The sequence below is a fragment of the Zophobas morio genome, unplaced genomic scaffold (genome assembly GCF_036711695.1).
Source record: "Zophobas morio isolate AGI-343-1 ecotype UQ-CSIRO unplaced genomic scaffold, CSIRO_AGI_Zmor_V1 ptg000006l, whole genome shotgun sequence".
NCBI lineage: Eukaryota > Metazoa > Arthropoda > Insecta > Coleoptera > Tenebrionidae > Zophobas > Zophobas morio.
This window is the reverse complement of record NW_026972111.1, coordinates 5418293-5490381: the sequence shown is the minus strand read 5'-3', so window position 1 is coordinate 5490381 and position 72089 is coordinate 5418293. Positions and strand designations below refer to the sequence as shown.

At 34.0% G+C, this 72089-nt stretch overlaps 1 protein-coding gene across 2 annotated transcripts; it reads left to right on the top strand.

The window, feature by feature from the left end:
• Positions 1 to 24681: 24681 nt before the first annotated feature.
• LOC135123009 (casein kinase I-like) lies at positions 24682 to 35236 on the top strand. 2 transcript variants are annotated; one of them, XM_064047505.1, is made up of 4 exons: positions 24682 to 25275; positions 34481 to 34851; positions 34909 to 35000; positions 35144 to 35236. In XM_064047505.1, the coding sequence occupies exons 1-4, from the start codon at positions 24737 to 24739 to the stop codon at positions 35147 to 35149; spliced, it is 1008 nt and encodes a 335-aa protein (XP_063903575.1). In that variant the 5' UTR covers positions 24682 to 24736; the 3' UTR covers positions 35150 to 35236. The 2 variants fall into 2 exon arrangements, with proteins under 2 accessions (XP_063903575.1, XP_063903576.1); XM_064047506.1 differs by lacking the exon at positions 34909 to 35000 and having other exon boundaries at positions 35144 to 35231.
• The last annotated feature ends 36853 nt before the right edge of the window (positions 35237 to 72089 follow it).

Sequence of the window (72089 nt, the reverse complement as noted above, 5' to 3'; positions counted from 1 at the left end):
CGCCATCATTTTTGTTGATCAGTTTGTCCTGTCTTAGAGCCCCATTACATTTTATAGACAAATTTTGTTCTAGGACCTCTATTACTTTTTGTCGACCGTTTTACCTTAGAACGTCTATTACTTCTTGTCAACCAATTTGAGCTGTTCTAGAACCCCTACTACATTTTTTGACCAATTCGACATTGTGGTGGCCCTGCCGGCTCTTTTCTATAATTTATTTTAATATTTAATGTCCAACTTTTGATGTCCGAGTTTTTATGGCCGGAGGGCGTCACAAAATGGTGCCCCTTAGGTCCTGGCCCGTGAGGGCCGTTTCGGGATGTGAGAAGGGTAAGTTAAACGCGAAGCGGTTCGCTCCATAGGTAATCTATTAATAAACAAATGCTACAGTTTAAACGAGTAAACGAGACGGAACAAGATTAGGGCTCGTACATCTTATTCGTAATTAAGACTAAGAAAATATTGCGAATGATTGGAAAGAATAATAAAAGGGCAGTAAACATAAACATTAAACTAAGTTAAAAGAAACGGGTAGGGTTGTGCAATGTTCCCTTTTTAACGTATTATTAAAACTATAATATATATGAGAATTAGAGGGTTGTTGGCGCTTTCCTAGGTCATGGCTCGATATTTGGGGGGGGGGGGTTAAGTGATATAATTACAACCCTTTCTAAAGGATAGGGCTGCCAGTGTTGGGAACGTATTCCTTGACGGCGGAGGAGTGCTGGTTCACGGGATTGAATGCGTGAATGAGATAAAAACGTGGGCAGTGCCCTATAGGGCAAACTCCTCTGATACGGCACGGGGGTCCCGAATACAGTCGAAAGAATCTGGTTTGATAAGGGGAGTCAATCACTTGATGAGCGAGATTCATCCTGATGATGTATTAAAATCACTCTGAGATGCCGATAATATGACCGATAACCCGGTCTCCGCAAGGACAGAATAGGGCATGCCGTAACTAGGTCAGTGGGACTTACATGTCGTGGAGTTAGCGGCTCGGTGGAAGATCGGAAGCGACGAAGCGCCACTGCAACAGCTGAAGAAAGTTGGCTTGGAGGATGCACTTTCGCACTTGCCACTAGCACAGCGGCCGAAAGTTGGGTATCACGATTAGACTAGGAAGCAGTCCCATCCACACGCCAGACTGAATCGGAATCGAACTGAATTTTATTTCTAATCGAGACGTTTTTATAGGGTTTTCAAGCGTGAGAACAGCGAAGAAGATGTAACAAAAAAAAAATGCATTTCTCGCAATTTTGTCGCCGGAAACGGCGGCGAGTGTTTGTAAAAATGCATTTCCCATAATTAATTGGCATCGGACCACCCAGAATGATAACGCATTCGTCAGACTTATTGGCCTTGATCGGAAGTGTTTGCTTTGACCCCAGGTTTCCCATGCAACTTTGTATATTAATTGCAATTGGAGTGATTTGATTGGGCGCGAAGTTGTTCTCCATATTTGGGCATGGAATGCATTTTGGCGAATATTCCTGGAAGGAAGTGTGACTATGTGGGGCCGTGAGAAGCGATCGTTTGCCTTGAAGATGATATTAATTGACAATACTGGGAAGTTCGGACTTTTGGTTCCCATGATAATGAAGGGTAGAATCGTTATGGACAAATACTATGTGCTACAGTAGGACTGTTTTAAGGGTTGAAATTCCGGTTCACCACAACATGCCTTAGGACCCACATCACATTTTGTCAATATTTGACCTATCTTAGGACCTCCTTTATATTGGTCGACGAATTTGGCTTGTATTAGAACTCCCATGACTTTTCTGTCGACAAATTTTATTTGGATTAGGTCCTCATTACTTTTCGTTGACCAACTTGAGCTGCCCTAGTACCCTCATTACTTTTTGTCGAACAATTTGGTCTGTCTTAGGACTCCCATTAATTTATGTCTCCAAATTTAACCTGGATGACGACCCCATTCCTTTTTGTCCACCAATTTCAACTGTCCTAAAACCCCCATTACTTTTGGCTACCATTTGACCTGAGATTGTTTTTGTTGACCAATTTGACCTAAATTTGTGCTGTTTCTAGAACCCCTATTTCTTTTTTTCGACCAATTCGAGATGTTCTAGTACTGTCATCACTTTTAATTTTTCGACCATTTGACCTATCTTAGGACTCCCAATACTTTTTGTCGAACATTTTGACATGTTTAAGGATCCCATTACTTTTTATCCACCAATTTGAGTTGTCCTAGGGTCCCCATTACATTTTATCAAAATTTTACCTGTCTTAGAATCCCTATTAGTTTTTGTCAACCAATTTAAGCTGTCCTACGATCCCCATTATTTTTTGTCAACCATTTACTTTGCCTTAGAACCCTCTTCACTTTCTGTCGAATAATTTGGCTTGTCTAAGAACCCGCGCTACCTTTTGTCTACGAATTTGACTTGCCTTAGGACCCTTCATTAGTTTTTGTTGACCAATTTGGTCTGCTCTAGAACCCCTATTACTTTTTGTCGACTATTTGATCTGTCTTAGAACCCCCATATTTTTGTCGATCATTTTTTGTTGATCGTTTTGTTCTATCTTGGAACCTTATTACTTTTTATAGACCAATTTTGTTCTAGGACCTCTATTACTTTTGGTCGACCATTTTACCTTAGAACGTATATTATTTCTTGTCGACCAATTTGAGCTGTTCTAGAACCCCTACTACATTTTTTGACCAATTTGAACTGTACTAGAACTCCCATTACTTTTAATTTTTCGACCATTTGACATGCCTTAGGACCCAAATCACATTTTGTCAATATTTGCTTTGGTTTAGGTTCTCATCACCTTTCATAGACCAATTTCAACTGTCCTAAAACCCCCATTACTTTTATCTACGATTTGACCTGTCTTAGGACCCTTCATTGTTTTTGTTAACCAATTTAACCTATCTTAGAACCCACATCACTTTATATCAAATATTTCTCCTACCATAGAACCCCCGTTACTGTTTGTCGACCAATTTTTGCTGTTCTAAAACCCCTATTTCTTTTTTCGACCAATTTGAAATGTTCTACTTTGACCTATTTTAGAAGTCCCAATACTTTTTGTCGAACATTTTGCATTTTTTAGGATTCCATTACATTTTGTCTACCAATTTGAGTTGTCCTAGGGTCCCCATTACATTTTACCAAAATTTTACCTGTCTTAGAATCCCCAATAGTTTATGTCAACAAATTTGAGCTGTCCTAAGATCCCCATTATTTTTTGTCAACCATTTAACTTGTTTTAGGATCTTCATCGTCAGCAGTCATCACTTTGTGTCGAATAATTTGGCTTGTCTAAGAACCCGCACTACTTTTTGTCGACGAATTTGACTTTCTTTAGGACCCCATTAGTTTTTGTTGACCAATTTGGTTTGCCCTAGTACCCCCATTAGTTTTGTCGACTATTTGATCTGTCTTGGAACCCCCATCATTTTTGTCGATCATTTTTTGTTGATCAGTTTGTCCTGTCTTAGAACCCCATTACTTTTTACAGACCAATTTTGTTCTAGGACCTCTATTACTTTTTGTCGACCATTTTACTTTAGAACATGTATAACTTCTTGTCGACCAATTTGAGCTGTTCTAGAACCCCTACTACATTTTTTGACCAATTTGAACTGTACTAGAACTCCCATTACTTTTAGTGTTTCGACCATTTGACATGCCTTAGGACCCACATCACATTGTGTCAATATTTGACCTGTCTTAGGACCCCCTTTACTTTTTGTCGACGAATTTGGCCTGTCTTAGGACTCCCATGACTTTACTGTCCATACATTTTATTTGAATTAGGTCCTCATTACTTTTCGTAGACCAACTTGAGCTGCCCTAGTACCCCCATTACTTTTAGGACCTCATTACTTGTTTTCGACCACTTTAGCTATGTACGTTTGGAATATGTAAGTTAAACGTAAGTTCCCAGTCAAAAGTAACAGTAGTAACACCTAAATCAGTTGTAGTAAAACATCTTATGGAAATATTATTATTTATCCGATAATCAAATGCCACCTGATGATTTCTCTTGGAAAAGGATATTACTCTGCAGGTACTAATATTTAACTCGAGATTATATTTTAAAGATCATCCAAACAGCCGCTCAAAGTTATTCTGTGTCGCGTTGACTGTGGAAAATAAGTTCAGGTCATCCGTAAAAAGTAGAGCGCGGATAGTGAACAATTCCAGGACATCATTTATAAAAAGAAGAAAAAGTAAAGGCCCTAAGTTGAAACCTTGCGGCACTCCGGAATTCACCTGAAGCCTGGATGAATGATATCCCGTAATACTGACATAACAGCTACGATTGGACAAATATGATTTCAGTAGAATCACACAAGGATCGCTAGTACCATAACGTCCAAGTTTCTGCAACAATACCTCATGACATGAAACTTCATCCTTACAATACTTCACGGAATGATTAAACCCATTACAGTTAAGATATCGTCGGACCGCATCGTAAATATTACAGGGACTTAACCCAACAAAGCAGAGATCACCACTCATGGGCCGCTTGACAGGACAAAAGTTTAATATTTTATACTCGAAATTTCCATCAAAGATAACATTATTTTGGCCAATTATGTTCGAATTTAGTAAAGCAAAATTAATGAAACAAGAGTGCATCGTGAATCGAATTCCCCAACACATAAGTACATAAAACATATGTTAAATATGGTCAAAAACACAAAATATCATTCGGTACGTACTCGCTTTGAGAGGTACGTCCGAGAATCAATGTTTCAAAATTGGAGTCATAAACATAACACAAAATCAGCATAAAATCCCATTTGCCCTTTCGAATCCACGACGACAATTATTGCGCTGATTATTTCCAAAGCGGCTCAGTCTTTAAAATTTAAATCTTGAATACTGCCCATTACTATCTATTTAATTTAAATAATAATTTAAGAAGAACCATCCCTTAAAAACAACTTAATTTAAATATGACAAACTTCATTTTTCATTTGGGATTTTTGCATACACGAAATTAGTTGCCAACCAAATTATTAGATTTACATAGCCTACTTTTGGCTCACAACATCTTCAACGGTATATATTTGTGTTTAAATAATTAAATTCTAGAATTTGATAATGTGTAAGTCAATGATCAAAGCTTGTTTCGGATGTGTCTTTGTGACAAGATTTGTAATTAAACTCCTTTTCAATTCAACACCAGGCTTACATGACATTGTTCATCAAACATCAAAATGATGAGCACATCATCGCCTGAGAGGTTAGCGTTTAATACAAGCATCTACTGTGTTCTGAGGAGATGGGAAAATATTACATTCAAAGTAGTAGCACTATTAGTATTATCATTATCCCCAATTTGTCCAGTCGGCCGTAAAACTGTTTCTTTATGTCATGTTAAAACTTTTTGTGGGTCGCCGCCCACCACTCGTTTCGAATAAATACGCAAACATCCCCCTGCTAGGCCCATAAATCCGCGCCGTCATCTGTAAAAGTGCCCATGCGATGTAGTAGGGTTGCAAAAAGTATAAATCTGCGTCGGCAGCGGGTGGCGGCGTCATCAGTGGTGGATATCATACGCCGGGGGCGGCAAGGGTTGAGGTATAGAGTGCACTGGTGAGAAATTGCAGTCGGGACGAAAGTCGAAATGAAAATAGTAAAACGTTATTGGCTGCTGTCAGCACGTCGAGAGTCTCCGAGCTGCGGCTTGGGATAAATATTGTCCATTCATATTCATAGCTCCAGCTATATCACAGTGTTTTTATTCGCCGGATCCGGTGGAGTTTCTAAACTTCGACGTGGGGAAAATGCACCTGACTCACTACCGTGCTTTTAATTTAAGTTTGTCGCTGCCCGTTTTATTGCTGTGTGGGTTTTATGAGGAGAAAATGAAAATATTTGACCGTTGCTTCTGTGTTGGTGCTTTTATTGGCTGCGAGTGGTATCACTTGTTGACAGTTTTCATGTTGGAACGTCAGTTTAAAAACAGCCGACGCGGCATTCCATTCGATAAATAAAATTTGATCCAGTGGGAATGTAGCAGTTTCATTTACACAGATAGTGTAAATGTGTCGAGTCAATATGGTGTAGTTTGTTGGTTTTATTTTCAACTCGCCACGTTATTTGAGGGGAAAAGTAATAGAATGGGTGTCAAGTTCTTTGTGCATTGTGCTAAATTGCTTGATCTTGGAAGTGTTTAACCGACATAATGGAAGACACCGTAAATTGCACTGCCTTATATCTTAACCGAGCTTAAGTTTGTAGACTTCGTAAAAGAGGATTTTAAATTGAACACCACGGTGTAGCTCCTATAGTGGCAATAAATTAAAAACCAGTTTCAGCTTCAAATTTACTACTACGTCTACCTTACTCATCGGGAAATCACATAATTTGTAGTCGAGATACTTTAACAAATACATAATCTACCTGAAGCGATTACAACTATAAACATTTATGGGTTTCACCCAAATTCCACAATCTCCGCAGGATACCTTCACGCATACCGCGCCATACTGTGTCCACACTCCACCCCCTACCTCCCCATCACGCCGCCCCTGCATCCGCCAATTAGCGCAATAAATTAAGCACCACGTTTCGGGAATCTGTTCGAACAAAGCGGCATCAGTGTCACGTCGGCTACAGAGGTGACGTCACTTCCGTTCCAGCGAACTCGTTCAATTGAAATATTTAAACAATACGGTGTTGACACGGGGAAATACCGGCGAGAATTTACCAAGAATGTTTTAGTTGGTGAAGTTCGCCAGCCTGTGTAATGAATAATGTGCGTCAGCGTATTCGATCTAATTTAATTGTTTGTCTTGGAAGTCGTTTGAAAAGCAATCGAAAAAAGCGAGAGGGCGTGTTTAAGTTAGGGACTTTAGTTTTTACGCTATGATGGATGGCGGGAATTTGGGGAGGAATGTGAGTTATGGCGTAATTATTGCGAGGGTGTGCAGCCGTGCAACAGTCTTAATATCACCTGGGATGCGGACATTTGCATTCGTACTCGTGTGGCCTTGGTTTAATGCATTTTTAGGATGTTTTCGTTAATTATTGTTATTATGCGATCTTCTGTAAGTGATTAGCGTGGTGAGAACACTTGAAGACTGAGATTTGTGACTGACTGCGCCAATATATAACGACCACGTTTAGCCACGCCTCTACCCCCACTCTCTGCAAGACGCACACACAGCAGTGAACTCGGAATATCATCAACCGTTATGTTTCTTTGTATTTTATAATTTAAAGTATATTTTAAAACCTATTGACCCCCTTAATCCAGCCCTTCCACAACACCGGTCCCTTGCGCTTCTCCCTTAACAAATCCTCATTCTCTCCGCCGTATGTCGATTGAAATCGAATCGCGACAGCACAATATAATTTTATCAGAGCCTTACGCCGTCTAACGGAATGCCATTCGATGGTTTTCATTGTGCGACTATAAGTTCGAGGGCGGCTTATTAAATTGCGACGGAAGATTACATTCAATTTATTCAATTCTTTCGTCAGACGAGAGAAGTTTAAACCCGAAAGCCAATTATTGTTTCGAATTGAGGTTTCGCCAAGTTCGAATCGATTGAAGAGAAATGAAATAAATTTATTCCCGCTACCTGCGATAAAATCGGCGCTTTAATGAACGGGTCGCCAATGAAAGATTGGGTGCAGGCCCGGTAGGCCACCAAATGGGCAAATGTGAGAAGTAGTGAGGATAGTTTTGGGTTTATCTGTAATTTTTACTACACAGACTAAAACTCACTTTTTCTTATCACAGACATTTGGCTTTACATTAAACTCAACGGTGGTTTATTTCAGACTATAGCCCTAGCCTTAACGACGTACAACTGCACGGTTTTATGTGCCGTGTAAAAACGACTGCATTTCGTGCAGTCTTGTTGACGAAGTTTATTTCTGCCCCTAGTGATAAAACAGTCGCTTTACGAAACGCGCTATCAATAAAGGATTGGGTTTATTATGGAACATTGCCGATACCGGGCTTGTATTAATCGAGTGCCCGTAATCCGAATATATATTTCATCAATTGCAGCCGGGGTGGTTCTAACAGGTGGGCAAATTTATACTTATTTCTTAAGTGGGGAAAGGTGAATTAAAATTGTCCCTACTGAATGTGCGTCGTTCGTTACGAAAAAATGTATGACTCAACTATTGGGAAATGTGGTTTCTGGCACGAAGCGGGGTAGCGATGTAGGGTGAGTCCCGAAGATTGTAAAACCCGAAATCTGAACCAACTGTTTCCGTCGTTGTGAAAATTTAATGGAAAATGACCGGAAGGTCCAGATATACACAGAAGAGGGATAACGTGATGTCATTATCAGTTTAGGTCATGACACTTTCAGCCATGAAGATTTTCTTTAATATTTCGGTTGTCTGCATTTTGTGGATTTTTCTTAAATTATGAGTTTAATTAAATTTGGGCGACTTTATTCATTGGAAAAATTTGATAACCAAAGTTTGAACGTTACAGCGTTGTTGTTTAGGAGAACAAAAGAGTTTATGCGAGCCAAGAATTGTATTAACATTGCTAGTGATGCTTTTGCTGTAAGGTTATTACAATTTACTTGCATTTATAAAAATACATCATGTTAAAATTGACATACATAGTTGACTGACCATTAATGTTTGTGTTTTTTTGTCAGGTTAGCAACTTATTCAAAATATTATGCTGGCACCTGATTGCCAATTTGAAATTTATGACACTTTAGTGAAATAGTCTCCGATTATTTTCAAGGAATACTAGGAGATTCCTTTCCTTTCCAGGTTTTTCATGACTTTATCACAAGGCGCTGTATCGACCATGTTTTCTGTTCTTGTGTGCTGTCGTGTTCATTTCATCTGCTTTGTTTTGTGTTGCTTTTATTACGTCCGCTGTGGAGGGTCCTTCCCAAAACCCATATTGTCGATAGGATATATCATATCTCCTTTCTCCACTAACGTTTCCTTGATCCTGATGGTAATCAGATCAGCTTTCTAATCGTTTGTCTTTTGATCGTTTCTCCAGGAGTACCAATTTGGCTACTTTCCATTCTGCGAGAAATTTCCCTCTTTCTATATTCCATGAAGAGTGGTCCTCTGTTTTCTATATATTGTGTTATGTCTAACACATATCCAATTCTTTTATACTCTTTACTTAATTCGGCAATTCTTCCTCCCACCACTAAATTTCATTTTAGTTTTTGCCCCTTCTTGCACGTTTTTCGTTTTCGTGTTCCCCTTTTGCTTCTGTTTTCAATTGTTTCTACTCATATTTTTCTAATCCTAGTTCTATTATTATTTTCTTATGGAAGCTGAGGTTTTCTTCATCACTCTTGTCATTATATTTACGGATGCTGAGGTTATGTCTATATATGATTCCAAATTTCCTTTGACGAAAGTGGGTTTAATGCCTTCGTTTACGACCATTAGTTTGAGTTTCAATGCAATCATTCCAAGAGGCGCTCACCCCATTCGTCTTCCACCGGGCCCTTCCTGCTAAGACTCCTTTACTATGTCCTTTGCTACTCGAACCCATTTCTTCCAAGAATGTTTCTATTCTCGTCATATCCCGAGTTTTTTTTCCACAGATGTGCTTTTCCGTTCTCGTCTTTGATCTACCTCCTATATTCCGCGATTTTTTCGTCTACCTAACCTGAGTTGAATCAAATCAACCCGACAAGACACGACCTGACATGACATGACCTAACCTGACCTGATCTAACCTTTCTTTTGTGTTAGAGGGGAAATCCATCATGGACTCCCGAAACTTAATTCCTATCGTCCGGGAAGTGCCGGATTCCCATCGGGTAGGACCTCCCTGTCAATGCTTATTCCTTTCTACCATCAAAAACGTCAAATTTCTCACGCTCAGGTCACAGGCCAGCTTCTCCGGTGCGTTTCTCTTCTCGTCATTCCATTTCTTGCATTGGAGGAATATTGTGTGTTCCGACGTATCCAATTCATCGCAGAAATAACATTCATCACTTTCTTCTTTTTCGATTTTCCGGAGATAGAAACTGAAACATCTGTGCCTGCTTAGGGTCTCTAGTACCTCGACGAAGTTGTCTTTTGTCGACTTCTCCTTCATACCTTCTTTTTCTTTCCGTGGTCAACAGGTCTATTGACGGAACCCCGCCGGTTACCATTAGGACTTCCGTGGAATTCTTAAGGTCTTTCTTCTCTGCATTCTTTCCTTTTCAAAGTAGCACTTCAGCTTGATGCCAGTGTACCCTGTCGTAGAAAATGTTCCAACTAAGTTCTTATATTCTAGGTAATTTTTTTTTCTTTTTTGCTGTCGGTTATGTTTTTTGGTTCTCCCTGACGGTTTTTCTCTTAGGATGAAAGCAACCCTATTAGCAGTTAAAATAACCGACAAGATGAAGTTGATTGTAGTCGACGTATAAGGTTTTCATTTGCCAGAATTCATTGTAAAAGAACTTACGATATACGATGGAATTAACACAATACATGAAACTTTCAATCCTACAAAAACAATTAAAAGAATTGGACGAAAGCACCAAGAGACAAGGTAGATATTGTCAGGTGTGGGATTCGAACCCACGCTCCCGTTCGAGAATCAGAGCTTAAACCGAGCTTTAGACCACTCGGCCAACCTAACTACACTTAAATGTTGTATTTATAAATGTGTAGGGGAAAAGTGCCTAAAATGATCCCCTCAGGTCAAATGATCCCCATCAATTGTAAGAAAATTTGTGGCTCCATCTACCAAACATAACACTCATTTGATTAAGCGCTCTGTAATTAGTACCTTCTGAACGTTTGATGGCGTTCTGTGTATTCTGCACAGTTTTGTGCCATAATATGTAAAATAAGCACCTCTGATATAAGGTAAGATATATTTTAAAAGTCCATTACTTCCATTTGAAAGGTCTTATAGCGGTGGTAGTTGTTTTGACAGAATTAGATACATTTCAGTCGTAGGTTAGTTATGATCTTTTTACCGCATGTAAAAATTGAAGGTTAGTTTACAATTTTTGAATGCGGATATGCTACCTAAGGCGAAATGATCCCTTTTTCTTGAGGCAAAATGATCCCGGATCATTGGGCGGGGCTAGTACCTGCTAAGATAAGACTGATTTTTGCAAATCATATACCCTCTAAGAAAAGAGAGGGTGGGTGGGCGGGGCTAGTACCTGCTAAGATAAGACTGATTTTTGCAGATAACATATCCTCTAATCCCGCCCACCTACTCTTTATTTTCTTTGAGGGAATACCATTTGCCAATATCAGTTTTATCTTAGCAAGTACTAACCCCACCCACCCGCCCGTTATTTTCTTAGAATGTATGTTATTTGCCAATATCAGCCTTATCTTGCCAAGCACTAGCTCAGCCCATCCGCCCTTTATCTTGTTAGAGGGCTAGTACCTAATAGGATAAGACTGATTTTCGCAAATGACATATCCTCCAAGAAAAGAGAGGGTGGGTGGGCGGGGCTACTACCTGCTAAGATAAGACTGATTTTTGCAGATGACATATCCTCTAACCCCGCCCACCCACCCTTTAGTTTCTTCGAGGGAATACCATTTGCTAATACCAGTTTTATCTTAGCAGTTACTAGCCCCACCCACCTACTACCTGCTAAAATAAAACTGATTTTCGCAAATGAAATACCCTCTAAGAGAGGAGAGGGAGGGTGGGTGGAGCTAGTACCTCTTAAGACGGGGAAATTTAAATAATTTAAAAGAATTTTAGGGATTTTCGTGTTTTATTTTTGGGAAATTCTCAGTCTTAAGAGGTACTAATCCCAGTCACCCGCCGTCACTTTTCTTAAAGGGTATCTCATTTGCCAAAATTAGTTTTATATTAGCAAGTATTAGCCCCACCCGCCCACCCTCTCTTTTCTTAGAGGGTATATCATTTGCCAAATTCAGTTTTATCTTAGCAGTTAGTAGACCCGCCCACCCGCCCTCTCTTTTCTTAAAGGCTATATCATTTGCCAAATTCAGTCTTATCTTAGCACTTACTAACCTCACCCACCCACCCTCCCTCTCTTTGCTTAGAGGGTATATCATTTGCCAAATTCAGTTTTATCTTAGCAGGTAGTAGGCCCGCCCACCCGCCCTCTCTTTTCTTGGAGGGTATCCTATTTGGCAAAATTAGTCTTATCTTAGCACGTACTGATGACTAAAGTATTGTCTCAAACCCTTCCAGAAATTATACACCCCGTATTTTCGGTGCTTTTCAAACTTTTTTTGTTTATTTTTTTTAAGAATTTATTTTTTTGTTAATTTTTGAAATAAAATATTTATCAGTTATATCATGATTTGATTTTTCTTGTTGATGCTGTTCCCTTATGGTCAAAATTCAAAGGGATCATTATGCCCATGCCGAGGGATCATTTTACCTATGGGGATGCCTAAAATGATCCTTTTTTAAGGTCCTGGAAAAACGTTAATAACTTTTTTTATAATTATCGAATCACCAATTGGCTTAGACTGTTACCTAGATAAATCAATGTTCTTACAAATAATGCTACAGTTTTACATGAATAATAATAATTTGTATTTTTTAAAGAATTTCTCCCTTAGGGGGATCATTTTAGGCACCTTTCCCCTACTTTTCTACTAAGCTATATGAGGGGATAGTCGGGATAGCACTCGAGTATGTGCAAAACAAGAGCTCCCCCGCGGTCAGGTCTACCGAGCACAAGACGATGACAAACGTTCGATAAAAAGTAGTGGGGCTTCTAGCTCAGGTCAAGTGAGGTCAAATTGAGCTAGGAGCCCCACTATATAACTGCTTATTCTAATGGGAAACAACGTTATCTTGCTGAACTGAATGAATATGGAAAGTTTTGATGAAAGTCTATAGTCTAGGCATACTATGAAGGTTTCTATAGTGGTATTTGATTATGATTAACATATCCAAAGATTTTACAATTTTCTTGTCTTTATTCATGCAAATCCCTCGACTTTGTCAGGAAGCTGGCAAGACTCTCACATCTCGGTTCTTTACCATAACTGCTGTCTGTGTTGGTGACCATAAACCACTTTTCCTTCACTTGACCTCACCTGAGCAGACCAAACCAGATTTGACTTGATTCGTGCTGGCCAGACCTGACCTGACCTGATCTGATCTGACTCGACCTGACCCGATATTTTTTTATGAAAGGGGAAACCCTCATGGGCACCAGGGACTTAGGTTTGATCATTCCTGGTAGTGCCAGAATTTCTGTCGTCTAAAACCGCTTTCCCGACCAGCTGTTCTCCAATCCCCTGGTACCGCGTTAGCATTATTTCAAGGGGGTGGTTGGTCGCAAGTTTTTTTTCCCATTTCTGTTCTCATTCTAACATGTGTTCGATTATATTGTTACGTTGTAGGGGTGAATAATCGCCGTAGGTTAAAACTCAACAATTTATTTCTTAATAACTCGTATTTACACGGCTAACTATTACAACGATTATGTAGAAACTATTTCCGGCGCAATTGGGCTCTTCTTAACATTCGCTGGATTCGTGGTTCGACTGAATGCCTCTATTCCCGACGGTGGCCTCTATTTAAACCTGTGCGTGCCTCTCGATGGATCCAGAACGCCGCATCGAGAGTTTTCTGGGCCCGCAATCGATACTTCCGGTAGGCCACTCCAAACTTGCCTTTGTGGAATGCCGCACCGACACCGTCAGCAATGATGACCACCCGTCAACGCCGTGCGTACGTCCAGAAAGCTTTAGACGGCCATCTATCCATCTATGACATACAAAGAGATGTTCTGGGTTGTCCGGGTTATTGCAGTAATAACAAGTGTCTTCCTGAGATTTACCTATTCTTTTGGTCTAGCTCCAGAACACTCCATGCCCTATTAGGAACTGAGTAAAATAAAAATTTAATTTTTTGTGCATGAACAAACAGCATATTTTCACATTAGGTATGAGTCTTTTCGTCCAGGAGCCTTTAGTTTCCGCCTTCCATCTTTGTTGCCATCTCCTGATGACCCATCTTTTTTCCTGTTGTTTTGACCTCTGGAACAGGGAATGTCTCTCTTGTGCCAAAAGGTCAAACGGTGGTTCGGAAGCCACCACCTGTACAGTTAATTGCTCATCCCTATACTTCCTCAACCTATATACATCGAATCACACAGGAGATGCATATAACATGATAGCATTGGCAACCCCATTTAGCATAATCTTCCTTGCCCTTATTTCTGGACCTCTTACCCGAGGCATAAGTCTTCCCAAAAAGGCGATCGCTTTTTCGTCACGTATTCCACGTCGGATCCAAAACTGTGGTTTGCACCAGTGATTACCCCGAAATATTTTAGCTTCTTGGCCGGTTTTACTATTACATCTTTGATGTTGAAGCATACTGAATCTCTTTTCCTAGGTGCGCATAGTATCATGACCTCCGTCTTTTGAAGGACTAGCTCCAGCGTCTTCTCTATCATCCAGTCCCGTACGATTTTGAGGGTTCTGTTGGCAAATACTCCAGCTGATGCTGCGTCTGCGACTACCCTTAGTGCGAGGGTGGCTCCCGGAATCTTAAAATTCAACACAACATCATAAAAAATTATCCGCAAAAGGGGGCCTAGAACTGAACCTTGTTGGACTCCTGCCATCATATCGAACACCCTGTCACCGATCCAGATTTTCCTTTTACTGAAATAGCTCATTCTGAATCTTATCAGGTATATAGGGATATTTTTTTTTGAGTGCTGCTGTTATTTCACTAAATGGGATCGTATTAAAACCATTTTTTACACCTCAGGTGATCATTGCACACCATTTTTTTTTACGCCTACTAACTGCTCTCTTCGCCTGATCTGCTCTATTCAACACTTTTTTGATGGCATCCACAGTGGATCTTCCAGGTTTAAACCCGAACTGCTTATGTTTCAATAACTTGCTTATGGAATCTAACAATGTGATCGGCCTAAATGTCGATGGTAAATCTGCCGCCTTGCCAGGTTTGGGTATAGGAACCACCACAAAAATGTTTTCATGCAGCCGAAATTCCTTTTCCTCAACTATATTTGGAGATTTTGGGGTTTGCCGTTTTTCACTTTATTACCAGCAAGTTCGAAGTATCTCTTTGGAAGGTCGGCACCTCTCCAGCAATGTCTGACCCGACCGAACCTAACCTGACCCGATCTGACCTGACCTGACCTGACTCGATCTGACGCGACCTGATCGTAGAGTTCCGACTCCAGGTTGAATAGAGTAACTTACTTTTTCTTCGGGTCGTCGTCTCGTCACGTATTTTCTGATTTCCTATGGTGTATAAACTATGTGAAATATGTGAAGATTCGTTTCCTCTGGACGGATTCATTAGGATCAGCAGATGATGCTTCACTGGGCTCAAAATTCCCGGATAATCTTTCAGGACTCTCACTAATTTATCCTGTAACTAACGTGGTCAATGATAGATTGTAAAGGTCATTATTAAAATTAAAGTTTGTTTTTTGAAGGTTAGAAATGTTAACCGAGATACAAGATTTGTCTCTGTTTTTCTTGGTTCTAAGCAGCTTCAGGTATTTTAAGGTATTCTTCTAGATTGTAGAAGACAACAATGAATGTACCAGTGATTGTTACTATGTGGTAGAATATGAAATTTTAAATGTAGCTATTTTATTTTAAGACTAGAATAGCTGTCACAGGCTTCGCTTGTGTGGATTTCACAATTAGGACACATTGTTTTTCACCCTCTGATAGTTCCCTCCGGGAACCCGTATAGCTTAAATACTCACCTGACTCCCATACAAACTTTGATCCCCTATTTTACCCGCTGAGGGGTGGAATTTCCAAAATTCATTTCTTAGTGGGTGCTTACATTACAAAAGGAACCTGTTGTCCAAATTTTATATTTCTAGCTTTAGTGGTTTGCGTTGCTGACAAATCTTTTTATATGCATGGATTAGTTGATATGTTTGTTTGGTTGCATAAAAACAAGGGGCATAATTAATACGTTTATTTGGTTGCGTAAAAACAGCGAACATTTAATTAACAATTTAAAAAGTAGGTGCTACAAAGACACTAATCCTCGTTAATCTACATCCACGAAGTTGAATCTCTCGTTGTAGACGGCGAACTCTTGGACACAAAATACAAAGAACCTCTAAATTAACTAAATAATAATATATCACGTAGCAAATGTTATTGAAAAAGGTAGATCATACACAGCACAAAAATGAATTCAACAATTTTCAAACAAGAGGCTTATTGTATTCCAAACACATGTTTACCCGTCGATTATAATAATGAAAGCGGCAAATCGAAAATTGTAAGCTTTTTTAAGCCACCTTCAAAACATTTATATTAATCCGGTGTGCAGTTGTTACGCAAAAAAAAACAAACATAACAAACTGGAAGTTTTGTCATCATATAACATTCCAGAGTTTAGTCTAGTATTACAGATAAATAAATTAAAAAAAGAAAAACTATGATGGGTCCTGAAGGGGGTCCATTTTACTGTGACACCCAGACCATAAACTTTTTTCTTTTCTCTCTGAAATTACTACAAGCAGACAAATGACCGTCATTTTTCACGTCGCTCATCGTAAAAATTAGCATGCACTGGGTGATGTCAAGGTTAATTATTAATTAACCTCCCGTTTTTCATTTGGGGTATTTTTAGTATCAAGATCGCCCCATCTTTGACACAAAACTCCCCAGTTTCCTTCCTATCCCAGACCATATACCGGTCCTCACTTTTTTAACCGCTTACAAGCAAAAGTTATGTCGCTGCGTCGCCGTAATTAAACGTTCCTCGTGTTCCCGACAGGAATTAACACGCCGTTTCCTGTAGGAATTAGTGGCGATTCAAGCAGAAAATTTACTGTTGGTACCCCTTGAAATAATGTCTCATCTCCTTAATTAAGACTCCCTGAATTATCGGCGACTCCGGCGCGCTACCAAATTTTATTAAAATACATCAATCAACCGGGGCACATCAAAGGGAATTTATCTCGCGCAACCGAACACGCGAAAGTTGGCAGCGCTGCGGGATAATGGCGCGTAAGAATGTCAAAACGTGCCGACTGTAACCTATTAACATACTGTACAAGTTTACGGTGGGATGGCGCGACGTTGCAGTGCTGCCAACTAATGCACCAGATGAGAGTTCCAGGTGGATTAGAGCCGCATTTGCATCCCCAATTTCATTAATGACAGCTGGTGCAGCAGGAGCTCGATGCAGCCAATATTCGCTTTCGTCATAGCAGTCGCCTTGGATAAACAGAGGACTGCGGAATCGATAGTCTCTTGTTTAAACAGCTCACTGATCTGCATATTTAAGTGTCGTGGCAATATCGCTTTGTTGGACGAAGAAACGGAGCGCTTAAAATGGAGGCAGCGGATGTGACGCTAAATGTGGGAAAAAAAGAATTAATGAAGGGATGTGGACTTGAATGTCTTATTTTAGGTTCGGTTTATGCAACATTAGTACTTATGAACGGTCATCGAAAGATCTGTAGCAATGCCACCTAACAGAAAACTGGTGCCCGAGCCAAGCGCTACTTTTAAATTATAGTCAAATATGTTCACTTAACTTGCGGACGATTTTATGATTTATGAATAACGAATACATGTAAAGTGTGCAAGACTTTTATTTTGATACAATTCACCTTGGAATAGTTTTCCAAGACAGGTTTATACTTCCGCCAGTCGGTGTAACAGGTGTCTTTCATACGAAGTTGCGTTCTTATAAAAAATTCCGCATCCTCCAGCGGCATTTCCTAAGTGGAGCACAATATGAGAAACTTCGTAGCAAATAAAGTTAAGCTTACCCATATAGAAAGTAATAAACACAGTAAGAAAGATGAGTGTTGCGTTTATATTTTACAGTGTTTCCTTTGTGAAGGATTTGTAAAATCTGACAGGGAGTACTTAACTTATGAATTTATCACAGTTTTATTTAAATTGAGTCTTGAAACATATAAATCACACATCTACGTGTTCCTTTTCGACTGTATTGGCTAATCGATTTGTATTTATTTATAAATCAGATGAGTGTACTGTTTCTTATATTATTATGTATGATGTATGTTATAAATAAAATAAAATTAAACATTAGTGAAAATACAGCTCAACAAATTCCACTTCTTTGAAAAATTATAAAAAAATGCTGGAATTATTTTTTCTTATAACTTCCATGAAGTTACAACCAGTGGCGTAAATGACATTCCCGCAGTTTTTTGACTTGAATTTTTCAATTTTTCATTTTTTTTGTCTTTTCAGTTTTTCGATTTGCAATTTTTCGGTTTTTATATCAAATTTTTCAGTTTTGCAATTTTCAAATTTTTGAATTTTTAAACTTCTTGATTTTGCAATTTTTGGACTTAAAATTTCTCGAGTTAATTTTCCAATTTTTCGATTTTTTAATTTTTCATTTCTTCAAATTTTTGATTTGAAATTTTTCAATATTTCACTTTTTCTGTTTCTTCAACTGTTTTGTAACTCTTCGAGTTTTCATTTTCAAATTTTTCAGTTTTTATTTTCCAACTTTTGCATATTTGAGCAGTTTTTAGGTTTTGCCAGTTTGTGTTTCTCGAGTTTTCAATTTTTAATTTTTCACGTTTTCGTGTCGGTTTTTATTTTCTTTATTTTTTTAATTATTCAATGTTTTAGTGTTTCGATTTTAAAACTTTTTGTTTTTTCAGTTATAATTTTTTCAGTTTTTCCTATCTTCAGTTTTTCGATTTGCGGTTTTTAGATTTTTCATTTTTCAAGTTAAAATTTCTCGACTTTCCAGTTTTTGATTTTTCAATTTTTCTGTTTTTTAATCCATCATTTATCGAAATTTTCTATTTGCAATTTTTGGTTTAGGTTTTTTGTTTTTTCTTTTATTTTTACAATTTTTCCATTTTCAATATTTCGATTTTATAATTTTTTTAATTTTCAATTTAAACTTTTTCAATTTTTCCATTTGCGATATTTCAATTTTTCATTTTTTTTTGTTTCTCCAACTTTTAGAATTACCAATTTTTCGAATTAAAATTTCTCGACTTTCAAATTTTTGACTTTTCAATTTTTCTGATTTTTAATCTTTCATTTATTGAAATTTTCGATTAGTATTTTTTCCATTTTCATTGTTTCGATCTTAAATTTTTCCAATTTAAATTTTTTCAATGTTTCAATTTTTCATTTTTTTTTGTTTTTTCAACTTTGAGAATTAGCAATTCTTCGAATTTAAATTTTTCGACTTTCCAATTTTTGATATTTGAATTTTTCTGTTTTTTAATAATTCTTTTATTGAAATTTTCGATTTGCAATTTTTCGTTTCGGTTCTTTGTTTCCTTTATTATTATAATTTTCCTATTTTCAGTGTTTCGATTTTATAAATTTAAAGTTTTTGTTTTAAAATTTTTCAGTTTTCCGATTTTCCAATTTTTGGATATTTGAGTTTTTAGATGTTGCAATTTTTTCTATTTGCGGATTTCAGACTTTTTAATTTTTAGATCTGCAATTTTAAGAGTTTTCAATTTTTTAGATTTTGTGTTTCTCGAGTTTTCAAATTTTATTTTTTAATTTTTTATTTCGGTTTTTCATTTTCTTTTTTTGTAACTATTCGATTTTTCAATGTTTCGGTTTTATTATTTTTTGCTTTTTCAATATCGATGTTTTCAAATTTACGTTTCTTTAGTTTTTCGATTTGCGATTTTTCATTTTTATTTATTTTTTTTTGTTTCTTCAATTTTTAGTAACAATTTTTCGGTTAAAAATTTCTTGAATTTTTTATTTTTTAAATCTTCTGTTCTTTAATCTTTTATTTATTCGAATGTTCTATTTGCTTTTTTTTACAATTTATCCATTTTTCAATGTTCCGATTTTATAATTTTTCGTTTCTCCAATTTTTCGATTTGCAATTTTTCAATTTTTCTCATTTTCTTTGTTTCTTCAATTTTACGATAATATGTAACTCTTCGAGTTTTCATTTTAAATTTTTCGGTTTTACTATCTTCCAACTTTTGGATATTTGAGTTTTTAGATGTCGCAATTTTTTCTATTTGCAGATTTCAGACTTTTTATTTTTTAGATTTCGCAATGTTTTAATTTGTGTTTCTCGAGTTTTCAATTTTTAATTTTTCAGATTTTCATTTCGATTTTCTTTATTTTTTTTTAATTATTCGATTTTTCAGTGTTTCAATTTGATAATAGATTTTGGAATTTATCCATTTGCGATTTCAAGACCTAAACTTTAATTTTTCAATTTGCAATTTTTCCTTCCGGTTTTTATTTTCTTTATTTTCTTGATTTTACAATTTTTCTTTTTTGAATGTGAACATTTTCCAATTTTGGATTTTTCTATTTTTAGGTTTTCACTTTTTCTATTTTTCAATTTCAGATTTCTTAATTTTCCGTTTTTTTCAGTTTCCCGATTTTTTTTTCAATTTTTCATTTTGATTTTTTATTTTCTCAATTTTTTTAATTATTCGATTTTCGATGTTTCAATTTGATATTTTTTTATTTTTCATTATTAATTTTTTTAGTTTTACGTTTCTTCAGTTTTTCGATTTGCGATTTTTTAATTTTTGCTTGTTTCTTCAATTTTTGAATTAACACTTTTTCGATTTAAAATTTCTGGAATTTCAAATTTTTGATTTTTGAATGTTTCTGTTCTTCAATTTTTCATTTATTCAAATTTTTCTTTTCGGTTTTTTGATTTCTTTATTTTTACAAATTTTCCATTTTTCAATGTTCCGATTTTATAATTTTTTGTTTCTTCAATTTCAGTTCTGTCAATTTTTCGATTTGCAATTTTTCAATTTTTAATTTTTTTTGTTTCTTCAATTTTCCAACTTATGAATATTTGAGTTTTCAGATTTAGGAATTTTTCAATTTGCGATGATTTCAAGGCTTGTCAATTCTAATTTGTCAAATTTTTTGATTTGCAATTTTTCGTTTCGGTTTTTATTTTCTTTATTTTTTCGATTTTTCGGTTTTCAGTGCTCTGATTTTACAATTTTCATTTTTCAATGTGAAAATTTTCCATTTTTGGGTTTTTCAATTCCTCGATTTTCACTTTTAGATTTCTTAATTTCCGTTTTTTCAATTCAAGATTTTTCAGTTTCTCGATTTTTTTTTAATTTTTCGTTTCTTCAGTTTTTCAATTTGCAATTTTTCAATTTTTAATTTTTTTTTGTTTTTCAATTTGACAATCTCTCGCTTTTCTAGTTTTCATTTTAAAATTTTTCAGTTTTTAGATTTTCCAACTTTTGGATATTTGAATTTTTAGATGTACTTAGCAATTTTTCGATTTACAATTTTCACAATTTTTAATTTTTTGATTTAGCAATGTTTCAATTTGTGTTTCTCGAGTTTTCAATTTTTAATTTTTCAGTTTTTCGTTTCGGTTTTTTATTTTCTTTATTTTTTAAATTATTCGATTATTCAAGATAATTTTTTATTTTTTCATATTTAATTTTTTCAATTTTACGTTTATTCAGTTTTTCGATTTGCGATTTTTCAATTTTTAATTTTTTCTTGTTTCTTCAATTTTTCCATTTAAAATTTCTCGACTTTCCAATTTTTGATTTTTCAATTTTTCATTGTTTTTGTTTCTTCAATTTTACAATATGTAACTCTACTAGTTTTCATTGTTAATTTTTTCAGTTTTCCAATTTTCCAACATATGAATATTTGAGTTTTCAGATTTTGGAATTTTTCGATTTGCGATGATTTCAAGGCTTTTCAATTCTACTTTTTCAATTCCTCGATTTTCACTTTTTATATTTTTCAATTTAAGATTTTTCAGTTTCTCGATTTTTTTTTCAATTTTTCGTTTCTTCAGTTTATCAATTTGCAATTTTGCATTTTTTTTGTTTCTTCAATTTGACAATGTCTAACTTTTCTAGTTTCCATTTTAAAATTTTTCAGTTTTTAGATTTTCCAACTTTTGGATATTTAAAGTTTTAGATGTAGCAGTTTTTCGATTTACAATGTTCATAATTGTTAATTTTTTGATTTTGCAATGTTTCAACTTGTGTTTCTCGAGTTTTCAATTTTTAATTTTTCAGTTTTTCGTTTCGGTTTTTTATTTTCTTTATTTTTTAAGTTATTCGATTTTTCAAGATAATTTTTTATTTTTTCATATTTAATTTTTTCAGTTTTATGTTTCTTCAGTTTTTCGATTTGCGATTTTCATTTTTTCTTGTTTCTTCAATTTTTGAACCGACAATTTTTCAATTTAAAATTTCTCGGCTTTCCAATTTTTGAATTTTCAATTTTTCTGTGCTTTAATTTTTCAGTCATTCAAATTTTCAACTTGCAATTTTTGGTTTCGTTTTTTTTGTTTTCTTTATTTTTACAAATATTCCATTTTTCAATGTTCCGATATTATATTATAATTTTTTGTTTCTTCAATTTCAATTCTGTCAATTTTTCGATTCGCAATTTTTTGTTTTTGTATTTATTGCCTTTATTTTGAGAATTTTTCCATTTTTAAATGTTCCTATTTTTCGTTTCTTCAATTTTTTTTGTTTCTTCAATTTTAGGATATGAACTCTTCTAGTTTTCATTTTAATTTTTTCAGTTTTCCGATTTTCCATCTTGCGGATATTTGAGTTTTTAGATTTCGAAATTTTTCGATTTGCAATTTCAAAACTTTTCAATTTTTAGTTTTTCAAGTTTTCGACTATCAAATTTTCGTTAGGTTTTTATTTTTTTTTTCGATTTTTGGGTTTTTCAATATTCTGATTTTACAATGTTCTTTTTTCAATGTAAAATTTTTCAATTTTTGGAGTTTTCAGTTCTTGGGTTTTCAGTTTTTCTATTCTTCAATTTTACATTTTTTAATTTTTCATTTTTTCAATTCAAGACTTTTCAGTTTCTTCAATTTGATGATGTTTAGCTTCTAGTTTTCATTTATAATTATTTCAGTTTTCTAATTTTCAATTTGAAATTTTTCGTTCCGGTTTTTTTTTTCTGTATTTTTTCAGTTTTTCAGTTTTTCAATCTTCTAGTTTTGCAGGTTTTTCTTTTTTTCAATTTTAGGTTTTTTAGATTTGTGTTTTTTCAATTTCTCGATTTTTTTATCAATTTTTTGTTTTTCCAATTTGTCATTTTTCGTTTCTGTTTTTATTTTCTTTGTTTTTTCAATATCTCGGTTTTTCAATGTTCTAATTTTACAATCTTGCTTTTTTCAATATAAAATTTTTCGATTTTTGGATTTTCCAATTCTTCGGTTTTCAGTTTATCTATTTTTCAATTTTAATTTCTTTAAATTTTCATTTTTTAAATTTACGGTTTTTCAGTTTTTCCTTTCTTCAATTTTTGATTTCCAATTTCTCTAGTTTTTATTCTAAATATGTAATAATAATTATAATTTTTAAAATTTTTCATTTCTTCAATTTTATAATTTTAGAATTTTTCCATTTTTCAGTTATTGTATTTTAAAACTTTCCTTTAATCGATTTTTCAATTTTTCGACTTTGTAGTTTTCTTTTTTAATTTCATCCGTTTTTCGTCTTTCCAATTTTTCGATTCATCAATTTTTTCGATTTTTAAATTCGATTTGCAATTTTCCGATTTTCCACTTTTCCATTTTACAAAAACGAAAAAGTACAAAATGAAAACTTTGAAAAATCTAAAAAGTAGAAGTCAAGGACTTGAAAAATTGAAGAAACGAAAAATTGAAAAATTGAAACCATAAAAATTAAGAAACTTAAAAATCGAAAAGTGCAATATCGAAAAAACGAAATATTGTAAAATCGAAATAAAAAAAATTCAAAATTTGAAAAATCGAGGAACTGAAAAACTGAATAAACGAAAAATTATAAAATCGACAGCAACATTGAAAAAATAAAGGAAAGGAAAAAACGAAAAATTGTGATATAAAATCACGAAAATGAAATTAAAAAATTGAGAAAATGCAAAAAAATATTGATTTATAATTTTTTTGTTATTGAGCTTCTTTCTATTACTATAAACAAGTTAAAAGAGTATGTTTTCGTAACATAATTCGTTCGAATCACAGACAGTGGCGCAGTATGGGTGATTAAAGTATGACACAAAACAATCATATTTCTGTTTCCCAAGTAAAACTACATTTTCGCAAAAATTCAATTCTACTATCACTAAAAGATAATTAATTTTTAATTTTATCAGTTTTTTTATGTTGTAAGTTTCAAGAAACAAATTTAACATTAAAAGTGCATAACAATATAAACTTTTACAATATAAACTCGAGCCATCCATCCACCGCTATATCATCTTTTAAAATTTGCAACTAAATGTAATTTCCGCGTCTCTCAACTTCTCTTATAAATTCATTCGGCGAAATGTACAAACTAAAGTTGATTAAGAACTTCGCTGTGACACTAATCCATAAAACATTATTCCTGACGCAATAGAGATGGTATAACAGTAAAGTTTAGCAACGAGACAATCAATCAATGTTTCAGACGTTATCTTGAATCGTTACGAGCTGGCGTTTAGGAATTCAAGGCAATCAACTGCTTGTAAAAGAAGCGAAGAGATAATAGAATAAGTGTTTTATGTTACAACGTTTTACAACCTAATGACTCGAAGCTCCATCCGAAGATAAAAACAAACAATAAAAACAACAGTAAAACCGGAAACGATAAGTTCCGTTTTTGAGCGACTGACCAAATCAGGAAACTCACACTGAAGTAACATGAAGTAACATGTGAGGTTAGAATCCGCCTCGAAACCGTCACCCATTCCGTCGTCGCAGTGACTTTTCGTGCCTATTTTCTCAAGTTTGCTCGCCTGCCGTCCTCCGTTTGACTGGACCGTCAAAGTCACCTTTCAGGTCCCGTCAAAATTTCCGTCTAGTTGCAATGTTGTAATGTGAATCCAGGATGCAGTCCCGCCAAAACTCCAGTTCCGGGCTTTTGATGGTCGGCCCCAACTTCCGCGTGGGCAAAAAAATTGGAAGTGGCAATTTTGGGGAACTACGTCTGGGCAAAAACCTCTACAACAACGAACACGTGGCGATCAAACTGGAGCCGATCAAGACCAAAGCGCCGCAGCTCCATCTGGAGTACCGCTTTTACAAGATACTCGGCACCAACGAGGGCATACCTAAGGTGTACCATCTGGGGACTTGCGGGGGTCGATATAACGCGATGGTGATGGAATTGTTGGGTCCTAGTCTGGAAGATTTGTTCACGTTGTGCAATAGGAGGTTTCGGTTGAAGACTGTGTTGATGATAGCGGATCAGTTGTTGACTAGGATAGAGTATGTGCATAGCAAGAGGTTGATTTTTAGGGACATTAAGCCGGAGAATTTTTTGTTGGGGAGGACGAAGACGAAGAAGGAGAAGATTATACACATTATTGATTTTGGGTTGGCGAAGGAGTATTTGGATGAGAATACGAACAGGCATATACCATACAGGTGAGGGAGGTTTTCTGTGAAAGATCTAACGGAGAAATTAGCTCTTAGTTGAATTTCGAAGATGTTTGTTTACTTTTTTTTTATTAGTTGTCCACAGTATCTAAGAGATATAATGATGACAGGCAAGATTTCTTATAGCCGGTACTGCCAATTACGTTGTCGGTTGGTCTGATAGCTTACAAATGTACTGAACTTACATGAACCTGTACAACATATTCCAAAGAAATAGTGTTACTTCAATTTTGTCAAATATTCTTTTTCCAACAACTCCTGACATCTCCTTTAGAAGTATTCAAAGTGATACTATAGACCCGGATAAGCATAGAAACAAGTCGTCGCCTGAGAACTTGTTTGATTTACAGACCAGAGCGCGCTCAGGCCAATGTCGACCCTAAGCGTTCAAAATTTCTTTGTGTATTTTAATGTTTTAGATAATATTGTGTTCTACTTTGTATTAATTTTTACATATTATTATTAGTGACGATTTTTGTAGCTATTTTCCATACATTGCATGATATAAGCATTGGGAAGACTTTCAGCAGTAACGCAACATGCCTAAAACGCCCTCAGTGAACGAAAAACTGAAAAATAGAAAAGTTGAATTATCGAAGAATAAAAAATTTTTAAAATCAAAAAATTGATACAGCCAGAAATTGAAAACTTCCTAAAACTGATAATGTTGAAAAAAACTGAGAAATCGAAAACAGAAAAATAAGAAAATAGAGAAATCGAGTAGCTGAAAAGTCGAAAAACTGATAAAAACGAAATAGGTCAAAACAAAAAAATCGAAAAGTTAAAAACCGTTAAACGAAGAAGTTGAACAATCAAAGCATTGAAACGTCCGAATCTCGATAAATCGAGAAATCAAAATATTGAAAAATGGAAAAATTTTAAAAAAGAAAAATTGGAAAATCGAAAATTTAAAAATTCGGAAAATTAAAACATTGAAATATGGAAGAACTGAAAACTCGAGAAATCGTAAAATCCAGAATTTTAAAAATTGAAAAATTAAAATATTGAAAAGTTGAAAAATCGAGAAATCTAAAAATTGAAAAGTTGAAATATACTTTAAAAATCGAAAAATCAAGATGGCGAAAATGATCGAGAAATTGACGAATCGAAAAGTCGAGAAAAATTGATAAATTGAGAAACTGAACAATCAAAACATCGAAATGTCCGAATCTCAATAAATCGAGACATCAAAAATTTGAAAAATTGAAATCTCGAGAAAGCGAAAAATCCAAAAGTTTAAATCTTGAAAAATTAATTATATTTATAGTTTAAAAAATATGAAATTGAAAATCCAAAATGTACAAAATCGAGGAAACAGAAAATCCAGAAGCCAAAAATTCGAAAATTCGAAATACTGTATCAATATCTCAAAATTGAAATATTGAAAAATTAAAAAATATATGGAAAATTGAAGAAACGAAAAATTATAAAAATCCCAAAACTGGAAAAAAATGAGAAAAAAAAATTGGAAAATCGAAAATTTAAAAATTCTGAAAATTAAAACATTGAAATATAGAAGAACTGAAAACTCGAAAAATCGCAAAATCCAGAATTTTATAAATCGAAAAATTAAAATATTGAAAAGTTGAAAAATCGAGAAATCTAAAAATTGAAAAGTTGGAATATACTTTAAAAATCGAAAAATCAAGATGGCAAAAAATGGAAACAAAAAAATCGTAAAACCGCAAAATTGGAAAACAAAAATCTTGAAGAACTGAAAAATGGAAAAATCGAAAAATCTAGAATTTAAAGCATTGAAAAATTAAAATATCGAAAAATTGAAAAATCGAGAAATACAAATTCGGATAACCAAAATTTAGAAATCTAAATACTGCAAAATCGTAAAATCGAAAAACTGAAACTCCAAAATTTAAAAAATTAAAAAATTAAAAAATCGGATAACTAAATAATCGAAACATAGAAAAATTCAAAAACTGAGACATCGCGAAATTAAAAAATCAATGGATCGAGAACTAGAGAAATCGAAAAGTCGAGAAGTCGAAAAATTGAGAAACCGGAATAGGCTGAAATCGAAAAATCGAGAAGGTAAAAATTGAAAAATCAAAAAACCGAGAAATCGAAAAAAAGAAACATGGTAAAATTCAAAAACTGGGACGTCGAGAAATAGACTAGTCGCGGTTTCTCAAATTTTCGACTTCCCAACTTTTCGACTTCTCTAGTTCTCGATCCATTGATTTTTTAATTTCTCGATGTCTCAGTTTTTGAATTTTTCGGTGTTTCGATTTTTCAATTTTTTCCCTTTACTTCCAACTTTTCAATGTTTCGATTATTTAGTTATCCAATTTTTCAATTTTTCAATTTTTTCAATTTTTGGGTTTCAGTTTCTGGATTTTGCGATTTTTCAGTCTTTCGATTTCTAAATTTTAGGTCTCCGAATTTGTATTTCTCGATTTTCCAATTTTTCGATATTTCTATTTTTCAAGTTTTCGAGTTTTCAATTTTGTGGTTTTATGATTTTTTTATATTTCCATTTTTTGCCATCTTGATTTTTCGATTTTTAAAGTATATTTCAACTTATCAATTTTTAGATTTCTCGATTTTTGAACTTTTCAATATTTTAATTTTTCAATTTTTAAATTTTGGATTTTGCGGTTTCTCTATAAATTTTTCGACTGTTTTATACTTCGATTTCTCAATTTTTCAATTTTTCGATATCTTAATTTTTCAAGATTTAAAATTCTGGATTTTTCGTTTTCTCGAGCTTTCAGTTTTTCAAAGTTTTGTTGTATCAATTTATCGAGATTCAGATATTTCGATGTTTTGATTGTTCAATTTCTCGATTTATCAATTTTTCTCGACTTTCGACTCGTCTAATTCTCGACGTCGATTTCCGGTTTTTTGATTTTTCAATGCTTTAAATTTTTTCGATTGTTCCATTTCTCAGTTCTTGAAAATTTCAATTTTTCAATTGTTCGAGTTTTCAATTTTGCGACTTTACGATTTTTTTATATTTTTTCTCGATTTTATCCAGAATTTTAAATCTTGAAAAATTAAGATATCGAAAATTTGAAACATTGAGAAATCGAAGTATAAAATAGTCTAAAAATTGAAAAATTTATAGTTTAAAAAACGAAAAATTGAAAATTCAAATTGTACAAAATCGAGAAATCAAAAAATCCAGAAGCCAAAAATTCGAAAATTCGAAGAATCTAAATACTGAACTATCTCAAAATAGATATATTGAAAAATTAAAAAATATATGGAAAATTGAAGATTCGAAAAATTGTAAAAATCCCAAAACTGGAAAAAATATCCAAGGATTGAGAGAAAAACATTGGAAAATCGAAAATTTAAAAATTCGGAAAATTAAAACATTGAAATATAGAAGAACTGAAAACTTGAGAAATAGCAAAATCTAGAATTTAGAAATTGAAAAATTAAAATATTGAAAAGTTGAAAAATCGAGAAAAAATATAAAAAAATCGTAAAACCGCAAAATTAAAAACTTGAAAATTTGAAAAATAGAAATATTGAACAAACGAAAAATGGAAAAATCGAAAAATCTAAAATTTAAAGCATTGAAAAATGAAAATATCGAATAATTGAAAAATCCAGAAATACAAATTCGGATACCTAAAATTTAGAAATCGAAAGACTGAAAAATCGCAAAATCGGGAAACTGAAACCCCAAAATTTAAAAAATTGAAAAATTGGATGACTAAATAATTGAAACATCGAAAAATTGAAAAACTGAGATATCGAGAAATTAAAAAATCAATGGATCGAGAACTAAAGAAGTTGAAAAGTCGAAAAGTCCAGAAGTCGAAAAATTGAGAAACCGAAATAGGCGAAAATCGAAAAGTTAAAAATTGAAAAATTGGTAAATCGAAAAATGTGGAATTTAAAACATTGACAAATATTGAAAAATTGAAGAATCAAAAAATCGAAACTCCAAAATTTAAAAGTTGAAAAATTGAAACATCGCTTTACTGAAAAATCGAAAAATCGAAAAGCCGAAAAGTAAAAATCAAAAAACCGAGAAATCGAAAAATCGAAACATCGAAAAATTCAAAAACCGGGACATCAAGAAATCGAAAAATCAAATGATCGAGAAATAGACCAGTCGAAAATTCGAGCAAAATTGATAAATCGAGAAATTGAACAATCAAAACATTGAAATGTCCGAATCTCGATAAATCGAGACATCAAAAACTTTAAAAATGGAAAGTAAGCTCAAAAAGACGAAACATCCAGAATTTTAAAACTTGAAAAATTAAGATATTGTCACGTGCCCCCAAAAATCTTCAAAAAAAGAACCCACACTCCGAAAAAATAAAACTTCAAAAATTTTAGAAAAAAACTTAAGATCTATTTATTTGAAATAACCGAAATAAATTTACAAAAAAAGGAACTACTCACCTACTACTCGTGTTGTCGCCGTGGGCCACCACACACACTATGCCTTCCGGAGCTCCGGCACGAGCCCAGGAAGACTCCCTCGTGCTGAGCTTGCAAAATCACGGTTCATCAATCTATGGCAAGCTCAGCATTATGGTCTCCCCGGTCTCCCGCCGTAACTCGCGGCTGGGCCATTTCCCGAAGAGAGGAATGTCGAAACTTTAAAACTCAAAATATCTAATGTGACAATATCGAAAAGTTGAAAAATTGAAAAATCGAAGTATAAAACAGTCGAAAAATTGAAAAATTTATAGTTTAAAAAACGAAAAACTGAAAATTCAAAATGTACAAAATCGAGGAATCAAAATATCCAGAAGCCAAAAATTAAAATTGAAATGTAAAATTAAAATATATATATATAGAAAAATGAAGAATCGAAAAATTTTAAAAATTCCAAAACTGGAAAAAATATCCAAAAATAAAAAAAAAATGGGAAAATCGAAAATTTAAAAATTCGGAAGATTGAATAAGTGAAATATAGAACTGAAAACTCGAGCAACTGAAAAATATAGAAAGTGGAAGAATCGAAATACTGAAAAATCCCAAAGACGAAATATCGAAAAATTGAAAAATAGAAGAAAAATTGAAGAATCGAAAAATTCAAAAATCCCAGAATAATAAAAAATCGAGAAATTGAAAATCTGAAGAATGAAGAAATTGAGAAAGCCCAAAATTGAAATATTGAAAAATTGAGAAATCGAAACTCCAAAATTTAAAAGTTGAAAAATTGAAACAAAGCCCAATATTGAAGAAAAAAATTTGAACCCGTATTCATAAACCACAAGTTCAGGACTATGCTACTTTTTAACATTTAAATAAAATTTATTCGACCAACTTACAAACATGACATCATCAATTTCTGGGGGGTATGAACTGATAAATTTTGACTAACGATTTAACGTGCTTCCAACTGTAAAATGTTGTTGATTTTTTTTCCAAAAATCTGAATGCTTAAGGTAAAAACTCAACACGGATTCATAAAGCATAAACGGAATAACATTAACTATTGTAAAATTTCGAAATTACGTCATTTCATTGTTGGTGGGGATGAAAAGATAAATTTTGGTGAGCGTTTTACCATTTGATACTTAATACAATTTGAAATGTAATTTTTTTCATTCGGGAACATTATGTATTAAATCGTTAAGATGTTCACTTATTCGTTAGAAATGTGTATCAGTTAGATCAGCTCTAACTAAAGTCGGCTTATACATCAAATTGCTTAAAGTCGATATTGGCCTGAGTGCGCTCTGATCTGTAGATCAAACAAGTTCTCAGGCGACGAAATGTCAAATCATATAACCACGAAAACGAACGAAGTTGTCCAATTTTTGCCGAATTTGACATTAGATTCTGATAATTAATTATTATTATTACCCAACAGATAGGGTGATTTTTTAAATTTCTGCTCTAGTTAACCATGACGCTTACGTCAGCGGTGAAATTAGAGTTACTGAGGTAAGCATCATGGGTAGTTAGTGCAGAATTTTAAAAAATCGCTCGATTTTACATAATAAAACAATGACATAACTTAAGATAAAACGCTAAGTAATAGAAAAGCAAAGAATAAAATATACAATGTGTGAGATTTAGTTGGTAAATTTAAAACTTAATGTAACAAGTAAAATACCGCGCGCTTCTCGATATCTCATTAATTATCACAAATACAAAAGTCCACAGATTAAAGTTTTATGGACCTTTGAAGACCATACACTAAAATTATCTTCAACTATAGGTATAGGGTGTTCTATTTTTAGGCGTAAGACACAACTTAGTATATGTATTTTCACATATTCTGACTGATTTTTCTTTAGGTTTTATAAGATAACCATTGTTTACTTTTGAAATTCTGATGCGACGTTGCCACGTTATTCCAATTTTATTTAAATTTTTTAGCACAGAAAAAATTAAAAATATGTGTTACAATATTTTGTAGAGAGCTTTCGTCCGTCCGTCCGTCTGTCTGTCTTCCGTCTATTCAAATTTATATTAGATAGATATTTTCCGAACTCTGTTAGGAATATCGTGTGGATGGTAGAAAGCTAACCAAAATTTGGACAGTCATTCCACCAACAAACACTAGGATGACCTCTAAAATTTGCATTAGTAAATGTTATTCAAGTTTTATAAAATCACATACTCATACAAGTGTGATTTATGAATCTATCTTGAGTTTTTACCCTAGATATCCAGATTTTTGGAAAAATATTTAACAGTTTAACTTTGAATTCTATTCGTACGAACGCTCTGAAATCTTGTACGCATTGGAAAGTCCCCCCCCCCCTCCCGAAAAATTGATTGCGTCATTTCAGTTTCTTTTCTTTAAATTTAATAAAATAACAGATTCAACTGCATTTATGAATCCGTGTTGACCCTAGACAGTTTTATAATTTTACTTTGAAACTGTAAAACCAAATGCAGTGAAATTTACGAGTGGTTACATTAGCCATCCACTTTTTTGGGAAAAAATTCATTAATTAATTAGTCCTCTCTTCTGGCTTGAGGAGACAACATCAATCAAATTTCTTTTTTTTAACACAAATACCGTCGCTAAACGTGCTAATAGTCAGATTTTTTCAAAGTATAAACATAAAGAGTCTAAGTTAAGCATGTACTGAGAAATTGAGAATAAATTGTTCTCATTAGTTGTCTGCTTTAAATATTTCATATTGTCGAGATTTGTGCGGACAGAAAACACAAATCAAAATTGGCAACACTGCTGGACTACAATGGAAATTTATCGTAAACAAATGTATATATATATGTATAAAATATAGTTCAATCAATTTTTCATAGCTAATAGATGTCGTAATAAAACAGATATGAATTTTTAACTCTCCTGGCATTAATATTTGCCTGCTTTGGCTTATTTTCATATTCGTTGCATAGCACTAAAATATTTTATGTGAATTCGGTTTTTGCATTGTTTATAATTCCTTTATCGTTAAAATCTATAACTCAGTTTTAAAACAAAACTATGCTGTAACACATATGTTATATTATAAAAATTGGTAACGAATATTGATGAGTAAACCCCAAATTTAAAAAAAGTTCTAATAAAAGTCTTCTCGTTTCTGAGATAAAAATCATTTTAATTTTCTCAAAAGTTGTTGTGCGCCACTGGATTAAATTGACTAAAAAAATAGTTCTTTAGTAGTTAAGCAACAGCTGAATTGGATTCTTTCAGATAAAAATGGCAAATTATACTAATGCTGAAATGGCAGACACAGATATAGTTTTTATGTACGGGAAGGCGGAAGGTCTCATTACTCTCACTCAACGCGCTTTTTTGGTTCTTTATCTAAAATTTCAAGTTGCTGAATTTAAACGTTCGGCGAGTATTGGAAGATTGTTCCGCTAATGTTTGCTTTCTGTTTCATATTCATTAATTGCGTTACAACTGTATTCATTCTGCTTAATTCTGAACTCCAAAAGCTGCTTATTTTGCGCCATATAAACCGTGTCGCAGTTGTTACATTTAATTTTATACATGCCGTTATTTGGTGTCAGGGGCGAATCTTGGTATTTTATGTTTTATAATTTAAACTTACTTCTTATTGAACCTTTTTTTCATTAAAAAGTCTAAAAATAAAAATACTTTTAATTGTAGTCTTAAATAAATGACTTCTATCAGACGGTGCCACTGGATATTTTCAATAATTCACGGCCACTGCATAATCTTCCACCTCACGACGTCGAGACACTCTGTATTTAAAAACTTTCTTGTTCAAGTCATCAAAATTTTATAAAACCTTAACAGAAATTTTCATAAACGCTTCGTTAATCCGACGTTTTAGCTTAGTAATTGAAAAATAATTAAAGGAACTTCGTAAACATTTAATTATTCTAAAATTTCGTAACTGTTCTTTAATAGATTCGAGAAAAAACTTTACTCAGGCAGTAATGTTTGTCTACGAAATATGGTTTCAATGTATTTATAAAAAATTGCTGTAATAACGTCAGAATAAACGAAGATTCTTTTTTTATTGATTGAACTTAATTTCGTGTTAAAAAGCAGCTGCACTACAATGGAAACACCAGCGAACGACAATAAACCCCTCAAAGTTTTAATTTGGAATTAACAACAAACTCCCTTGTGTTTACCTTTTGTATTTATCCTATTTTTTCAATACCGGCAACTGTTGTCATAAATAACACGTCAACAGCCTGTTTATTGCTGTCTTTATTTTCGCTTCACTGGTAAATTTAACAAGAAAATACATTTTTAAAGGTTAACTGATTAATCTGTGATTAAAAATACTTACCAATTTTATCCACCAGGGCAAACATTATCGTCATAAGTCAACCAGTCAGACTCACGCAACAAGGTACAAAAATAGCACAATTCGTGAATTCAGGGTCCTTTTGACGAATTGGCAGCATCGGCGCGAAATCTCGGTGTAGTTTTGGGTACTCAACTATACAGGGTGATTTCGAAATATATGCAAGAATTTTAACCACGGCATCACGTACCGTAGTAGTGTGGAAACATAGAAAAAACAAGTTAAAAATCGAATGGGGCAAAACCCCCATGAACCCCCGGAGACGAAGCCACTGATCCACCTTTTAAAGAGTAGGTGGAAAAACGGTCGAACAAAAACGATGTAAACTCTCTCCGTTTCAACTAAAAGTAAAACCCACTTTTTGCTGGTTATCATTCGTTCATTCATGCGTTCGTTAAAGGTCAGTGTTTTTATTGCACACATTTCAAAATCACTCTGTATAAATCAATTTTTGCCACTGTACATCATCAACTTTAAGCCCTTTGACCCAGAGAGCACAAGTCCCTAACCGGTACCGCCCGCTACATGAGCATCAACACCCACCTCGGCCGTGAGCAGTCCCGTCGCGACGACCTCGAAGCCATCGGGCACATGTTCATGTACTTTTTGCGCGGCTCTCTGCCTTGGCAGGGCCTCAAAGCCGACACTCTGAAAGAGCGCTACCAGAAGATCGGCGAGACGAAGCGAACCACCCCCATAGAGACCCTCTGCGAGGGCCACCCCGAGGAAATGGCGACCTACTTGCGTTACGTGCGTCGATTAGACTTTTTCGAAACTCCGGACTACGAATACTTGAAAAAAATGTTTAAAGATTTGTACAAGGAGAAAGGCTACCAAGACGATGGAATCTTCGACTGGTCAGGTAACTCGCGAGTCATGTCACTGCTGGACTTATTGACGCTTTTCTCACCCCAAACAGACCGGTTAATTTGGTTAAGTGGCCGAGAAAGGAAGTTCAGTGACACAAAATATTATTTCAGCAAGCATATTACTCCCAGCGCTACGAGTGATGTAAGTAGACCGTGATCCGGAGAACTCAAAGCTGGTTCGGGCTGTACAGCAAGTATTCATTTTTGCATCGCGGTGCAAAAATATGCTTGCTGGAATCTTGCGATCGGGGCGAGGAGGTGTAACTCACCGGTGGTCTGTTGCAGGGTTGACTCCACCGTCGGCGACCGCTCTTGTCAAAGAATGAAACTAAAAGACATTGTGTAGCAGTTGTATTGAGTAAATGACCTAAGGCTAACACTTGGTTCTTTTCTTTACGAGATCTTGCATTGTTAGACAACGAAAAGAAGCGGCGTGATGAATACTAAAACTCCACTGATCTTGCATTTAAAAGTCTTTCTTTAAACAAGTTAAGAGCTGACACATTAAAAAGGAACAAAATGCTGGTTTGTATACAGATTCACACGTCGCGCTCACCTTTTGGTCTGGAATTCTTCTAATATCTCTCATTTCCTTCGTACTAATAAAGTGAATTTGTAGTCGAACAGTCCAATGGGTTCTTGGATTTTATTAAACACAACAAAAAATATGTAACCAACTAGGAAAAAGTTAGTTGTAAAAGTTTAACATTCATTTAGTTTATTTGATGTCTAATGCTTATATTTATTTCCTATAAAATTTCAAGACAGCTGTGGAACTCTTCGGAAGCCATCTTGAAGCGACCTGTTTAATAGACAAATTGGTGCTTGGCGAGGATCTTCCAGAAACTAAAAAGTTTATATGAATTTGCGTCAATTTACTATCTAATATTTCAGTTTGGTCTTTTGATCTTTTCAAAACTACCATTGGAAATTCTATCCGGAATTATTCCGTTTAAGAGTCCCCTCTTTCGACTTAATTTTTTATCGTTTGTTAAGCTGTTTGTAGAGTGAGAATAAAGGTGCATTTAACGTTTATTTAAATACGTTTAAAGTCAAAAAAATGACAGAAAATAGAGCTTGAGTGTTTTTAAGTAGAGCCCACATTTGAAGAAGATTCAACTAACCGTTTCCGAGATATTCAACTGCTTCCATACTTTTCAGCAACCCTGTATATGTAGTAGTAATGAATGAATTAAGTGTTTATTTTTTTACCCTACGGGCTTGAAATATTCTTGATTTACAACACTACAATTTTTTTCCTAATTAACAAAGACCAAATAAAACATTTTAAAAACCAAATAACTCATTTTTTTCCATTTATCCCATCTCCCCCTTGCCCCACCCTCACTCTTGTCCTCTCCACTTCTTTCATTCATTCCACGCCTCTTCCGTCTTCATTCAATATCTCTGTCACACTCTTCTCTCTTTCGTTGCTCTTCTCACAGTCATGCAGCATGTGCTCTATCGTCTCTCGCTTTTCTCCACACATTCTACACATTCTCTCACCTTCGCTTACCCAAAAATTATTATCTCTTTCTTCATTTCCACACCTAAATCTCGCAATTATTTTTTTTTCTTTCGCGCTTTCTCTGTCTATATGCTTTGCTACTGTTTCTGTTATTATCTTTCTATAGTCTGCATTGTACCTCGATTTACTTACACTCGCTCTTCTCTCTTGTTTATCTATGTCTCTGTCACGCATACACAACTCTTCTCTCATACTCACCCCCATTTCTCTCTTTCTTCTATTTCGATCCATGCGTATCCCAGTCTTTCATAATATCCTTGCCTACCCTTGTGATGTTCTTTCCCTGCTTCCTTTTTTTCCTTCCAGCATTTATACAATATCCTACATTCCTCTCTTTCTTTCAACCTTTCATCATACTTTACAGCTCTTTTCCCAGTGTATACTCTTAATTTCTCTCGTTTACATTCTTCTCTTACTATATAGCCTGGCGTCTCTTTCCGTAGCCCTAACATCCACCCCAAATATTTTTCTTGTACTGCTTCCATCTCTGCATATTCCTTCCATCCCCATATCTCCACTCCATACATTAATACACTCCTAACTAAATTATCAAACATTTTTATCCTTCTTCTTACGTCATGTCCAAATATTCTCTCACCTATACTCCACACCATTCCCATTATCTGCATTGCTTTGACCCTTCTTTCTCTTATGTGTGCTTTTACCGTGTTAGTTGTTGTAAACTTAAATCCTAAATATTTAAACTCCTTTACTGTGTCTATGATTCGATTTTCCCAACGCCACACTTTTTCCTCCCCTTTTCTTCCTTTTTTTCTAAACACCATAATTTTTGTTTTTTCTACATTTACTCCAGTTTCTTTCTTTTAAAGTATCTTTCCAGATTTTTTTTCATCTCATTCATTCCACATTCATCCTTCGCCAATATTACCAAATCATCTGCAAATGCCAAACACCATACCTTTCCTCTCCCCACCACAATTCCTCCCGCTTGTACTCCTCTAAACATTTCCTCGATATCGCTTATGTAACAAGCAAACAGACTGGGACTTAATGGGCATCCCTGTCTCAATCCTTTCGTCGTCCAAAACATTTCACTTTCTACTTCTCCCACTCTCACACTAGTCACTCTCTCTGTGCTGCTGCAATTAACTTTTCACTTCTCTCCATGCATTCCCACAAACACTTTCTGTTCACCGTATCAAACGCGGCTCTTAGGTCTACAAACAGTGCATATACCCGACCTCCTTCCTTTAGCAACTCTTTTTCTATTAGATGATGCAGGATATATACATTGTCCATAGCCCCTCTACCCCTTCTAAATCCCGTTTGACTTTCCGGTAATATACTCTTTTCGTTCATCTCTGTCACCAACCTTTCATTTTGCACCACTGTGTACAGTTTATACGCCGTATTTAGGACCATTATTCCCCGATAATTCTCTACTTTTTCTTTATTACCCTTTTTATGAATAGGGCATATTTGCCCTACTCTCCATTCCCTGGGAAAACCTTTACACGTCCACACATCATTCATTAACTCGCTCAATCTTTCAATCATCCCATCCGTCCCAAATATCCACACTTCGTTTACCAACCCATCCCTCCCCGGTGCTTTTCCTCTTTTCAGTTTTCCTACTTGTTTTCCTACTTCCTCTACTCGAATCTCAGACTCCCTTTCTCTACCACCAATCCCGGTTTTACTACCTTGCACTACAATTCTCTCTTGCTTTCCATTCAACAGTTCCATAAAATGCTTCTTCCACTGTATTATAGGTATGTCTTCACTAATCGTGCTTTTGTTCTTCCGTTCTTTATTTATATACTGCCATGCCTCTTGCTCAGTTCTTATGGCTTTAATTTTTTCTTCTTCTTCTTGCTGTATGTCTTCTTTCTTTTCTTTGCATCGTTTTCTATAATTATTTTTTGCTTGCCAGTACTCTTCTTTTATACCTTTCCCCCTTTTCCACCTTCGTAAACATTTCCTTGCTTCTGTTTTTAAATCTCTGCATCTGCTATGCCACCATCTGTTTCTCTTTTCTAAATTTCTCTTTTTAATTCTTCCATTTTCTTTTCAGTTCTTTTTTCTTTAAATTCCACTTCCAACATTTTTTTTTATAATGCTCAATTCCTTTTTCATGCCATACCCATATCTTCTTCTCTTTTCCTATTTCATAAGCATCCGCTCCTTCTACTTATGACCCTCAATTTTACTTCTAGTGGCATGTGATCGGAGTCCACTCTTTATCCTATTTTGAATGTTTCTGCCTCTTCTTCTGCTAATCCGTTTACTATTACGTAGTCTATTACCGATTCCCCTCTTTTTCCTATCCAGGTAAATTCCCCCTCCTCGTCCCCTTCCTTCACCCCATTCAAGACTTCCCAACCTCTTTCTTCAATTAATTCCCATAGCAATTTTCCGTCTTTGTTTTCTACTTTATCTTTCAATTTTCGTGTGTTTTCCCCTTCGTGATCCCTGCTTTTGTTTCCTATTCTGGCATTAAAGTCCCCTCCTAACAGTAGAAATTCTTCTTCGGACTATTCGATTTTTTCTTGTATTTCTTGTTTCGTATTTCTCATTCCTTTACTATATATTATGCAGATTCTCCATCTTTTTTTATTTACATTCAGTTTTATTTCAACCATGCCTTCCATTTCTATCGCCCCCTCTTCTATTTCTTTTATATCTTTCTTCACTTCTGTTATGATTCCACCTTTTGCTCTACCCTTGCGTTTTTCTTTTTTTGTCCCTGGCAGTTTCCACTGAAATTCCTTTGGCAACACGTCTTTCAGTTTGTTCCAGTCTCTTTCTAGTATCCATGTTTCTGTTAGTCCCACAAAATCAAAATTCTTCACGTAGTCCCAAAATAAATTATCTTTCCTTTTCAGACCCGCGATATTCCAAAAGAGTAATTTTAAAACACGTTTATCTTCCCCATTCTTCTTTCACATTCCCCTATTATGTACAAAATCTACATTCTTAAACCTAAAGTCTTTATTTGTCCTATCATTACTACCCCTCCCCTTTGTGTTTCTTTCTTTTTTCCTTTATTGTCATTCCATGTATACATTTTGTCCCCTACTTCCAGCTTCTTATATCCCACCCTTGTTGTGTATCCTTTTTTTCTTTCTTCTTTAGCTACCTCCCTAATTCCTTTTTGAATTTTTTGCTCTTGTACTGTCCAATCATTATCAATAAATATTCTCTTTCCCCTCAGCTTATTTTTATTGTTCATCACCTCTTGTTTTTGCTCACAAAGCGTCTTAACCAGTATTTTCTTGCTTTCCTCTTTCCCTATAATTATTATTGTTTCCAACACTTTTACTTGGATCTCAATTTTTTTTTCCAAAAATTCCTCTACTTCTTTTGCATCTGTTTTTCCTTTATTTCCATACCCGTAATTATGAAATTGTTTCTTCTTTCTTGCCTCTTTTTTTTCCAACTTCTTCTCTAAATTATTGATTCTTTCTTCGAAGCTTCTCTCCTTTTCTTTCCATTCTTCTCTTTCTCTTTCCACATCATCAATCTTCTCTTATAATCATGTCCAAATTTTCTCTCTCCTATTCCCCGTACTACTCCTATCATCTTGTTCGCTTTTCGGACCATTTCTTGAATATGCGCTCTATCTGAGTTATTGCTCTTTAATGTATATCCTAAGTAGTGGAATTTTTTCACCTGTTCAATCTACTCCCCTCTCCATGCCCACTCTTCCTTCTCCTTTCTTACTTTCTTCCCAAACACCACCACTTTTGTTTTTTCCACATTCACTTCCAATTCCTTTTTTTGTACATACTTCTCAAAACGTTTAATCATTGGTTCCATTCCTTCTCTTCGAGCAAGGTGATCCCTCGGTAGTTCTTCATACTTCTACTTCTGTTTTCAGGGATTTTCTTGTCTTCACTTCTTCTTCTCGTTGTTCTCTTTTTCTTTCTTCACATTTTCTTCTATAATTCTCTCTTGCTTTTAAGTACTCTTCTTTCCTTCCCCTGTTATTCTCCCATTTTCTTAATTGTTCCCTTGCTTTTCTCTTCAACTCACTACATTCTCCGTTCCATCCATTATTCCTCCCTTGTCATATGTATATCTTTCTTTTTTTCGTAGCTTCTACAATTAAGTTGACCAGTTCTGCTATCATAGCTTCTATATCTTCTTTTACTTCGAATTTATTTTTTTCTAGTCTACTTCTGTATCTTTGAATTCCCCGCCACTTCGTTGACAATCCCATAGTCTATAACTGATTCTCCCCTAGCCCCTACGTACGTCCATTCTCCTTCTTCATCTCCTTCCTTGTTTCCATTCAAAATTTCCCATCCCATTTCTTCTATTATCTTCCACAATATTTTCTCTTCTTTGTTATTTGCTTTGTCTTTTGATCCTCTTTTCTCTCTCTTTTCTTTATCTATTATTCTTGTCCCCTTATCGCCCAGTCTTGCGTTAAAATCCCTTCCTGTAAGTATTTTTTCATCTCCTTTTTCTTTTGTTTCCTTTTCTATGTTTATCTTGGTTGCCTCCATTTTCTTGCTGTAAACGGTTATCATTTCTCATCGATTGTTATCCAGCTGTATTACTTTCTTCATTAGTCCGTTTTTATTATTAATTCCCTTTTCCAATTCTTGCATTTCTTTTCGAAATCCCATTATTATTCCTCCGCTCCTCTCCCCTTTTTCTTTTCCTTTGTCGACCCTTGACACTCCCACAAATATTCTTGTGCTAGTGTCTCTTCCAATTTCTCCCAGTTTCCTCTTTGTACCCATGTCTCTACTAGCCCCACAACATCAAATTTTCCCGCGTAGTCCCAGAACTCCTTTTCCTTTTTTCGCAACCCTTGGACATTCCAAAACAGTACCTTCACCCCTTTTTCTCCTAACTTTGTACCAGCTTCCCTTTTTCCGATTTCCCTTTTTCCTTTGCCTTGTTTCCTTCCATTTTTCCTCCTTTTCTTCCTTTTCTTTTGGCCCTTTACTAAAAATTTTCTACCTTCTTGAATCTGCCCTCTTCTTCATCGCATTCAAAATTTCTGCCATCTACAGTTGACTTTTTATATCCCACTCTAACCATTTTTCCTTTATTCCTCTCTTTTGTTAGCTCTTCTTTTATTTTGATTTGAATTTTTCTTTCCGTTTTCGTCAAATCATCATTTATGTACGAGGTTTTAACTTTACTCTCTACTTTGGCTTTCTCTTCTAAAAATTTTGTCACCTTTTCAATTTTCTGCTTCTGCTCTCCTGTTCCTGCTTCCAATCCCATCATCACTACTTTGTTTCTTCTCTTTTCTCTCTCCATTCGATCTAGTTGACTTTCTACTTCACCCACTATCTTTCCCATTTCTTCCTCAGCCCGCTTCCATTCTTCATGTTTATCTTTTGCTTGCTTTAATTCTTCTCTTATTGTTTTAAGCTCCTCTTTAAGCTGTGTATTCCATTCCTTCAATAATTGTTTATTACTTTCTCTCATGTCATCTCTGATTTGTGTCACAAGTTCGCTGATCATCTCCTTGACCTCCTCCATCTCGATATCTCCTTGATTTTTCTTCTTTATCGATTGCAGAGGTGATCTTACTGTTATTTTGCTTGTTTGGAAGACCTGATCGTTCTCTTTCGGCGACTCTACTTCTCTATCCCTTTTCTTTCTTTTTGTCCCTTCACTACTCATTCCCTCTTTGTCTCTAGCTTCCTTCATAGCGGAAGGATATAACGCAGATCGTCTCTTCGTAGGTTACACAAACGTAGAAAAAAGTTACTTTATCCACTAGCATATATATCTAATAATTTAATTACGTTTTCTTTAGTACCTCGTCTTTGAACTGTTGTTTTAGAAACTAAACATTACCAACTTAAACACATAAAACTCACAGTGATTTGCACGCCTCCCCACACAACCCCGTTAATTCATGGCCACCTGTACAAAGCCCCATCACACCACATAATCCCGGCGTGTCACTCGTAGATAAAGCAAACGTTGGCCGGAAATGACTTGCCGCCATTGTTATTGCAAGGGTTAGAACCATCAAATTCGATTAACCGCAATCACCATCCCTACCACTTAATTAAAACCGACTTCGGAGCGTTGCCAACCTAAAAATGCAACGTCAAAGTGGACGCATTTATAAATACGGGGAAGTACAGATCGATGCACGGCCAGTCCGTTTGATGTGATTCGTACCATTTAACGACCCCGAATAGTTTTCAACTTCGAAAGCGGAAAATCGCCGCTTTTAATTACGAAACGGCAAAGGAAAAAATTTCAAGAGTCTAATTATAAACATGCCGCAAATTGGGATTTGCGTTCCGCTCGGTTGGTACGAAACTGATGACAGCTGAGCGGCGGGAAGTTTGTAGCTTTGTAAATATTTAATTTGGCTAAATTTATGTTGTGCACTGACTTCCTTGACTATGGGAAAAATATTTTGCGGCTTTCGGCGAAATTATGTGTTTGTGACACTAATAATTCAAATTCGGTCGCTTCCTATTATCTGTCATTTAGTTGTTATAGCGACCATAGAATTTAGCAAATTAATTACTTTAGTGCCAATATATATTGCAATTACCCTCTTTTAATATAGCATCGGCAATCAAATTATTTCTGCAAATGAGTTTGATTTGGGGTCACTGCTGAAATTACATCAAATAACCGTTAAAGTTAGTTAATTAATTACAACCTTTGATCTGATTTTCCCAGCTGCTTAATCAGACATGTGAGGGGTGGGGTTGATAAAATTACTGCTCAAACGTGTACAAGATGTTTTGATATCTCGAAATTTTGTTCTCAGATGATTTTTTGAAATTAAACACACAGGAAAACGATGACCGGTATAATTCAGACTAAAAACCAATAAAAAAGTGTCGTGTTAGCTATGAAGTCATCAGTTTAGAACTAACATAAAATAAATTTGAGTAAAGAAAATTTATAAGCGACAATTTTTAGCGTTAATTAATTCTCCACAGAATGGAATTACTCCTGTCCTCATGTTTTTTTCTGGATTTTAATGACAATTTACTGCTGGTAATACAACGTTGATTGTGATGAAGTAAGGACTTTAATTAATCAAAAATAACGCTCACGTATCCATATCGATCTTGCCACCGCAAGTACCATGTACAACATGAAGTTTCACTTAATAACAGTATATCGTGTAATGTGGAATAAAAGTTTTACTTTGTATGCTAAAGCTTGGCGCTGCAACCACGAAGTTACTTTTAATTAAAACAACACAGTAAATTTTTTAGTCGAACACTCAAGCGCAAAATTATCCTCGTACTTGATAAAATTATATAAAAATTGGAAATCGCAATGCCTTCGGTTAATTTACCGCGAATTTCGGTTCCGTAGCTATGTTTAACGAAACAGATAGAAACTTAGAGCTTTGTTTGAATTGAGTCGGTTTGTGTTTTATAATTTTGTGAAACTTTCTTGTGAAACCTGTACCATAAAAGTCTGAGGAAGTTTTACCTGTACTGAAACGGCAGAAACAAATATTGATATAACGTTTAAGTTTATCTGGGATGTCCCAACTCTTACAAATTAGTCAAAGTTAATCTGTTGTGTGTGCTGTCGCTCCATCCTGTTGGAAGTAACCTAAACGAATTGGTTACAATTATTGCATATATTTCAAAATCATGTTGTATCTTTTCGTATCAATAAAAACTAACGCATTATAAATCTGCGAGGTTTATCTCGAAAATTAATGGCTTAGTTTGTTGTTTGAACCCTCGCTGCCACACAACACATTTGCAACAAAGAATTGTTTCTGCTTCCACTTTAGCAAGTTTCGTGGCGCTTTCTTCTCGCCTGCCTCCCGAAGAGAAATAATCCCCGTAAGTGATGTCCGAACCTTTCCTTCATTATTATAGATGTACCCCTGACGTCCACATAATGGAGAGCGCGTCCGTCCAAAGCTGTGTCGTTTAGTTTAGTAATTTTTCGGCGTTTATCGGCGATGCATTATTAGAGAAGCGTTCTATTCGGACGGATGATGAGTTACAAGTTCGGCAACACAATGGCGTCCAGTTAATTTATCAGTTTGATTTATGAGCGCGCAAATAAATTAATCCCGATAAAATCCGGAGAATTTACACGATATGCCTTTTATTGTTGTCGATTAAGGCCGCATGAAACATGTCTATCGGAAAATGGTTTTTCCCTTCAGGTCTGCCTGATTACGGCCACAAAACACGAACAATCGCAAGGAAACCGTCGACAAATCGATCACAAAGTGCGGGGAATTCTTTGAGCGGCATCGGGGGATTCGATTATGGGAATATGAATGTTTGAGGGTTGGCAACAATTACCTAATGGGATTAGCGTCTTGCCGACATGGCAATCGGAGATGCGTGCTAATAAGCGTCGCGCCTCATCAGAGACGTATTCAATGAGATTTGATGATTAAGAATTTCGGGGAGGCTGAGAGAAAGTGTGATCTGGGGGTGGAGGGAAGGCGACGATGTAAATGACAGCTCTCGAGGGGCTGATTTGGGATTCGATACCTTTTTGCGGCATGCAACATGTGCACTTAGTAAATTGTTGTTGGGGTTAGGCGAGGGCTGGAAACTTGAATCAGCAAGGAAATAATTTAGTCGATATTTGACTTCACTTTGACTTTCGGCCGAGTCGTGCCGGAGCTGATTATAATACAAGGAAACTTTTGCCGCAGCCATTTCGCGATGAAAATGCGGGATTGTTTTTTTTTTTTTGGTGTCATCGCACGGATGATAAACGATCAGCATTTGGTAGCAAAATTGTCTTCAAAGAAACTGATTAATAAATAAAATCAAATATTTTGCTTTTGTAGAAACATTTTACCCTCTGCAAACCCATACACAGTGATTGGAACAATTACTTTTAAAAAGTAATGCATTACAATTACACATTTTTTTTTTTTTAGATTAAATTTAGAAAACCTTAGAGGGTGGACACTCTCGTAAAATTTTATTGTCGGATTATGAGGGGTTTAAAAGTACGGGCTCTGTTATAGATTTGAGTGGACCAGAAAAATGGCTAAAGTTTGTTTGACCACAAATTTTAAATATTCTGTCCCTGTTTCTTGAATTATTTGTTAAGATATATTATTTCTGTAAAGCGCAATGGATTTTTTAATACAATTTCTAGTAATATACCGTTTTGAAAATTTAAAATTGATCCGTAAAAATCGAAACATACTCATCACAATTTTAACGCGTTGTTTTTTTTTTGACAACAAAATTTAAAAAACTGAAAAGCAGTCTGAGTAGGGTTTTTTATGCTCATTTCAACGGTGTGAAGTTTGTTACAATCGGACGTATACTTTTGGTAAAAACTTGGGCAGAAGTTTATATGTATTTCCATATGCTGGAATATGCTTTAGCTCACCCTTAAAATGATCAAGAACTTATGTACATATATTATGGTTACCTGGCTTCTTAACAAATTCTGTGGTAAACTCATTTTAAACAATCAGTGGATGCACTTGAAATGAAAAGTGAAAAAATATGAAAGTGTTTCTCTAGAAATTCTTACTCGAGTAGGTATTTGAGAATATGAAACGGCGAGTCAATTTAGGTATCGAAGCTGGGGGACAACAGTTGCAGTTAACTATGTTAATTATCATAAATAAATCATTAACTTAATGTATATCAAAAATTATTACAGCCTTTTACGTTTTTCTCACATTCATTGTTTCGTTATCTTGGTCAGAAAGCTCAAAATTGAAAGCAGATATTTTTTTAAGGAATACGATGGACGAACACTATCTCTTATTTCGACTGAAAATCGAAGCCCCACAGAATGTGGGTTGGAAATGTCAGAAAAATTATAGCTGATGCTTATAATTTATAAAGCTTCCCTCTCTCATCTATCGCAATAAATTATTGATCTATCCTATGGGATTTGCAGCAAGAAGGTATAGTGTAGATACATATTCAGAGTATTGATAAACTTTGGAACAAAAATTATAATTTATTTATTTATTTAACTTTATTTTCCTTCAAAGTCTCCGGGTAGGCCAATTTTATTGTAAAAACTGACACTTTTTATTAATGAAGCCAAGAAAAGGTTAACACTGTCATTTAAAAAAATATTGATGACGTGACTGTGCAAGAACGCAATGTCTGAGTACAAAAATGTTTTTTTGTCAATCAATTTAATCAAGTTTTGTTTGTCTCCTTGGGCTTAAAATGGGATCCAGCCCTTATTACACTAAATATTATATTATTAAATAATATTCATACATTAACAATAGGTACAATAATGCATAAAACATAAGTCACAATTTTCCACCATGCAGTAAAAATAAGTAATAGAATCTAAACTATCCTTCTCGTCGCCTGTTGCACTTCCTTCATCCACTCTATTCCTCTTCCATTTTTTGTCGTAATTTTTCCCTGCTTTATCCCCTTTCTTTTAGTTCATCACACTCTTTCATCGTTTGTTTTGTTTTTTTGTTTGTTTTTTGTTTATTTATTTACGGAATTCTCCACTTTTACAATAAGAATTACATTAAATTGCAGAAACTGATACAAACATTCTAATCCTAACTAAAACATTAACGTTATATAAATACCCACTTTTCAATTGTAACTATAGAATATTAACTATCCACTATTTAAGATTAATAAAAAAATGTTTCCTAAATAAAATTTTTGACTCTATGAATAAATCAAATGATCTTATAGAAGCAAACCTGTTTCCTAACTCCATAAAATCTTTTAATCGGACTGTTAAATTTGTTTTTGATGAAGCAATCCTAAATATTTTATAAGTACGTCTTACGCATACATCGATTTGAGGCATATAAAATGACAATTTTGATAAAAGGTACGAACAGTTGATATAAAAATTTATAATTCCGTGCAAAACGCACCCGTCTGCTAATGTTCTCCTAAGATCTAAAGATGGTAAATTCATAATTTCTCTAACTATTTCGTAATTTCCCGCTTGGTGAGTCAACTGTAGTTTAAATTCAATACAGCGAAGAAATTTCTTCTGGACCCTTTCTAAAAGATCAATATCAGACTTATAGTAAGGGTGCCAGACCGAAGAACAATATTCCAACTGCGATCTTTTGGACATTTTTTGTAAATTCTTTCTTCCTCATTGATCCAAAATTTATTTTCTCTACTTCGTTCCCGCATGTAAATCGAGCCTTCTCGTTTTGGTTTTGTTTAGATGCTGTGGCTCTTCTTCTCCTATTATTCTTTCGTATCTATCGTTTTACGGCCACAAAACATTTCTTTGTTTCCTTATACATATTATGATAGTCCATATCATTGATCTTTCTTATTCCCCATATTTCATCTTTAATTCTTTCCTTTCTTGTTTTACCCCCATTATTATTCCCTTTAGCTCCTTCTTTCTTCCTTCCTTTCTCTTTTCGTCCCGTGACATATTCAAATAAACTCCATTGACATTTTCTCTTTCATCTTTTCCCATGTAGTAAAATTGCAACAAAACTTAAATAAGGTAACCATGTACCTATTGTTCACTCAATAGTTTAAAGAACAATTGGAATAAATGTTATTATGTTGTCTCTCGGGAAATCTTTCTTCGTATAACGTTCTCGATTGTCTTCTATTTCGCCTACATTCACCATATCTAACTTTTCAACATTGCTGAATCGTTGGTTTTCCATTTTTTGACACTACAATATTTTATTTATTTTAATCTATAAGTGACAGGCCAGAACACGAATATAAGAGCAAACGTTGCTTGAGAAAAGACACCGTATTTTTTGTTTTTTTTTTAATTCACAAGCGTTTTAAAGCTTCTAGATGAATACTATCATGTCGAGTCATATATCACGGAAAAGAGAAAATATGCTCTTTTACAGTACTGCAAACTGTACTCTTTTAGATTTAGAAAAAAAATTGACGTCATTTCCGGTGAAACTGAAGCTAAAACGATGCCAATAGTCTATTCATTTAATAGACTGTATTACATATTTGAACATGCCTAAATTTACCTTTTTATGTTTTAAAATAATTGATATATTTGAGTGGAACAGGTACGCTGATACGCTGGAACAGCCGATGGTATAATTAATACATGGAATACAAGAATAAACAAACGAGAACGGAATGCAAATTAAACGAAAATTGGAGGAAGTTTTGGGTAAAATACTGATAAGAATAAGAGAGTGGAAATCTTTCAAACTAAAGGAAGTGAGAATATACATTAATGAAGACTATAGCCAAGACATACAGCAGACAAATGAAGAAAATTGAGATTATTGACAAAGATTATAAAAATTATAAGTAAGAAGAATAGACCAAAGGGAGCAAATATAGTAAAATATCACCAATAGGGCATGTGTAGGAAGGAAAAGGAAAACTAAAGATAGGCAGAAGCAGATTCTATTGTGGCGATAAATGTTCCAAAAACTAGCAGAGGAGGGAAAAGCAAATGAAAAGGAAAATTCTAAAAAGACCCTGGATATGGGTATGGTAAAAGATATAAAAACGATGAACAGACAAATAGGAGGAATAAGAATAACAGGAAAAAAGAAGAAGGCAATGAAAACGTTAAAGTAATTTCGAATTAGGGCCGAGGAGACAGTAACAAAAAGAAAATGAACAGCAGGACTGGAAGAAAACGAAAATCCTTTTCTGGAAAGTAGTCAGACTGAATAATAATAATATTAATAAATAATAATAAGCCTTTATTTCCCAACAAGAGAAACCCCAATAATAGGACAAAATAATAACTTAAATTAAGTACATACTTTACACTATATGTAATAAAATAATATAAACTATACAACAAAAACAAGTTCATTATAAATATATGTCTACTCAAAGTAATATCCTAATCAACAAAATTTTCTCAAAAAATATATCAATATATACATTGTTGGCATTCCGACATAAATTATATTCTGGTGAATTCCTTAATACCTTAGATTTAGGCCCTGGGCACAATCTATTAGTTATAAATTAATTTCCACATAAATTTAGCGTTTAAAATATTTCTTCTCTCAATTAGAGACTTAAAATTATGTTAATCTAGTAACAGCTGACAATCAAGATTTCTAGAAGGATATTGTTCATCAATCCATCATGTTTGAAAAACAAAATTTTAAAAATCGTCTCGGAATACGTTCAATCTGTAATTGACGGTTTTTATAATGTGATTGCCAAACAATACATATTTCACTTTACTAACAATAAATGCAAAATACAAGGATTTTAATAACAATGGATTTTTAAAATGTGCCGAAGCACGCTTAATAAAACCTAACATTTTAGACAAGTTTGAAGTTAAAGTATCCAATATGTTATGAAAAAGTAAGATTTGCATCAAATATCACACCTAGATCTTTTATGTTGTCAACAAGCGTCATTACCATTTACAATATACCTCATTTTACGAGTAAATCTAACATAATAAAGTTAATAATAATAATAATAATAATAATAACTTTATTATCCAACGAACATTGAGTTCATAGAGGACACAACAAACTAATTACAATAAATAAAACATTTTGAAATTAACCAAGTTTTATGTATTTCGCAAGATTAGCAAAAAATTTAGAACAATCTGGATCCTTCAAAAAAAAACGCAGTCTTTTTACGAAAGACCACAACAGATGAAGAACATTCCGTTGGTGTCTTGGCGAGAGTTAATGTGGATCTTCATTATTCAATCAGGCAAATAAGCGTAGGAACGAATATTTCAAAATCTTCTATACAAAGAATTTTAAAAACGGCCAAATATCATAATTATTACAAAATTCATTTAGATCAAACTTTACTACCCTGATTTTGAAAGAAAATTGGCTTTCATTGTTTGGCTAACGGAGGCACGTGAAGACGATATCATAGGTAATATTTTCTGGTCAGATGAAACTTGTTTTAATAGTAATGGAATTGTGAATCAACTAGGCTTCAAAAAATCCTTACTGGCTAAGAAAAACTAATTTTCAACACATTTGGGGTATCAACGTTTGGTGTGAAATAATCAGTAGTCAAATTATCGGGCCTAAATTTTAAATTTTTAGGAAATCTAAATTCGTAAATTTGAAAGGATGAACCCAGAAATGAGTGAAATGGAGAGAGGAGATGGGGGGCGGGTTAGTTTTTTATACAGAGTCTTATAAGCAAGCAATAGCCCTGCTCACCCATCCCTTTCCTCATTTTTAATATTGTTCAATCTTCTGTTGGCAAATATTAACCCCGCCCACCTGCCTTCTATTTTCTTAAAGGGTATATCATTTGCCGAAATCAGTCTTATCTTAACAAGTACTAGCCCCACCCACACGCCTTTTATTTTTTTAGAGGGTATGTGATTTGCCTAAATCAGTCGTATCTTAGGAAGTCCCAGCCCCGCCCACCCGCCCTCTGTTTTCTTTTTTTGTTTTTTTTTTCACAGATGGTTATTATTTCAGTATGATAACCAAGAAATCAAAATATTAAACATGTAAAGGGTAAATTTTATTCAAGTCAGAACTAATTTAACATTCTTTGGTAAAAAAAATAATATTTCATTTCGAGTACATAACAAAAAACAGTCATGGTAATTATTATTAAGACGATAAAATCACAGGTCTGTCTCTAACGACATAAATGAAACAAATGCATGGGCAAGAGCAAAAATAAGCGCAATGTTTTTGTTTTAAGGTCTTTACTATGAAATGAGAAAATTAAATTTTGCCTGGTACACATTTTATATATTTATTTATTTTTCAAAAATTTATATATTAAGTACTATGTGAATTTATGTAATTAGATAAACGTCTTTGTTTTTCGTCCATTCCCTTAACTTGTCCTTTAAAGACGATTTGACTTGGGGCATTTTTAATGGCATAAAATACTAGATGATAAACATACTAAATTTCAACTTTTTATGTTTTAAATAATTGAGATATTCGAGTCTCTCTTTCGAGCATTTTTCTTTTCCCCTCTTTATCTTGATGTCTTTTTTTGCATTATCTTCCTGTTTTCTCGCATAATTTCCTCTATCTCCCCTTCATACTATCTAATTTTTGCTCTATTCTGGTTTTCCTATTGTCCTCTAGTTTCCCCATAATCTCGGCGGTTGAAATGTTGAATTTTCCTTAACACGAACTTGCTTCTTCGAGAGTTGCGAAAATCCAGAGTAAAAATGGGGACTTCATCTTATGGAATATCTAGACTCTAACTAACATTAAAATACGACAACACAGTTTGAAGACTCATTATCACGAACTGGGAGAACATACTTTCCTGGAGAATGATGATACGAATTAGATATGAAAGAAAAGATAGTCCGGCCACCGATTTCACGCGACTCGATTATTTGTTCGCTCAACTTGTTCGAACTTTTTCTATTGTTCACTTGTAAGAATAGTCAGTGGCGTCCCAGTTATTTTTCACTTGCCTAGACTTTATTTTTTAATTTGACTTTGATTTAACAAACTGCAGAGACTCGCAAATTATTCATCAAAATTAATTACACCGCCACTTATGTATTGTCAAAGGCGATGTCCAGATTAACCCGGATTTTTTCAAAATACTTAGTTAATGTGGAATTAAATTTCGTTAAGCATTGTTTCGGAGGCGTATTTTGACTCTCGCTGGTAATGTAATGAAATAAAGTCAACGGGTGCTAACTCATCTGGTAAACAAGATTGTCGAATAAGTTCTTTGTATATAGCGGTTCCTCGGCCATCTTGAATTGAAATATGAATCCTATTTATACACCAGGTGTTCTAATTTAATTATTAAATTGTTTTTTTTTTTTTGGAGTTCAATAGTTAAGATTTCTGCTATCCCGGCGCATCCACCATTTATATCGGGTCGTTCCATATAAAAACGCCTATTATTATAATAGCTTTCGCTTTAATCTTTACAAAATTACACTGAAGATATAATTCAATATGTTGCATTTCAGACACTTTAAAAAACATTACTTCGATTTCAAAATGCATGTGGATACCCGCTACAAGCGAAATTCAGCTTCAGGAAATTGTATTTAAACACTGGTTTCCAGTTTCTAGTTAATTAGTTTGTAACCAAATGCGATTGCTTTTTAATCAAGTATTATCTACATGCAGACGATACGAAACAGTTACTCATCCACCAAGTAATTGTAAATTTAAATGGAACAGTAGTTATGGAAATGGTTTTGGCACAAATTCCACCTTAAATAAACTAAAAAAAATCTTGTTGTTAAATTTCTTCCTCACAGAGTATTTATTCTGCAACTACGAGCTTAAACCGATTGTATTATTTCAACACCTAGTCTAAAACGAATCTCTAATGCGGAACATTCTATCACGTATTACAATAAATGAGAATAATGAAATACAAACATAAGTTGTTCGTACTAACATAATCGCCACCAAAACAATAACAACGCAAATTCAAATGTATCGACAAATATTTAATAATGTCTCATGCAACGTAATTTATTCATGGTAATTATGTCAATACCAACAGTAACACAGCCTAGATACAGTGTTCTGAATGCGCTGACCTAACTGACAACCCAGCCACTACAATTTCAAAACACAAATGGAAGAGTTTTGAATTAATTAACTCTGGGTTCTTATAATGATGTACACAAGGTGTTGTTTACATCACTAAACTGATTTGTATCCATTATGTATACGTTCAATATATTGTTACATATTTGATAACAAAGATGCAATTATTAAGACAAAGGAACCACATACACCCTACAGTCTAACTTACGTAACAAGGAACGAAGCTTTAGACAAGTTTCAATACACTACATCATCTTGCAAGCTATTATCTAAACCTGTGTGCAAATTGTGTAAATGCACACAACTTTATTCTGTACATTTTGTCTTAATTCACCTAGTACAAGACATGAAAATGTATTTTGGGTTGCATAAACACAATTATTAATTCGGAACTCTTTGTTTCCAGTTCCTCTCAACATCTTGAACCCCATCGACGTCAGCGCCAACACCGTGGAGGATGGCGGCGTCGAAGAAGGCGCCATCATCGACGACGACTTCACCACGCACGGGCTGGAGCGGCTGAGCTCGGCGGCGACGTGTCTGGTGGCGGGCGTCGAATACACGCACGGCCAGCAGGTAAGAGCATGCGGGTGTTTTGCTCCTTTTGTCTTCTGTAATTTAAACTCGCGTTTGTGTACACTCTGTTAGACCGGCGCTAACTAAGCTAATTAGGCGTCTTTGTGTGCGACCCAGACGCTTCTTCGAAGAGATTGACCCTCGAGGTGTAATTAAATTGTTGTTAAGGAGGATGTTCGGAAAAAGTCGGGGGTTTTAGTTGTAGTTGGAGTGGTTCGCGATAATGAATTTTATCGGTTCCGAAAATTTTAGGGGTAACGTGTGTTACTAATAATTAGCAAGAATACGGAGTTTGTTCAGTGTATCCTCAAGCAATAGGCACTCGTTGAGTGCGGATATAGCTTGGATTATCTAGTAGATATAGTCAAAAGCAAAAGTAACGGTAAAATTCGACCCAGTTTGAAGAGATCAAGTCTTCTGCTATTCCTGACGTTGAACATATGGTTAATGAAGTAAATGGGCGTCATTATTGTTGGTATACCTGAACCTTAGCAAGACTTACCCCAAGACGAAATTTATGAAAACGATTTTAACGCCACCACTGATTTCACGAAACCATTGTTGAAACTTCCGATCACTTACCTATTGACCGGTAGAATTTTATTTTTCAAGTACAGGAATTTTATTTCATTCATTCCATCGTCTGGAGTTTCACAAGGATCGTGTTATTTTTGTTTTTTATCAATAATCTTTCTGCTGTTATTATCCCTGCAATAAACTTCTGTGACGAACCTTTAGCGATGTTTTCCATGTCGGACGCTCTTAGTAAAGTCGGCTTTAAAATCAATAATTACCTTAAAGAAGTTAGCATTTTCACAGAATTGTCTAATTTTTCTTTTCTCGTAGTCCAAAATTACAAGAATTTATAATATAAACGCGCGATATTCAGCATCTCTTGTTTACAGAATTTCCATCTTATTTTTGTTTTTATTGTCATTTTCAGTTGAGCCAAGAAAACTCGTTTGTTTGCTTAAGATTTTATTAAAATTGCTTCCGATTACTGGCTAGTGTTAACATTTTTCACATAGCTTTCATTAGGCACATAGTTTTGCTCTATTTTCTAATTTTAATAGAAAAACCTTATATCAACTGCATTAAAAGCACTTTGAAGCAACTTCAATCATAATAATAGTTTTTAAAATAAGGTAGTACAAACAGCTGAGAATTCAAGATAATAAAGAATATCAGACACGAGGCGAATTAATGTACCTCGTCCGTGTTTTTCTTTCAAGTGAAAAGAATAAATTGCATTATAAAAACTTACTTTTCGTGCTTCCCAGCTACTCGCTCAAATTAAAAAAAAACATGTCTTTATTTGTTCTTACACCTGCGATTCGAGAACTCGAGCGTTGCTTTTTTATAAAAGTAAATCATTAATCTTTCAACGAGCGCAGATGTACTGGCAACTGCAAAAGAGATTTGTGAGAAGTATTGACAAGGTCTGAGACTTATTTTGAATAATTTATTTCGTAGAAATGTCACAATCGAGGTGTTAATCGAGGGCGAATATTGCGCAGATTTATTTTTATTTTATTTTTTTTTTTTTAATAATAAATTCCACAGTAATGTCCTGAAATTTTTAATTCAACGTGGGTGATTACCTAAATTCCTAAATTCTGCTTTGTTTGTTTGCCATGGGCGTAAGATTTTTAAATCGGATTTTCCAATTCCTCAAGAGAGAGCGCCGTTGTTGTTGTTGGTCACGCTCGCATAGAGGTTTCCATAGAGCTATTGAATTATTTTTACAAAATGTATCATAGCCGCTGGCGTCAGTTCAGTTTTCGTTTTCTCTTCGGAGAATAAACATCTAAAAAAACATCCCCCTCGTGGTGACGAATTTTCCTCAACGTATTATTTCCTTGAGATATTTTCCTGGTTAATTCGAGCCTTAATTTCGTGCGTTTTCCAATGAAACCTGCTTTATTTTTTTAAACTTCTTTGAGTTTTTTCTTATTTCACTGGATATTCAAGTTATTACTTATTCTTATTTTTAAATTTTCGTATAGAACTGTCCTGTTTACGAGGAATTTCCAGATTACTTTCAATGTTTCACATTGTATTTATTACAAAGTATTTGTGTTTCTCCGTTTATAGCCTCTGCTCATCCCCTTTTTTGTCCTGTTGCTCCCGCTTTTCCGTATCACCGTCTTAATTTCTCAACTGTTCCCCGCTGACTACAAGTTATCCCACCGAGATACACCTTTCGAGTTTCTCATTTCTTACGAAAGTCTTTTTGCTCCAAATCGCCCATTCAGTTTATGTTAACAAATACTTTGCGCCGAATTTACAATAATTACAACCTGTAAACTTACGTTAGCGAATTATTAACACAGTATAACGCATTCGCGACTTTTTAGATGGAAGCAAGACATGCAAATCTAGTAACTCGAGTAACAAACGAAAACAGCATTTGAATGGATCTTCCTTCATCCGTAAACAGAATGTTATTTAAAAAGTTACGGCGTTGACGACATTGCTGTAACAATCATTCGCAGTAAATTACATGAAAATCAGCGGGCTCCAAAGCTTGCACTTTTTGAACGTGGTGTGGATGTAGACCTTGTTCTTTTAATGTACGTGTGAAACTCCAACTTTGGTTGCAAGTCGGCTAGAAATGATGCTGGGCTCTTCTTCGACGTGTTCCAAAATTTGTTCTTCAGCTTGCAGTATTCTTGTTTTTGCATGTTGCTAATCAGTGCGTAGCTTTTTTTGATTCTTAATTAAACCTAGTCGTTATGTACCATTCATTGTAGTGGTTATGGTATGTCAAAAAACCTTACCAGTGACATATATAACAATTTATATTTAATTTCAAATATTCTTTTCTAGCACTTAGGAACGTGCACTGTACACAATGCAATAAATCTTATTGTAAACTATTCCCTATTTTTTTATTTCACACTTTTTACTTTTTCCACATTTACAGTGTCTTGATTTGAAAAATTTTCCATTTTTCTCTGTAATAATTTATTGCATATGATACGTCTGATCTCGCTTTGTTGTTTAGATATAAAAAACTTCAAATTGCTTCTCTGAGTGGATAACTGAATGCCACTAATTTTTTTAGTAAGTTTGTCGATGCCAATTTCCAAAAACTTATTAGAATTTTCTCCATTTGTTATTTCAAATTCAGTTTGCAGATTTTTTAATAACGATTTCATGTCTGCTTCATGCGCACTGAGCAATAATCCAGATTACTAATAACAGTAATAACAAGGTCTTTGGATCATTCGTAAATAAATAGTGATCTCTGATCATTGGTTTCAAACCATTTATTTTTAATGATGTGGTAAAACGTTCATTCTATTTCATAAGTGCTTGTTTTAAGCAATACAGTAATTTACAACCCTTTTCTTTCAATATTCTATAAAATCTTGTATCATGTAGATTGCTTCCGACAGTAGTCCCTATTTGAATAATCTTGTGTTTCTCTGGATGGATCGCGAACGCCGCTTCGAAGTTTTTCTGGAGCCCGCCATCGAGACTTCAGGGGTGGGATTTTGTTTCTATAACGATAAAATATCGGTACCGATAAAACGTGGTCGTCTTTTTCTTTCGCATCTGAAATTTATATTTTCGTCCTTGTTATTTATCGCTTCGTTATCACTTCGTATCGCTTGTTCATCCCCAAATCGCAGTTCTAGAATAGGTTGAATATTTCTGTAAGTCGGTGTCATGTTACACGAACCAGTAGTTGCCGTATTTTTTATTATCTTTTAAAATTTCTTCATTTTGTTTTCTATTCTGTCTTCTGTTATTTTTATTCGATCTTCTATAGTTTTAAATCGATCTTCCATTTTGTTCTGCATTCTATCTTCTATATCTTCCTGCACTGATTTCTCGACTTCTTTTACTTTTTCTTCCATTGAAACCATTTTTCGTCCAACCATATTTTTCATAACTTCAAAATTTGTTCTCAAGTCCTTTATTTTATCTTTAATTTCTCCTATTTCATTCTTGTTTGTTTCGATTACAATTACTAATCTTGAATCTCACTTCCGACACCAGTGTTACGCTTTACATGTGTTAAAAATCAGCGTGGGTAAATCTCAACAAAATGTTTATCAGCAGTACTAATTTACAAGACTAACTATACAAAGATCCAAATTCTCTCAACAATGATTGGACTCGACTGGAATACTTTCGACAGTGGTCCCTATTTAAATAATCTTGTGTGGTGCGCGAAGCCCGCTTCGAGGTTCTTCTGGAGCCCACCATCGAGACTTCAAGGGTGGGATTTTGTTTCTATAACGATAAAATATCGGGACCGATAACACGTGGTCGTCTTTTTCTTTCGCATATGAAATTTATATTTTCGTCCTTGTCATTTATCGCTTCGTTATCGCTTGGAATCATATCGGTAGAAACAAAATCCCACCCGAGGCAATCGGCACAGGTTTTTCTTTATGCGAACGCCGCATGAGCTGAGTCACCCGTCATCGCCGTACATACTGGAAAGCCCTCGACAAAACCCATAGGCGTCATACCGGGGCGGTGTATGGGTTTATTTCGTAACAGTATAAATCGTTTAGGACGTTTTTAGACAAAGGTATACCATGTAAATCTAGTAATTTCGTTAGCAACCAATTTCGTATATACAAAGAACACTACTGAAAAATAAAATTGACCTTATAAGGTTTGGGAATTCGACAAAAACTGTAACACTGTTGCCAATAATTTCACAGTTTGTATTTTCCATTCCAATACGTACAATTTAAATTACTGAAGTAAACAATTTTTTCCGTATTTATTTAAATTTGAATAAACAATAATTAAGTTTTTACTTTAATACTCCATAGCAACATTTTTGATTGTATTATACCAGGTGTCCGGAAAATTGCGGATTAACTCTTCAGTACCCCTTGTGTCTGGTTTTTGAAGTAGTTTGAAAGAACTTTGGAAGTCTCTCTGTTGTTTGGTTTTTGAAGTAGTTTTAAAGAATCTCGGGGACACCTTTTGTTTTATTTTTGAAGTAATTTGCAAGATTCTTAAGAAATCCTTTTGTTTTGAATTTGAAGAACTTTTGAAAAAATCTTTGGGACTCCTTGCATTTTGTTTTTGAAGTGGTTTTAAAGAATCTCGGGGATTCCTTGTGTTGTTTTTGAAGTAGTTTGAAAGAATCTCTGGGATCCCTTTTCTTGTATTTGAAGTAGTTTGAATGAATCTCGGGGACCTTTTTTGTTCCATTTTTGAAGCGGTTTTAAAGAATCTCAGGGATCCCTTGTCTTGTTTTTGAAAGAATTAGAAAGAAACTCGAGAACTTCTTTATCTGTTTTTGAAGTAGTCTGAAAGAATCTCGAAGAACCTTGTAGTTTGTTTTTGAAGTAGTTTCGAAGAATCTCAAGGACACCTTTTCTTTTGCTTTTGAAGTGGTTTGAAAGAAAATCAGTTTTTTTTTTGTTTTATTTTTGAAGTAGTTTGAAAAAATCTAATATTGTTCAGTTCTATCTCAGCAAGTGATAGCCCCGCCCACCCACCCTTTTTTTTCTTAGGGAATATATGATTTGCCAAAATTAGTCTTATCTTATCAAGTACTAGCGCCACCCACCCACCAATCTCAGGGATTCCTTGACTTGTTTTTGAAGTAGTTTGAAAGAATGTCAGACATCCTTTGTCTTGTTTTTGAAGTAATTTAAAAGAATCTCGTGGGCCCTTTTGTTTTGTTTTTGAAGAGGTTTGTAAGAATCTCAAGGTCCCCTTTTGTTTTGAATTTGAATTATTTTTAAAAGAATCTCGGTAGCCCCTTGTGTTTTGTTTTTGAAGTTGTTCGCAAGAATCTTGAGAACCCCTTTTGTTTTGAATCTGAAATAGTTTTGAAAGAATCTTGGGGTCGCTTGTGTTTTGTTTTTGAAGTAGTTTTGAAGAATCTCAGGTATCCCTTGTCTCGTTTTTGAAGTAATTAGAAAGAATCTCGGGAACTTCTTGTTCTGTTTTTGAAGTGGTTTTAAAGAATCTCGGGGACCCCTTTTGTTTTGTTTTTGAAGTGGTTTGAAAGAATCTCGGAGACCACTTTTGTTTTGTTTTTGAAGTGGTTTGGAAGAATATCAATAACGTCTTTTGTTTTGAATTTGAAGTAGCTTTCAAAGAATCTAAGGGGTCCCTATTTTGTCTGGTTTTTGAAGTAGTTTGAAAGAACTTTGGAAGTCTCTCTGTTGTTTGGTTTTTGAAGTAGTTTTAAAGAATCTCGGGGACACCTTTTGTTTTATTTTTGAAGTGATTTGCAAGATTCTTAAAAAATCCTTTTGTTTTGAATTTGAAGTACTTTTGAAAAAATCTTTGGGACTCCTTGTGTTTTGTTTTTGAAGTGGTTTTAAAGAATCTCGGGGATTCCTTGTCTTGTTTTTAAAGTAGTTTGAAAGAATCTCTGGGATCCCTTTTCTCGTATTTGAAGTAGTTTGAATGAATCTCGGGGATCTTTTTTGTTCCATTTTTGAAGCGGTTTTAAAGAATCTCAGGGATCCCTTGTCTTGTTTTTGAAGGAATTAGAAAGAAACTCGAGAACTTCTTTATCTGTTTTTGAAGTGGTTTGAAAGAATTTCGGAGAACCTTGTGGTTTATTTTTGAAGTAGTTTCGAAGAATCTCAAGGACCCCTTTTCTTTTGCTTTTGAAGTGGTTTAAAAGAAAATCAGTTTTTTTTTTGTTTTATTTTTGAAGTAGTTTAAAAAAATCTAATATTATTCAGTTCTATCTCAGCAAGTGATAGCCCCGCCCACCCACCCTTTTTTTCTTAGGGAATATATGATTTGCCAAAATTAGTCTTATCTTATCAAGTACTAGCCCCGCCCACCCACCCTCTCGTTTCTTAGAAGGTATGTCCTTTGCCACAGTCAGTCTTGTCTTAGCGAATACTAGCGCCACCCACCCACCAATCTCAGGGATTCCTTGACTTGTTTTTGAAGTAGTTTGAAAGAATGTCAGACATCTCTTGTCTTGTTTTTTGAAGTAATTTAAAAGAATCTCGTGGGCCCTTTTGTTTCGTTTTTGAAGAAGTTTGTAAGAATCTCAAGGTCCTCTTTTGTTTTGAATTTGAATTATTTTTAAAAGAATCTCGGGAGCCCCTTGTGTTTTGTTTTTGCAGTTGTTCGCAAGAATCTTGAGAACCCCTTTTGTTTTGAATTTGAAATAGTTTTGAAAGAATCTTGGGGTCGCTTGTGTTTTGTTTTTGAAGTAGTTTTGAAGAATCTCAGGTATCCCTTGTCTCGTTTTTGAAGTAATTAGAAAGAATCTCGGGAACTTCTTGTTCTGTTTTTGAAGTGGTTTGAAAGAATCTCGGGGATCCCTTTTGTTTTGTTTTTGAAGTGGTTGGCAAGAATCTCGGCGAACTCTTTTATTTTGCTTTTGAAGTGGTTTGAAAGAATCTCGGAGACCACTTTTGTTTTGTTTTTGAAGTGGTTTGGAAGAATATCAAGAACGTCTTTTCTTTTGAATTTGAAGTAGCTTTCAAAGAATCTAAGGAGCCCCTATTGTGTCTGGTTTTTGAAGTAGTTTGAAAGAACTTTGGAAGTCTCTCTGTTGTTTGGCTTTTGAAGTAGTTTTAAAGAATCTCGTGGACACCTTTTGTTTTATTTTTGAAGTGATTTGCAAGATTCTTAATAAATCCTTTTGTTTTGAATTTGAAGTACTTTTGAAAAAATCTTTGGCACTCTTTGTGTTTTGTTTTTGAAGTGGTTTTAAAGAATCTCGGGGATTCCTTGTCTTGTTTTTGAAGGAATTAGAAAGAAACTCGAGAACTTCTTTATCTGTTTTTGAAGTGATTTGAAAGAATCTCGGAGAACCTTGTGGTTTATTTTTGAAGTAGTTTCGAAGAATCTCAAGGACCCCTTTTCTTTTGCTTTCGAAGTGGTTGAAAGAAAATCAGTTTTTTTTTGTTTTATTTTTGAAGTAGTTTGAAAAAATCTAATATTGTTCAGTTCTATCACAGCAAGTGATAGCCCCGCCCACCCACCCTTTTTTTTCTTAGGGAATATATGATTTGCCAAAATTAGTCTTATCTTATCAAGTTCTAGCCCCGCCCACCCACCCTCTCATTTCTTAGAAGGTATGTCCTTTGCCACAGTCAGTCTTGTCTTAGCGAATACTAGCGCCACCCACCCACCAATCTCAGGGATTCCTTGACTTGTTTTTGAAGTAGTTTGAAAGAATGTCAGACATCCTTTGTCTTGTTTTTGAAGTAATTTAAAAGAACCCCGTGGGCCCTTTTGTTTTGTTTTTGAAGAGGTTTGTAAGAATCTCAAGGTCCCCTTTTGTTTTGAATTTGAATTATTTTTAAAAGAATCTCGGGAGCCACTTGTGTTTTGTTTTTGAAGTTGTTCGCAAGAATCTTGAGAACCCCTTTTGTTTTGAATCTGAAATAGTTTTGAAAGAATCTTGGGGTCGCTTGTGTTTTGTTTTTGAAGTAGTTTTGAAGAATCTCAGGTATCCCTTGTCTCGTTTTTGAAGTAATTAGAAAGAATCTCGGGAAGTTCTTGTTCTGTTTTTGAAGTGGTTTGAAAGAATCTCGGGGACTCCTTTTGTTTTGTTTTTGAAGTGGTTGGCAAGAATCTCGGCGAACTCTTTTATTTTGCTTTTGAAGTGGTTTGAAAGAATCTCGGAGACCACTTTTGTTTTGTTTTTGAAGTGGTTTGGAAGAATATCAAGAACGTCTTTTGTTTTGAATTTGAAGTAGCTTTCAAAGAATCTAAGGGGCCCCTATTGTGTCTGGTTTTTGAAGTAGTTTGAAAGAACTTTGGAAGTCTCTCTGTTGTTTGGTTTTTGAAGAATTTTTAAAGAATCTCGGGAACACCTTTTGTTTTATTTTTGAAGTGATTTGCAAGATTCTTAAGAAATCCTTTTGTTTTGAATTTGAAGTACTTTTGAAAAAATCTTTGGGACTTCTTGTGTTTTGTTTTTGAAGTGGTTTTAAAGAATCTCGGGGATTCCTTGTCTTGTTTTTGAAGTAGTTTGAAAGAATCTCTGGGATCCCTATTCTTGTATTTGAAGTAGTTTGAATGAATCTCGGGGACCTTTTTTGTTCCATTTTTGAAGCGGTTCTAAAGAATCTCAGGGATCCCTTGTCTTGTTTTTGAAGGAATTAGAAAGAAACTCGAGAACTTCTTTATCTGTTTTTGAAGTGGTTTGAAAGAATCTCGGAGAACCTTGTGGTTTATTTTTGAAGTAGTTTCGAAGAATCTCAAGGACCCCTTTCCTTTTGCTTTTGAAATGGCTTGAAAGAAAATCAGTTTTTTTTTTGTTTTATTTTTGAAGTAGTTTGAAAAAATCTAATATTGTTCAGTTCTATCTCAGCAAGTGATAGCCCCGCCCACCCACCCTTTTTTTTCTTAGGGAATATATGATTTGCCAAAATTAGTCTTATTTTATCAAGTACTACTACTTCCAAAAAATATTAGAAAATTATTTATGATGAAGATTACGAAAAAAACGTAGTTTTATTAAAGTAAAATTGGCAACACTGCACGCAGCTTAGCACTAGTACCTGCTAAAATAAAACCGATTTTGGCAAATGACATACTTTCCCAGAAAAGAGAGGGTGGGTGGGTGGGGTTAATACCTACTAAGATAAGGCTGATTTTGACAAAAGAGATACCCTCTAAGAAAAGATAGGGTGAGTGGGCGGACAACCATATATTTGTACATTCTAACTGAAATGGTAATTAAACATGGTCATGGGCGAGAGAATATTAACTAAAAGTTTTATTACTAGTTATTCTGATAATGAATTTTAAAATCATTGTAACTCCACCAAAATATGAGAAGGAATTTTTTACTATTTTCCTCAGACTCTCCAGTTGATTGTTAAAAGCGGAAGGGGGACACCCGGTATAATAATGATAAAATAAGAATTATATAACATTCAGAATATTTTCTTCGATTGTGGGATAATTAATAATTTTAGTCCTTTGTTTTGAGAAGACAAACTCATTCAAATCAAACTAATTTCTACGTGATATTCTTTCGATGTATAAACATAAATAAACACTTGAATTTCAGATTGCTGTTACCTAGTGCTGAAGGACATTTTTTCCGTTAGCTGTGTACTTTAAATATATTTTATATTGTCCGTACGGCGCAGGGGATGCCGATGGTTTTTACGTTATCACAAAACGAAAATGGTAACATTATACTCACGTCTTTTAATTATGATCAAATAAGAATAATAATATTAATCATATTCAAGAGATTTTATTCCATGGTAGCTTAATTCATAATTTTAGTCCTCTGTTTTGAGGAGATAAGTGATTCAAATTAAACAAATCTCTACGTGACATTATTTCGATGTATAAACAAAAACATACACAAACGAAGTTAACACTAGACATAAGCTTTAAACGTTACTGTCATTTTAAATTTCTGTCGGTGATATGTGGTTTCATCTTTGAGTTTTTCTGTTAAATTTACCTTCCATGAACGCCATTATTATTTTTTTGATGTCAGTGTCGAAAATGTTTGGTCTTGGCGAGTACCCTGGGCCCATAACCTGTTGAGGTTGGGGATTTTAGTGTTACTTCTTAAAAAGTGTCAGTAGATTTTCGCTTACCAGAAGAGGAAGTTTTCAAATTTTCGTCTTTAGTGACGAAAATTTTCTCTGCAGTTGGACGACTGAGCTACAAAAATTTTTTAATCAATAAATATTTAAACTTTAACACTAACAGAAAACATGTTCTCTCTTCTCATCATTAACTTTTCACGCTTGAGTTGGAGATTATCTTGTTTCATTTGCAGAACGTCAGTCTTACGCACTGATAGACCAAACCGTTTTGTCAATAAATCAGTTCACCCAACGTGAAAAAAAAATTCTTGGTTCACTTTTGTCTAAAAACATCCTGAACATAATATAGCTAAATAACTTCCTAATTTTTTTCTCGGTTCGTTATGCCATCACTTCCTAGAACCATAAACTGTTCGTAAACAACCCCGTCCAAACAAACCCCTTAAAATAAATCACAAATTAAATTCCACCACCCCCCGCCCCAGGCGTGCCTCCTCGCCGTAGCTAATTAAACTCTCATTACTCCCATTAGGGTGTTTCGATTCCGTTGCGGCTACGCCACGTTGAGTAACGTGCCAAGTTTTGCGGCTGGAACAAATAGGGGTTGTTTATCGGGAAATTTACGCACGTTTGACACCGGCAAGAATTAATTGTCTCGAAGACTCTCGCTGAATTTTACGTCTGTTTCTTTGAAGCGAAGGCGAAAATAGAACGGGCGGAGATAAAGCGATGCCGGAATAAATGAACTCTGTTCGCTTTATTGCAGTGTCTCTGTGTTGTCAAAAAGACGTAATTCGATGCGAATTTTTCCTTCTGTAGTCGGAAAATAAAACGGGATATTCGCAAATGCCAGCCGAAGTCGACTTATTACGGGAGGTTAAAGGAAAAAGGCGGATAACGGTTGATACGGGGATTTGAGGCTGGAAAGTAGGCGAAGTCATTAAAAATCTATAAAAGTTATTTACACGGAACCTTCTTCCTTTTGTATGTAGTATCATTTCTTTCCTGGACATTAAGGTTTATTAAGCGGGTTTTTAGAAACATGGTATCAATTTTTTCTAGGCTAGTCTTATAATTGTGTGAAAATTTTACGAATTATATCGCGTTTACCGAACAGATGGAATTGTAAATTTTATCACCAAAAATATTTACGAGAATGACATTTTATATGATGAAATGCAAAGATAATAAAATCTGGTATTTTCTTCGTCTTCAAGGAGATTTCCGTTTCACGCCATGAAACATGAAATTAAACATTTCCCAAAATCACTCTCTTGCTCTTGCAGTACTCCCTTAGCCATCGCTCCAGGAGCACGAAGATGTAAATTTACTGCCATTATACGTCATGTCCCATTTACCTAAAATTGATAAAAACTTAAAGACTGATGAATCTTACTAGATGAGACAAGTTTGCAACGCTCTACTCACAAGAAGCGACAAAGTCGTAAGTTAATCTAATTAACGCTTAGGAGTTTGATCAAGATTTTATAGACCTCTTTGTTCACACAATTACTAGGTAACGAAGAGTTCGTTCAAACTCCCTCGATCGCCTGCTCTATCAAATGTAGATCTACTTACGAACTTTCTAACAAAGCGCTTAATTAATTGACTTAGTTTTTGTCAAGTGTTAATATACGTTCGTCATCGATCAAGCATGCGCACAAAGCGTTTTGTGCAAGAGTTGTTTGTTGCTTCTGGAAAATAATTAATGCGTGATAAAAGCGAGAAAGCTTTAAAAATAGTTGGTGATTTTGTGGATTTGACAAAGAGAATCTTTGGTTTTTTACACCGGGATCGTATTTATAGCACGCTTTGCTCTTGTAAAAGTTTTTGTGTCCTCAGGTTATGGAGGATCTGAAGCGTAACGCTTCACCAAGCTTTAAGACTTTTAAGTGGAGTTTAGTGGCACTCAATGGAATCTACGTTGCTGTTGGTGGAAGTGAGATTGTCATAACAAATAGTAGATTTTCGTTCACAAAAAATGTTGTGTACTGGATTCCGTGAATGGGTTTAGTCATTTGTAAGATTTAATAATCCTCATTCTGGTACTTTGTTGAAAACAATAATCGCTTTGAATTCTAAATTTATTATATTCTTGCATCAAAATCAGCCTATTACGAAATTGTATATCAGTTGGGTATAGTGTAATACTTACTATAGTTTCGTTCAAGTTACAAGTTCGAATTTCCAATCATTCCAAATTCCAAACATTTTTTTTTTTTAATTATTCTTTCGAATTGCCGAAGAATAAAAATCTTCGTATTTGAAGTTCCAAAATTCCGTTTAAAATTACTTGCTCCCAAATTTTTAAATCTCAATTCTCAATTCGAAAATTCTCACCTTTCCGATGCAAGATTTTAAAGTTATTAATTTCGAGTTCATGAATTCACATCTCACAGTATTCGTGTTTGTGAATTCCTAATTTTCAATTCCCAATTCCCGAACTTGTATTGTCAGTTACAATACATCAGATACTTAATGCTAAATTTTTGTTGATCAGTTTGCAAATTTGGAAATTTTCGACTCTTAATTCTCAGTTTTCATATTGCAATTTCAAATTTCCAATAACTCCCAATTCCAACTTTTTTTAATTATTTCAACACCTCTCTCTCGAGCTCCTGAGCAATAAAATCTTCGTATTTGAAATTCCACAAATTTATTTAAAATTCATAGTTTCAGAATTTTTAAATCTCAGTTCCCAATTCCAAAATTCCCACTTTTCCGAGCAAGATTTTAAAGTTACTAATTTCGAGTTCATGAATTCACATCTCACAGTATTCGTGTTTGTGAATTCCTAATTTTCAATTCCCAATTCCCAAACTTGTATTGTCAGTTACAATATATCAGATACTTAATGCTAAATTTTCGTTGATCAGTTTGCAAATTTGGAAATTTTCGACTCTTAATTCTCAGTTTCCAAATTGCAATTTCAAATTTCCAATAACTCCCATTTCTAACTTTTTTTTATTATTTTAACACCACTCTCTCGAGCTCCTGAGCAATAAAATCTTCGTATTTGAAATTCCACAAATCTATTTAAGATTCATAGTTTCAGAATTTTAAAATCTCACTTCCCAATTCCAAAATTCTCACTTTTTCGATGCTAGATTTTAAAGTTAATAATTTCGAGTTCATAAATTCACAGCTCACAGTATTCGTGTTTCTGAATTCCTAATTTTCAATTCCCAATTACCAAACTTGTATTGTCAGTTACAAAATATCAGATACTTAATGCTAAATTTTAGTTGATCAGTTTGCAAATTTGGAAATTTTCGACACTTAATTCTCAGTTTTCAAACTGCAATTTCAAATTTCCAATAACTCCCAATTCCAACTTTTTTTAATCATTTTAACACCACTCTCTCGAGCTCCTGAGCAATAAAATCTTCGTATCTTGAATTTAAAATTCATAGTTTCAGAATTTTTAAATCTCAGTTCTCAATTTCAAAATTCTCACTTTTTCGATGCAAGATTTTAAAGTTATTAATTTCGAGTTCATGAATTCACATCTCACAGTATTCGTGTTTCTGAATTCCTAAATTTCAATTCCCAATTCCCAAACTTGTATTGTCAGTTACAATACATCAGATACTTAATGCTAAGTTTTCGTTGATCAGTTTACAAATTTGGAAATTTTCGACTCTTAATTCTCAGTTTTCAAATTGCAATTTCAAATTTCCATTAACTCCCAATTCCAACTTTTTTCAAATTATTTTAACACCACTCTCTCGAGCTCCTGAGCAATAAAATCTTCGTATCTTGAATTTAAAATTCATAGTTTCAGAATTTTTAAATCTCAGTTCTCAATTCCAAAATTCTCACTTTTTCGATGCAAGATTTTAAAGTTATTAATTTCGAGTTCATGAATTCACATCTCACAGTATTCGTGTTTCCGAATTCCTAAATTTCAATTCCCAATTCCCAAACTTGTATTGTCAGTTACAATACATCAGATACTTAATGCTAAGTTTTCGTTGATCAGTTTGCAAATTTGGAAATTTTCGACTCTTAATTCTCAGTTTTCAAATTGCAATTTCAAATTTCCATTAACTCCCAATTCCAACTTTTTTCAAATTATTTTAACACCACTCTCTCGAGCTCCTGAGCAATAAAATCTTCGTATTTGAAATTCCACAAGTCTATTTAAAATTCATAGTTTCAGAATTTTTAAATCTCAGTTCCCAATTCCAAAATTCTCACTTTTCCGATGCAAGATTTTAAAGTTATTAATTTCGAGTGCATGAATTCACATCTCACAGTATTCGAGCTTCTGAATTCCTAATTTTCAATTCCCCATTCCCAAACTTGTATTGTAAGTTACAATATATCAGATACTTGATGCTAAATTTTCGTTGATCAGTTTGCAAATTTGGAAATTTTCGACTCTTAATTCTCAGTTTTCAAATTGCAATTTCAAAGTTCCAATAACTGCCAATTCCAACTTTTTTTTAATTATTTTAATACCTCTCTCTCGAGTTCCTAAGCAATAAAATCTTCGTATTTGAAATTCCACAAATTTATTTAAAATTCATAGTTTCAGAATTTTTAAATCTCAGTTCCCAATTCCAAAATTCCCACTTTTTCGATGCAAGATTTTAAAGTTATTAATTTCGAGTTCATGAATTCACATCTCACAGTATTCGTGTTTCTGAATTCCTAATTTTCAATTCCCAATTCCCAAACTTGTATTGTCAGTTACAATATATATATATATACTTAATGCTAAATTTTCGACTCTTAATTCTGAGTTTTCAAACTGCAATTTCAAATTTGCAATAACTCCCAATTAAAACTTTTTTTAATTATTTTAACACCACTCTCTCGAGCTCCTGAGCAATAAAATCTTCCTATTTGAAATTCCACGAATCTATTTAAAATTCACAGTTTCAGAATTTTTAAATCTCAGTTCCCAATTCCAAAAACCTCACTTTTCCGATGCAAGATTTTAAAGTTATTAATTTCGAGTTCATGAATTCACAGCTCACAGTATTCGTGTTTCTGAATTCCTAATTTTCAATTCCCGATTCCCAAACTTGTATTGTCAGTTACAATATATCATATACTTAATGCTAAATTTTCGTTGATCAGTTTGCAAATTTGGAAATTTTCGACTCTTAATTCTCAGTTTTCAAATTGGAACTTCAAATTTCCAATAACTCCCTATTCCAACTTTTTTAATTATTTTAATACCTCTCTCTCGATTTCCTAAGCAATAAAATCTTCGTATTTGAAATTCCACAAATTTATTTAAAATTCATAGTTTCAGAATTTTTAAATCTCAGTTCCCAATTCCAAAATTCCCACTTTTTCGATGCAAGATTTTAAAGTTATTAATTTCGAGTGCATGAATTCACATCTCACAGTATTCGAGTTTCTGAATTCCTAATTTTCAATTCCCAATTCCCAAAGTCCTTTGGTCGGTTATAAATTATAAGATTCTAAATGCTAAATTATCGTTGACTTTTTCGCAAATTTCGAAATTTCCGATTCTTAATTTTCAGTTTTTAAATTCCAGTTGTTGAATTACAAATAGTAACTTTTAATTTCCAATTTCAATTTCTCCAAATCCAGGTTCACAATTCCGAATTCCCTAGTTTCACAGATCACTCTTTTCAGTACCAGAATTTTTAAATTCCAAATTAGAAACTCTCAAATTCTCAATTCGTAATTCTTAAGTTTTTTAGATTCTCAGTCTCCTATTCTCGATTTCCGAATTCCGTTATTCTTGTTCTCAATTATTTGATTGCCGAATTCTCAAATCCCAGTTGCCAAATCCAGAATACGAGTTCTTAATGCCGTGTCAAATTTCCAACTCCAAATTGTTAAATTTCTAGTTTTTTTTTCTCATATATACATTTTTCATTGTGAGTTCCCAATTTGCGCTTCTCGTATTTTAAATCCGGCTTCGCTTTCAAACTCCCAAATTATCAATACATAGTTTTTAAGTTGGAAGTTCGAGTTTTCAATAATTCCAAATTCCAACATTTTTTTAATTCTATTGAAATTCCAAAATTCTGTTTAAAATTCCTAGTTCCCGAATTTTTGAATCGCAATTCTTAATTCCAAATGCAACATTTTTAAATGGTTAATTTTGAAATCCAGAGTTCGTAACTTACAATTTTCAATTCCCAATTCATAAATTACTGTTGTCAGTTATAATTTTTCAGACCAAATTCTAAATTTTCGTAGATCAGTTTGTAAATTTGGAAATTTCCAACTGTTAATTCTTAATTTTCAAATTCTAGTTGTTGAATTATAAATAGTAATTATTAATTTTCAATTTCAAGTTTTCCGAATCCAGGTTCTCAGTTCCATTTCCCAAAATTCACACACCTCTCTTTTCAGTTCCAGAATTTTCAAATTCCAAATTAGAAATTCTCAAATTCTGAACGCGTAGCACTTAATTTTCCAGATTTCCAATTTCCTATTCTCATTTCCCAAATTCCGATGTTCTTGTTGTCAATCTCAGTTATTTAATTTATAATTTCTCAATCCTTTCAAATTCTAAATACGCGTTCCTGATTCCATTTAAAATTTCCTGATCAATAAAAATCTTCGTATTTGAAATTCCACAATTCCACTTCAAAGTTTAAGAATTTTTAAATCTCAATTCTCAATTCTAAAACTCCCAGCTTTTCCAATGTAAGATTTTTAAGTTCTTAATTTAGAATTCATGAATTCGCAGCTCACAGTGTGCGGGTTCCTGAATTTCTAATTTTCAATTCTCAATTCCCAAACTCTTTTAGTCAATTATAAATTACCAGATTCTAAATGCAAAATGTTCATTAATTTTCTGTTTTAAAATTCCAGTTGTTGAATTAGAAATAGTAATGTTTTATTTCCAATTTCAAATACCCCGAATCCAGGTTCTCAATTAGAAATTCCTGAATTTTACAAATCTCTCTTTTCAGTACGAGAATTTTTAAATTCCAAATTAGAAATTCCGTTATTCTTGTTCTCAATTATTTAATTTCCGAATTCTCAAATTTCCGGTCCCAAATTCAGAATACGAGTTCGTCATGCCATTTAAAATTTCCAACTCCAAATTTTTAAATTCCCAGTTTTTTGGTCTCATATATGTATACATTTCTCATTGTGAGTTCTCAATTTGCGCTTTTCGTATTTTAAATCCAGCTTCACTTTCAAATTCCCAAATTATTATCAATACATAGTTTTCAAGTTGGAAGTTCGAGTTTTCAACAATTCCAAATTCCAAAATTTTTTTAATTGTATTGAAATTCCAAAATTTTGTTTAAAATTCCTAGTTCCCGAATTTTTGAATTGCAGTTCTGAATTCCGAAAATTTCAGTCTCCATATGCAACATTTTTAAATTGTTAATTTTGAATTCCAGAGTTCGCAACCTACAATTTTCAATTCCCAATTCCTAAATACCAGTTGTCGGTTATAATTTTTCATATTCTAAATGCTAAATTTTCGTTGATCAGTTTGCAAATTTGGAAATTTCCAACTCTTAATTCTCAGTTTTCAAATTCTGGTTGCTGATTAACAAATAGTACCTACTTAGTTACTGATTTCCAATTTCAGCTTCCCCTAATCCAGGTTCTCAGTTACCAATTCCCGAAATTCACATATCTCTCTTTTCAATTCGAGAATTTTCAAATTCCAAATTAGGAATTCTCTGAATCTGAACTAGTAACTTTTAGTGTTCCAGATTCTCAATTTCCTGTTCGCATTTCCCAAATTCCGAAATTCTTGTTGTCAATTTCAATTATTTAATTTATAATTTCCGAATTCTGAAATCTCCGTTCCCAAATTCTAAAGACAATTTTCTAATTCCATTTAAAATTTCCGACTCAGAGTTCTTAAATTCTTAGTTTTTTGTTCATATATATTCAATTCAAATTGTGAGTTTTCAAATTGCACTTCTCGTATTTTAAATCTATCTTCACTTTCAAACTCCCAAATTATCATTCCAGAGTTTTAAATTGCAATTTCGCACTTCCTATAACTCCCAATTCGAACTTTTTTTTTGTTTTAACACCACTCTGTCGCCCTCCTGAGCAATAAAAATCTTTGTTTTTGAAATTTCACAATTCTGTTGCAAATTCTTAGTTTCAGAATTTTTAACTCTCAATTCTCAATTCCAAAACTCCCAGATTTCCCAATGTAAGTTCTTAATTTCGAATTCATGAATTCGCAGGTCATTGTTCGTTTTTCCGAATTCCTAATTTTCAATTCTCAATTCCCAGACTCCTTTAGTCAATTATAAATCAGATTCTAAATAC

Coding starts and splice junctions, on each gene's coding strand:
- LOC135123009 (XM_064047505.1), top strand. CDS start 24,737: ATGCAGTCCCGCCAAAACTCCAGTTCCGGGCTTTTGATGGTCGGCCCC. Junction 25,276..34,480: donor AACAGGCATATACCATACAG/GTGAGGGAGGTT, acceptor CCTTTGACCCAG/AGAGCACAAGTCCCTAACCG. Junction 34,852..34,908: donor TGGAATCTTCGACTGGTCAG/GTAACTCGCGAG, acceptor CACCCCAAACAG/ACCGGTTAATTTGGTTAAGT.